Source organism: Bufo bufo, chromosome 3 (assembly GCF_905171765.1).
Source record: "Bufo bufo chromosome 3, aBufBuf1.1, whole genome shotgun sequence".
NCBI lineage: Eukaryota > Metazoa > Chordata > Amphibia > Anura > Bufonidae > Bufo > Bufo bufo.
Genome location: NC_053391.1, coordinates 621,538,419 through 621,610,507, shown reverse-complemented (window position 1 = coordinate 621,610,507; position 72,089 = coordinate 621,538,419).

Below are 72,089 nucleotides of genomic sequence, written 5' to 3'. Positions count from 1 at the left end.
ATTCGTCAATGACATTTTTCATCACGTGGTGGGGAGGTTCGTGGTAGTTTACTTAGATGACATTTTAATTTACTCTCCTGATCTGAAGACCCATCAGGATCATGTGAGACCGGTGGAACCATCGCCATTGCCTCCTCCTCCTGTTCTGGTCGATGGGAATTTAGAATTCGAGATCTCCAGGATTCTTGACTCTAGAGTTCTTCAGGGTTCCCTTCAGTACCTGGTACACTGGAGGGGATACGGCCCCGAGGAGAGGATGTGGGTTCCGGCGCTGGAGGTCAGCACCAGCCGACTGGTTAGGGCTTTTCACAGAGCCCACCCGGATAAGGTTGGTCCAGGGGGCCGGAGGTCACCCGTAGAAGGGGGGGTACTGTCATGCCCTGCTCGGACGGTGTGCGGAGGTCTGTCAGATTGGCAGCACGTGTCTAACCATTTGTTTTGTTTTGTTTTGGAATCATGCTGGATCCGCCTTCCTTCAGGTGCTCTGGGTGGGGTCATTGGCTTAACCACCTCAGCCCCCAGTGCTTAAACACCCTGAAAGACCAGGCCACTTTTTACACTTCTGACCTACACTACTTTCACCGTTTATTGCTCGGTCATGCAACTTACCACCCAAATGAATTTTACCTCCTTTTCTTCTCACTAATAGAGCTTTCATTTGGTGATATTTCATTGCTGCTGACATTTTTACTTTTTTTGTTATTAATCGAAATTTAACGATTTTTTTGCAAAAAAATGACATTTTTCACTTTCAGTTGTAAAATTTTGCAAAAAAAAAAGAGATCCATATAGAAATTTTGCTCTAAATTTATAGTTCTACATGTCTTTGATAAAAAAAAAATGTTTGGGTAAAAAAAAAATGGTTTGGGTAAAAGTTATAGCGTTTACAAACTATGGTACAAAAATGTGAATTTCCGCTTTTTGAAGCAGCTCTGACTTTCTGAGCACCTGTCATGTTTCCTGAGGTTCTACAATGGCCAGACAGTACAAACACCCCACAAATGACCCCATTTCTGAAAGTAGACACCCTAAGGTATTCACTGATGGGCATAGTGAGTTCATAGAACTTTTTATTTTTTGTCACAAGTTAGCGGAAAATGATGATTTTTTTTTTTTTCTTACAAAGTCTCATATTCCACTAACTTGTGACAAAAAATAAAAAGTTCTATGAACTCACTATGCCCATCAGCGAATACCTTGGGGTCTCTTCTTTCCAAAATGGGGTCACTTGTGGGGTAGTTATACTGCCCTGGCATTCTAGGGGCCCAAATGTGTGGTAAGGAGTTTGAAATCAAATTCTGTAAAAAATGACCTGTGAAATCCGAAAGGTGCTCTTTGGAATATGGGCCCCTTTGCCCACCTAGGCTGCAAAAAAGTGTCACACATCTGGTATCTCCGTACTCAGGAGAAGGTGGGGAATGTGTTTTGGGGTGTCATTTTATATATACCCATGCTGGGTGAGAGAAATATCTTGGCAAAAGACAACTTTTCCCATTTTTTTATACAAAGTTGTCATTTGACCAATATATTTATCTCACCCAGCATGGGTATATGTAAAAAGACACCCCAAAACACATTCCTCAACTTCTCCTGAGTACGGGGATACCAGATGTGTGACACTTTTTTGCAGCCTAGGTGGGCAAAGGGGCCCATATTCCAAAGAGCACCTTTAGGATTTCACAGGTCATTTTTTACAGAATTTGATTTCAAACTCCTTACCACACATTTGGGCCCCTAGAATGCCAGGGCAGTATAACTACCCCACAAGTGACCCCATTTTGGAAAGAAGAGACCCCAAGGTATTCGCTGATGGGCATAGTGAGTTCATGGAAGTTTTTATTTTTTGTCACAAGTTTGTGGAATATGAGACTTTGTATGAAAAAAAAAAAAAAATCATCATTTTCCACTAACTTGTGACAAAAAAAAAAATTCTAGGAACTCGCCATGCCTCTTACGGAATACCTTGGGGTGTCTTCTTTCCAAAATGGGGTCACTTGTGGGGTAGTTATACTGCCATGGTATTCTAGGGGCCCAAATGTGTGGTAAGGAGTTTGAAATCAAATTCAGTAAAAAATGACCAGTGAAATCCGAAAGGTGCTCTTTGGAATATGGGCCCCTTTGCCCACCTAGGCTGCAAAAAAGTGTCACACATCTGGTATCCCCGTACTCAGGAGAAGTTGAGGAATGTGTTTTGGGGTGTCTTTTTACATATACCCATGCTGGGTGAGATAAATATCTTGGTCAAATGACAACTTTGTATAAAAAAATGGGAAAAGTTGTCTTTTGCCAAGATATTTCTCTCACCCAGCATGGGTATATATAAAATGACACCCCAAAATACATTCCCCACCTTCTCCTGAGTACGGAGATACCAGATGTGTGACACTTTTTTGCAGCCTAGGTGGGCAAAGGGGCCCATATTCCAAAGAGCACCTTTCGGATTTCACAGGTCATTTTTTACAGAATTTGATTTCAAACTCCTTACCACACATTTGGGCCCCTAGAATGCCAGGGCAGTATAACCACCCCACAAGTGACCCCATTTTGGAAAGAAGACACCCCAAGGTATTCCGTGAGGGGCATGGCGAGTTCCTAGAATTTTTTATTTTTTGTCACAAGTTAGTGGAAAATGATGATTTTTTTTTTTTTTTTCATACAAAGTCTCATATTCCACAAACTTGTGACAAAAAATAAAAACTTCCATGAACTCACTATGCCCATCAGCGAATACCTTGGGGTCTCTTCTTTCCAAAATGGGGTCACTTGTGGGGTAGTTATACTGCCCTGGCATTCTAGGGGCCCAAATGTGTGGTAAGGAGTTTGAAATCAAATTCTGTAAAAAATGACCTGTGAAATCCGAAAGGTGCTCTTTGGAATATGGGCCCCTTTGCCCACCTAGGCTGCAAAAAAGTGTCACACATCTGGTATCCCCGTACTCAGGAGAAGTTGAGGAATGTGTTTTGGGGTGTCTTTTTACATATACCCATGCTGGGTGAGATAAATATCTTGGTCAAATGACAACTTTGTATAAAAAAATGGGAAAAGTTGTCTTTTGCCAAGATATTTCTCTCACCCAGCATGGGTATATGTAAAATGACACCCCAAAACACATTCCCCACCTTCTCCTGAGTACGGAGATACCAGATGTGTGACACTTTTTTGCAGCCTAGGTGGGCAAAGGGGCCCATATTCCAAAGAGCACCTTTCGGATTTCACAGGTCATTTTTTACAGAATTTGATTTCAAACTCCTTACCACACATTTGGGCCCCTAGAATGCCAGGGCAGTATAACTACCCCACAAGTGACCCCATTTTGGAAAGAAGAGACCCCAAGGTATTCGCTGATGGGCATAGTGAGTTCATGGAAATTTTTTTTTTTTGTCACAAGTTAGTGGAATAGGAGACTTTGTATGAAAAAAAATAAAAAATAAAAAAAATCATCATTTTCCACTAACTTGTGACAAAAAATAAAAAATTCTAGGAACTTGCCATGCCCCTCACGGAATACCTTGGGGTGTCTTCTTTCCAAAATGGGGTCACTTGTGGGGTAGTTATACTGCCCTGGCATTTTCCAGGGGCCCTAATGTGTGGTAAGTAGGTAAATGACCTGTGAAATCCGAAAGGTGCTCTTTGGAATGTGGGCCCCTTTGCCCACCTAGGCTGCAAAAAAGTGTCACACATCTGGTATCTCCGTACTCAGGAGAAGGTGGGGAATGTGTTTTGGGGTGTCATTTTACATATACCCATGCTGGGTGAGAGAAATATCTTGGCAAAAGACAACTTTTCCCATTTTTTTTATACAAAGTTGGCATTTGACCAAGATATTTATCTCACCCAGCATGGGTATATGTAAAATGACACCCCAAAACATATTCCCCAACTTCTTCTGAATACGGAGATACCACATGTGTGACACTTTTTTGCAGCCTAGGTGGGCAAAGGTGCCCAAATTCCTTTTAGGAGGGCATTTTTAGACATTTGGATACCAGACTTCTTCTCACGCTTTGGGGCCCCTAAAATGCCAGGGCAGTATAAATACCCCACATGTGACCCCATTTTGGAAAGAAGACACCCCAAGGTATTCAATGAGGGGCATGGCGAGTTCATTGAAAAAAAAAAATTTTGGCACAAGTTAGCGGAAATTGATTTTTTGGATTTTGTTCTCACAAAGTCTCCCTTTCCGCTAACTTGGGACAAAAATTTCAATCTTTCATGGACTCAATATGCCCCTCAGCGAATACCTTGGGGTGTCTTTTTTCCAAAATGGTGTTATTTGTGGGGTGTTTGTACTGCCCTGGCATTTGAGGGTCTCCGCAATCATTACATGTATGCCCAGCATTAGGAGTTTCTGCTATTCTCCTTATATTGAGCATACGGGTAATGAGATTTTTTTTTTTCGTTCAGCCTCTGGGCTGAAAGAAAAAAATGAACGGCACAGATTTCTTCATTTGCATCGATCAATGTGGATGAAAAAATCTCTGCCAAAAAAAGAAAAAGGAGGGGAAAGGCGTCTGCCAGGACATAGGAGCTCCGCCCAACATCCATACCCACTTCAGCTCGTATGCCCTGGCAAACCCGATTTCTCCATTCACATCAATCGATGTGGATGAATAAATCATTGCCGGGATTTTTTTTTTTTTATATATACAAAGTGTTTGCCAAAGTATATGAACACCACCACCTCCTCAGCTCATATGCCTCGGCAAACATATCTTTTACTGCAGAGGAGAAATCTCGTCTTGCAGCGCCGCATACACCGACTTGCGTGTAATCTGACAGCAGCGCAATGCTTCTGTCCGAATGCACATCAGTGCTGCAGCTGGTCGATTGGTTGGTCCACCTGGAAGGTAAAAAAAACAAAACAAAAAAGAAAAAACCAGGCCGCAAAGCAATAACTTTATTAACTTTAGAACAGAACATCTTAACTTTTTTAAACTTTTTTAACTTTTTTACTTACCGGTAATTTTTTTTTTGTTTAGTTTTTTTTACCTTTATAGAACAAACCTCTCCTTCCCCATGGGACAATGTGCAAAGCGCAAATCGCCCAAAGATGTGGCGAAGTACGTTATGCACTTTATCCCAGGTGAAAGGAGAGGTTTGCAGCAGCTGAGAGTAAAAGGGCCCTAATAGCCCTGTGTGCCTGTCCTGTGAGATGCAATCCCTATGCTAGGTGTACCTGTGTGTGGTACTTCCGGAAACACTCTCCATAGCATAGGGCAGGGTGGTCCGGACAGTCAGGACAGAAATAGCGGGTGTCACGCCTTATTCCACTCCTGCTACAGACACGACATCTTTTTCGGGGTGACGGTTGGGTTGAGGTACCAGGAACGACACTGGGGAAATGTCGCTCGTGTAGACGGCTAACTACACTGGGGGATGGGGCCACGGAACCTCCTGGGTAAAGGAGGTTCTCGATGATCTCTTCCTGGAATTTGAGGAAAGATCGTGTTCTCCCAGCCTTACTGTAGAGAACAAAACTATTGTAGAGCGCCAATTGAATTAAATATACAGACACCTTCTTATACCAGCGTCTGGTTCTGCGGGAAACTAAATACGGAGACAACATCTGGTCATTGAAGTCCACCCCTCCCATGAGCGCATTATAGTCGTGGACACAGAGGGGCTTTTCAATGACACGGGTTGCTCGCTCAATTTGGATTGTCGTGTCTGCGTGAATGGAGGAGAGCATGTAAACGTCACGCTTGTCTCTCCATTTCACCGCGAGCAGTTCTTCGTTACACAAGGCAGCCCTCTCCCCCCTTGCAAGTTGGGTGGTTACAAGCCGTTGGGGGAAGCCCACGCGACTAGTTCGCGCGGTGCCACAGGCGCAAATCCGTTCTAGAAACAAATGCCTAAAGAGGGCCACACTTGTGTAAAAATTGTCCACATAAAGATGGTACCCCTTGCCGAATAAGGGTGACACCAAGTCCCAGACTGTCTTCCCACTGCTCCCCAGGTAGTCAGGGCAACCGACCGGCTCCAGGGTCTGATCTTTTCCCTCATAGATCCGAAATTTGTGGGTATAGCCTGTGGCCCTTTCACAGAGCTTATACAATTTGACCCCATACCGGGCACGCTTGCTTGGGATGTACTGTTTGAAGCCAAGGCGCCCGGTAAAATGTATTAGGGACTCGTCTACGCAGATGTTTTGCTCGGGGGTATACAAATCTGCAAATTTCTGGTTGAAATGGTCTATGAGGGGCCGAATTTTGTGGAGCCGGTCAAAAGCTGGGTGGCCTCTGGGACGGGAGGTGGTGTTGTCGCTAAAATGCAGGAAACGGAGGATGGCCTCAAATCGTGCCCTGGACATAGCAGCAGAGAACATGGGCATGTGATGAATCGGGTGCGTTGACCAATATGACCGCAATTCATGCTTTTTTGTCAGGCCCATGTTGAGGAGAAGGCCCAAAAAAAATTTAATTTCGGAAACTTGGACTGGTTTCCACCGGAAAGGCTGGGCATAAAAGCTTCCCGGGTTGGCGGATATAAATTGTGTGGCATACTGGTTGGTCTCTGCCACGACTAAGTCCAAGAGCTCCGCAGTCAAGAACAGCTCAAAAAATCCCAGGGCCGAACCGATTTGAGCCGTCTCAACCCGGACTCCAGACTGGGCGGTGAAAGGGGGAACTACAGGTGCGGCTGAAGTTGGTGACTGCCAATCAGGGTTTGCCAGCACCTCAGGGATTCTAGGGGCTCTACGGGCCTGTCTGTGCGGTGGCTGCGACGGGGTAACTACTGCACGTGCCACCGTACCAGCTTCAACTGCCCTTCTGGTGCTCGCCACGTCACCATGTTGTACGGCAGTGCTGGCACTAGGTCCAGGGAGGGCTGCGCTGCTGGTGTATGCCTCACCACGTGATCCGGCAGCGACAGCCCCACTCTGCTGCTCTTGAAGCGGATCCTGCATAACCTGTGGTCTAGCGACACGGGGCCGGGTACGCCTGGTGCTGCCAGGGACCTCCACCTCCTCGTCCGAACTTTGGGTCAGAGAGCCACTGCTTTCCACAGGTTCATATTCTGACCCGCTAGATTCATCAGATGAGGGTTCCCACTCCTCATCCGACTGGGTCAGAATCCTGTAGGCCTCTTCAGAAGAATACCCCCTGTTTGACATTTTGGACTACTAAATTTAGGGGTATTCCCTGAGACTACCCAAGAAAAAAAGCAAACCTGTCTTACAAAGGGGAGGCTAGCGAAGTACCAGAGGCCGCTGTGGTTGATAAAAAATATCAAAACTGATTTTTTTATCGCCGCAGTGCGTGTAAAATGAATGTGCAGTGATCAAAAAATATATATTTTTTGTCACTGCGGTGGGGCGGGCGTGGGTGAACGCACGTGTGGGCGACCGATCAGGCCTGATCGGGCAAACACTGCGTTTTGGGTGGAGGGCGAACTAAAGTGACACTAATACTATTATAGATCTGACCGTGATCAGTTTTGATCACTTACAGATACTATAAAAGTACAAATGCTGATTAGCGATACGCTATTCAGCGAATAAAAGTGACTGCGGTGCGGTGGGGTGGGCGCTAACTGACGCTAACTACCTAACCAAGGGGCCTAAACTATCCCTAAAACCTAACAGCCAATACTAGTGAAAAAAAAAAAGTGACAGTTTACACTGATCACTTTTTTTCCTTTCACAGGTGATTGACAGGGGCGATCAAAGGGGTGATCAAAGGGTTAATTGGGGTGCAGGGGGGTGATCAGGGGCTACAGTGAAGTGTTTGGTGTACTCACAGTGATGTCTGCTTCTCTGCTGGATCCAACCGACGAAAAGGACCAGCAGAGGAGCAGAGAAGCCATATAACAGATCATATTTACTAATATGATCTGTTATATGGCTTGTGATTGGATTTTTTAAAAATCGCCAGCCTGCCAGCCAATGATCATTGCTGGCAGGCTGGTGACGAACTTGTTCTTTAACTTTTGCCGGCCCGCGATGCGCATGCGCGGGCCGGCTTGGAGCGAAATCTCGCGTCTCGCGAGATGACGCGTATATGCGTGACTGTGCGCAGCGCTGCAACCTCCGGAACGCGAATCTGCGTACAGCGGTCCGGAGGTGGTTAAATTGCCTTCACTCCCAGAGGGCCGCGCGGGTTATAGAATTCAGTCTGGCCTTGGATTCTAGGAAGGAAGTATTGTCTGTTCCAGCTCAGATAAGTTTGGTTTCTGTTTTTGTTATTTGCGGTCTAGGCTGTTTGTGTGTCTTCTGCCCCTTCTCCCCTTTCACCATCTCAGGGATTCTAGGGTGTTTGCAGTCCAGGCACGAGGACACATTATTTCTACCATCAAGGTCTGAATGTGGGCTTAGCAGCGTAGGGACAGAAGTCAGGGATATGCTAGGAGGTGACCATTCCCCAGCATCTCGCCTAGACACTTGTTTATTTGGTTGTCTGTATATCTGAGATAATGTCCGCCGTGACAGGCCCCTGCTGATATGGGTGTGGCTTACAGTCTTGCTTTATTCACATTGCATTAGTTGTCCTGCTATGCGGTTGTGTGGAAGCTTGGCTGTGAGCTGGATTTCATCACCTTCAGACCGTGTTTACACCATAGTTAGCTTAGTGGTAGGACCCTTGCCATGCTGAGAGACCGTGACGTGGTGCATGATGGGCTTCAATGTGTTCCTGACAGGAATATATTGGCAAAAGTCTCAGCTTTTAATATCTGCTTGTATGACTAGCTAGTATAGTCAGTGGCATATCCGTTTGGTGCATTTTTTCTGTGATTTATATAATTATATTTTCATCCGCACAATGTTCCGTTTTGTGTAGAATGCCTTTGTGGTGCATGTGTGTCCGCGCCGGCATCCTCCATTGTACGCATTTTTTGCTGGGGATGGTCGTTTGCTGCGGTCCACATGCAGTGGGACTGCTCCCCCAATGAGAAACACGCTACAGTGTTTGTGGTTTGAGCAGTTCCCCCATATTTGCCACTATATTTCTGTGATTTTGTCCTACCTGTCAGTAGGCCTACTAGGCCATAATTGCTGAGGGACCCTCACAGTTAATTTAGTTGTTTCAGGACAGGAGTCCTATGTTTTTGGCATAATTGAGCTGCTGCCAGTTTTTCCACGGCCCAGTGGTGATTGTAAGGCCACTGATAATTCCATTGCTCTTCTGCCATGCTGTTTTCCAGGGCTTCCTGCCTGCTTGAAGTGCCATTCCAAATTGTGCCTGTTGTTTTGCACCTTTCCCCCTTTTTAACCCCCTTTTCAGGTTGAGTAGGGGTATTACAGCCTCACTTTTATCTACCAGGACTTACCAGGAGAAAGGAGAAAGTATCCCTGAGATGTAGACTTCTGTGCTGTGACTTTTGTATGTAATATTTATTCAAGAACTGTGCCCAGAGATGACCACAACTCAGGTGAGCCTCTGAGATGCTGTTTTATGGGACTATTGTATTTCATTATTATGGACTATCCTGGTTATTCCTGATACGCTGTACCAGGTCAGCACCCCCCCCCCCCCCGTTCCATGTACCGTCCTGTGTGGAGAACGACGTCCCTTTTCACCGCACTTATCCTTTGCCAGCGGAGCTGCCTGTTAATTTCATTGCAAATGTAGCGATTGTTGTATATACCTACTTTGCATTTTTTGTCTTTCAGGTCACAGTTTCCAGCTGGCCCCCTGTCTTGTGCCGAGGTCGGGCAACCTCAAAGCAGTGGGGTATGTAGTGTCCCACTACGTAAAGGTGGGCACTACTTAAGGGTCAATTGGGTCATGTTGTTCCCCACCTCCTGTGGAGCATGGTCATGGTATTTTTTATTGCATTGTAATGCATATTTTCATGTCATTTCCTGCGTACCAGGCCTGCTAGGGGTGTAGTTTCTCCTCCTAAGCTGTAGAGGGAGCTAGGGAACCCCCTAGTATATATAGACAGGCCCAGTCCAGCTGGGGTGTGTGTGTTAGAGGCCAGTGTTGACTCTAGTCATAGAGTAGCCGAGGGTCAGCTAAGAACATGCAGCTAGATAGTCCAGGTTCTCCACCTGAGTTCAGGAGAAGAAGATCCTCATGAGTTATCCTGCACCCTGCCGAGTACAGAGCAGAGCTAATCCTATACAGCCAAGTGGAAAGCTGAGGGGCAGAAGTTTATTGTCAGCAAGAGAATTGATACCAGAGGAGGTTTCCCTACCCAAGGATAACGCCAGCTATTAGGCATACGGGCCTTGGAGAAAGCCAGACAGGATTCTGCAGAAAGTACAGCCTGATCTGTGAGTTTAATTCCCCCTGAGTTATCTTGCTAGGATTCTACCTGCCACCTAGGTAAAGCCTGCCTGCTACTAAATATTCTTCATATGGAACTGTTTGGAGTTTGTACATAGTTTGAACTGTTCAGTAAAGAAGAATTCTGTCACGGCGGACGTGCACTCAGTCTAACAGATAACGCACCAACCAGGCTCTGGGCGAGAGACAGGGGAAGGGTCACCTCCTAACTAATCCCTAACCTCTTTCCCTGCACTGCTCAGCCCACCTACAGACCTTTAAGGTAGGTATGAGGTGTCCCCGTGCCTGGGCTGACAAAACCCTGAATTCCCTGAGATGGTGAAGTAGGGAAATAGGAGCAGCCTGCTCGCACAGAACCTGGATGGGATAGATGACACAAAACAACCAAACTTGAAATAACACTTATCTTCCTGAGCTGGAGCAGACAGCCAACCTTCCTTCCTATCTTCCAAGACCACAATGATTAGTATAATCCGCCCAGAGCAATGGGCTGGTATACTATTTAAACTAATGACCCCACCCAGTGCACTTGATGAGAGGCGGATCCAGCACGACTCCAAAACAAAAACTAAACTCGTGCTGCTATCCTGGCCGACCTCCGCACATCGTCAGAGTGGGGCATGACAGTACCCCCCCTTCTACGGGTGACATCCGGACACCCCGAACCAACCTTATCCGGATGGGACCTATGAAAGGCCCTCACCAGTCGGCTGGCGTTGACATCCGACGCCGGAACCCACATCCTCTCCTCAGGACCGTATCCTCTCCAGTGCACCAGGTACTGAAGGGAACCCCGAAGAACTCTCGAGTCGAGAATCCTGGAGATCTCAAACTCCAAGTTTCCCTCGACTAGAACAGGAGGAGGAGGCAATGGCGATGGTTCCACCGGTCTCACGTATTTTTTTAGTAAAGACCTGTGGATCCTCCAAGTCTGCGGAAGATCCAGCCGAAACGCCACAGGCCTGATCACCGCAGAAATTTTATGCGGACCAATAAATCTTGGACCCAGTTTCCAAGATGGCACTCTCAATTTGATATTCTTAGTGGACAACCACACCAGATCACCCACACACAGGTCCGGACCACACATACGTCTCTTGTCAGCCATTCGTTTATACCTCTCACCCATCCTCTCCAAATTCCCTTGAATCCTCCGCCAGATAGAGGATAAGGCAGAAGAGAATCTCTCCTCCTCTGGCATCCCAGAGGAACCAGACCCAGAAAAGGTACCAAACTGAGGATGGAAACCGTATGCGCCAAAAAATGGCGACTTACCCGTGGACTCCTGCCTACGGTTATTCAACGCAAATTCTGCTAAGGACAAGAATGAGGACCAGTCCTCCTGATTCTCAGCCACAAAGCACCTCAAGTAGGTCTCCAGGTTTTGATTAGTATGCTCCGTCTGACCATTCGACTGCGGATGAAAAGCCAAAGAGAATGAAAGTTGAATGCCAAGTCGAGAGCAGAACGCCCTGCAAAACCTGGAGACAAACTGCGTGCCCCTATCAGAGACCACATCTGAAGGAATACCATGCAATTTCACAATATTATCCACAAAAATCTGCGCAAGAGTCTTAGCGTTAGGCAGACTCGTTAGTGGTATAAAGTGAGCCATTTTACTGAAACGGTCAACTACCACCAAAATCACTGTTCTCCCGGAGGAACTCAGCAGATCCGTAATAAAGTCCATAGACAAATGCGTCCAAGGACGAGATGGAATAGACAATGGAAGAAGTGAACCAGGCAGTCGAGTATGAGCAACCTTTGACCGAGCGCAGGTTTCACAAGCTGTCACGTAATTCTCAATGCTCTTACGTAACCTGGCCACCAGAACCTAGATCACAGGTGGACTTACCACTAGGATGTCCAGCGAGAACAGTATCGTGATGTTCCTTGAACACCTTGTATCGTAGGCCCTCAGGAACAAACAACCTCCCTGGGGGACAAGAACCAGGAGCCCCCTCCTGGGCTCCCAACACCTCCATCTCCAATTCAGGGTACAGAGCGGAGACCACCACCCCATCCGCCAAAATTGGCGCCGGATCTTCTGAATCACCTCCCCCAGGAAAGCTGCGAGACAAGGCATCTGCCTTGACGTTCTTGACCCCTGGGCGAAAGGAAACCACGAAATTGAACCTGGTAAAAAACAGTGACCATCTGGCCTGCCTAGGGTTCAGACGCTTGGCAGATTGCAGATAAGCCAAATTCTTATGGTCAGTATACACCGTAACGGGGTGAGACACCCCCTCTAACCAGTGACGCCATTCCTCAAAGGCCAACTTGATAGCCAACAACTCTCTATCTCCAACATCATAATTCCTCTCGGCGACCGAGAGCTTCTTGGAGAAGAAGGCGCACGGGACCCACTTGCCAGGAGATGAACCCTGTGACAGCACCGCCCCAACCCCCACCTCTGATGCATCAACCTCCACTACGAATGGCTGAGACACATCCGGCTGCACCAGAATGAGAGCAGACGCAAAACGCTCCTTAACAGCCGAAAAGGCCTGCAATGCCTCATCCTACCAGACAGAGACATCGGCGCCCTTCTTGGTCATATCAGTAAGAGGTTTTACTAGGGTAGAATAATTTGAAATACATTTTCTATAATAATTCGTAAACCCCAAGAACCGCATCAAAGCTTTCTGATTCTCTGGTCGGTCACACTCCAGAACCGCCCGGACCTTTTCGGGGTCCATACGAAAACCAGAATCAGAAAGCATGTATCCCAAGAACGGAAGCTCTTGCACCGCAAACAAACATTTCTCCAAATTGGCATATAACTTATTCTCCCGAAGGATCGTCAAAACCTGTCTCACATGATCCTGATGAGTCTTCAGATCAGGAGAATAAATTAAAATGTCATCCAAGTAAACTACAACAAACCTCCCCACCAAGTGATGAAAAATGTCATTGACGAATCGCTGAAATACTGCTGGCGCATCACCAGGTTCTCAAAATGACCCTCGTGCGTATTGAAGGCCGTTTTCCACTCATCCCCCTCCTTGATCCAGATCAGATTGTAGGCTCCTCTCAAATCCAACTTGGAGAACACCTTGGCTCCAACAATCTGATCAAAAAGATCGGAGATCAAAGGCAGGGGATATGGATCCCGGACTGTAATACAGTTCAATTCCCGGAAATCCAAACACGGTCTCAGTGATCCATCTTTTTTCTTCACAAAGAACAAACCTACTGCCACTGGAGACTTAGATGGTCTAATATGACCCTTTGCCAAACTCTCGGCGACATACTTTCGCATGACCTCTCTTTCAGGTTGAGAGAGGTTGTAAAGCCGAGACTTTGGCAACTTAGCCCCAGGAATGAGATTGACTGGACAATCATAGTTTCGATGAGGGGGCAATTCCTGAGCCCCACCCTCCGAAAAGACATCCGCAAAATCCGAGAGATACTGAGGTAAAGTCGTAATGGACACACCAGAGATAGATGTGCCAAGACAATTATCCGAACAAAACTCGCTCCAACCAATGATTTGTTTCGCTTGCCAGTCTATAATTGGGTTATGTCTAGTCAACCATGGCAACCCCAAAACTATAGGAGCTGGCAAATCCTTCATGACAAAACAAGAAATAATTTCAGCATGTGAATCACCCACCCTTAAGTGAATGCCATGAACAATGTGAGTAAGGCTCCTTTGAGAAAGAGGGGAAGAATCAATTGCAAAAACACGAATCTCGTTCTCTAACGTGCAAGTACTTAGTCCCAGGCCTTGAAGAAAAAGAAAGTCAATTAGGTTTACCCCAGCACCACAATCAAGGAATACATCTACAAACACATTTTTTGACTCTAGCGCCACCATAGCTGAAAGGAGAAAACGGGAACTGCAGGGAGCTTGCATACCTGTCTGTTCCACCACACCATTCATACTACCAAGTGTGAGGGAAGTTTTTTTTTTCTTTTTTCTTTTTCTCTTCCACCTGTGATTTAACATAAGGACAAGAAAAAACAAAATGACCCCTCTTTCCACAATAGTAACATATATTGTGCACTTTTCTAAAGTCTCTACTATCAGAATGGCAAGATATCTGACCTAACTGCATGGGTTCCTCCCCTACCCCAGAGTTATGAGTAATATCACCCTGGGCAGTAGGAGAAACAAAACCACACGCAGGAGAGATCCCCTGCACAGAGGGACCCTTACACCTCTCTCTGATACGTCTATCCAACCGTATAGCCAAAGACATTGCATTCTCTAAAGTATCCGGGTACTCATGAAAAGCCAGGGCATCCTTCAACCTTTCAGATAACCTCTGACAAAACTGACTACGTAACGCGGGGTCGTCCAACCCCGACTCAGTAGCCTACCTCCTAAACTCTGTGCAGTAACCCTCTGCAGTATGTTTACCCTGTAGTAAGTTACGCAATCTCGATTCTGCCATTGAGACCCGATCTGGTTCATCGTAAATCAATCCCAGGGCTTTGAAAAATTCCTCCACCGACCGGAGAGCCAGAGAACCGGGCGGCAGAGAAAAAGCCCAGGATTGCGCGTCCCCTTTAAGCAAAGACATGATGATACCAACCCTCTGATCTTCATACAAATTGCATGACTTTTTAAAGAGGACCTTTCACCTGTATAAACTATGTGAACTGAGTATGCTGCCATATAGAGCGGCGCCCGGGGATCTCACTGCACTTACTATTATCCCCGGGCGCCACTCCGTTCTCCCGTTATAGGCTCCGGTACCTTTGCTTTTTAAGTTATAGTAGGCGGGTATTCCCTTGTCCTGTGGGCGTCTCCTTCTCCTAGGCTGCAGCGCTGGCCAATCGCAGCGCACAGCTCACAGCTCACAGCCTGGGAGGTTTTTTTCTCCCAGGCTGTGAGCTGTGCGCTGCGATTGGCCAGCGCTGCAGCCTAGGAGAAGGAGACGCCCACAGGACAAGGGAAGACCCGCCTACTATAACTTAAAAAGCAAAGGTAACGGAGCCTATAACGGGAGAACGGAGCGGCGCCCGGGGATAATAGTAAGTGCAGTGAGATCCCCGGGCGCCGCTCTATATGGCAGCATACTCAGTTCACATAGTTTATACAGGTGAAAGGTCCTCTTTAAAGCGGAAAAAATCATCTGTACCCCCTGTAAATTTCTCGGGAAGAGCGACTTTAGGCTCACCACCAATTTGACCTGTACCTGATGCCAGAACCCTCTGACACTGTGCGACCGAACTACGCAGATCCGCAACCTCTAGGGATAAACCCTGCATGCGGTCAACCAGTGCATCAATTGACGCCATCACAAAAGCGCTGAGTGATGGCAGTCACAGTATGGCGGATTATAATGTCACGGCGGACACGCACTCAGTCTAACAGATAACGCACCAACCAGGCTCTGGGCGAGAGACAGGGGAAGTGTCACCTCCTAACAAGGGATGAGCGAACCCGAACTGTATAGTACGGGTTCGTACCGAATTTTGGGGTGTCCGTGACACGGACCCGAACCCGAACATTTTCGTAAAAGTCTGGGTTCGGGTTCAGTGTTCGGCGCTTTCTTGGCGCTTTTTGAAAGGCTGCAAAGCAGCCAATCAACAAGCGTCATACTACTTGCCCCAAGAGGCCATCACAGCCATGACTACTATTGCCATGGCTGTGATTGGCCAGTGCAGCATGTGACCCAGCCTCTATTTAAGCTGGAGTCACGTAGCGCCGCACGTCACTCTGCTCTGATCAGTGTAGGGATAGGATGCAGCTGCTGCTGTTAGGGCGAGATTAGGCAGTGATTTATTTACTGAAGTGATCGATATACAGCTGTGTATCATAGAACCTCTGCTATTCAATTGCTCACTGTTTTAAGGCTGCCCAGAGCGTTTTTCAGTCAGTTTTTTATGGGGTGATCGGCGGCCATTTTGTGTCTTGTGGTGCGCCAGCATAAGCGGCCACCAAGTCCCTTTTTAACCATCAATAGTGTGTTTTTTTTTTTGCTATATCCTATATCAGGGGCTTGGCTGTGCTTGCTATTTTATTGAGGGGTAAAATACAATTGCCAAAATATCAGTACCCTAAATCTGGTGTTTCAGCTGTGGCTAGCCAATTGTAATACTGTCTGCTGTCTGCCAAAGCACAGTTTTTGTTCTGGGTTGAATACAATTCCCAACTTAGCAATTCCCTAAATAATTGTTTTCTGCTGAATCAGGCCAAGTTTAAATCTATCCATAAAAGGGTATATTAGATTTAAGGTGCTGATAGGATCATCCTCAATAACTTCACACGCTACCGTGCATTTCCAAGTCTAATTCTGTCTGTAAAAGGGATACCTGTCATCCAGGGCCTAAATACTAGGCCTACAATTTATATTCAGCTAAATCTGTCGTTACTGCTGTGCCTGTATTAGTGTAATACGGTACCTAAATAGATAGCCAGATAGTGTTAGGTGCCTGTAAAAAAAAGGCCGGAATTTGAATTCAATACATTGGGTCAAATAATTTTTTTCTTATTGTGGTGAACGGTAACAATGAGGAAAACATCTAGTAAGGGACGCGGACATGGTCGTGGTGGTGTTAGTGGACCCTCTGGTGGTGGGAGAGGACGTGGCCGTTCTGCCACAGCCACACGTCCTAGTGAACCAACTACCTCAGGTCCTAGTAGCCGCCAGAATTTGCAGCGATATTTGGTGGGGCCCAATGCCGTTCTAAGGATGGTAAGGCCTGAGCAGGTACAGGCATTAGTCAATTGGGTGGCCGACAGTGGATCCAGCACATTCACATTATCTCCCACCCAGTCTTCTGCAGAAAGCGCACAGATGGCGCCTGAAAACCAAGCCCATCAGTCTGTCACATCACCCCCATGCATATCAGGGAAACTGTCTGAGCTTTAAGTTATGCAGCAGTCTCTTATGCTGTTTGAAGACTCTGCTGGCAGGGTTTCCCAAGGGCATCCACCTAGCCATTCCCCAGCTGTGGAAGACATAGAATGCACTGACGCACAACCACTTATGTTTCCTGATGATGAGGACATGGGAATACCATCTCAGCACGTCTCTGATGATGACGAAACACAGGTGCCAACTGCTGCGTCTTTCTGCAGTGTGCAGACTGAACAGGAGGTCAGGGAGGAAGACTGGGTGGAAGACGATGCAGGGGACGATGAGGTCCTAGACCCCACATGGAATGAAGGTCGTGCCACTGACTTTCAGAATTCGGAGGAAGAGGCAGTGGTGAGACCGAGCCAACAGCGTAGCAAAAGAGGGAGCAGTGGGCAAAAGCAGAACACCCGCCGCCAAGAGAGTCCGTCTGCTACTGGCCACCGGCATCTGGGACCGAGCACCCCAAAGGCAGCTTCAAGGAGTTCCCTGGCGTGGCAGTTCTTCAAACAATGTGCTGACGACAAGACCCGAGTGGTTTGCACGCTGTGCCATCAGAGCCTGAAGCGAGGCATTAACGTTCTGAACCTTAGCACAACCTGCATGACCAGGCACCTGCATGCAAAGCATGAACTGCAGTGGAGTAAACACCTTAAAAACAAGGAAGTCACTCAGGCTCCCCCTGCTACCTCTTCTGCTGCTGCCGCCTCGGCCTCTTCCTCCGCCTTTGGAGGAACGTTGGCACCTGCCGCCCAGCAAACAGAGGATGTACCACCAACACCACCACCTCCGTCACCAAGCATCTCAACCATGTCACACGGCAGCGTTCAGCTCTCCATCTCACAAACATTTGAGAGAAAGCGTAAATTCCCACCTAGCCACCCTCGATCCCTGGCCCTGAATGCCAGCATTTCTAAACTACTGGCCTATGAAATGCTGTCATTCAGGCTGGTGGACACAGACAGCTTCAAACAGCTCATGTCGCTTGCTGTCCCACAGTATGTTGTTCCCAGCCGCCACTACTTCTCCAAGAGAGCCGTGCCTTCCCTGCACAACCAAGTATTCGATAGAATCAAGTGTGCACTGCGCAACGCCATCTGTGGCAAGGTCCACCTAACCACAGATACGTGGACCAGTAAGCACGGCCAGGGACGCTATATCTCCCTAACTGCACACTGGGTAAATGTAGTGGCGGCTGGGGCCCAGGCGAAGAGCTGTTTGGCGCACGTCCTTCCGCCGCCAAGGATCGCAGGGTAACATTCTTTGCCTCCTGTTGCCTTCTCCTCCTACTCGGCTTCCTCCTCCTCTTCTTCCACCTGCTCATCCAGTCAGCCACACACCTTTACCACCAACTTCAGCACAGCCCGGGGTAAACGTCAGCAGGCCATTCTGAAACTCATATGTTTGGGGGACAGGCCCCACACCGCACAGGAGTTGTGGCGGGGTATAGAACAGCAGACCGACGAGTGGTTGCTGCCGGTGAGCCTCAAGCCCGGCCTGGTGGTGTGCGATAATGGGCGAAATCTCGTTGCAGCTCTGGGACTAGCCGGTTTGACGCACATCCCTTGCCTGGCGCATGTGATGAATTTGGTGGTGCAGAAGTTCATTCACAACTACCCCGACATGTCAGAGCTGCTGCATAAAGTGCGGTCCGTCTGTGCGCGCTTCCGGCGTTCACATCCTGCTGCTGCTCGCCTGTCTGCGCTACAGCGTAACTTCGGCCTTCCCGCTCACCGCCTCATATGCGACGTGCCCACCAGGTGGAACTCCACCTTGCACATGCTGGACAGACTGTGCGAGCAGCAGCAGGCCATAGTGGAGTTTCAGCTGCAGCACGCACGGGTCAGTCGCACTGCGGAACAGCACCACTTCACCACCAATGACTGGGCCTCCATGCGAGACCTGTGTGCCCTGTTGCGCTGTTTCGAGTACTCCACCAACATGGCCAGTGGCGATGACGCCGTTATGAGCGTTACAATACCACTTCTATGTCTCCTTGAGAAAACACTTAGGGCGATGATGGAAGAGGAGGTGGCCCAGGAGGAGGAGGAGGAGGAGGAAGAGGGGTCATTTTTAGCACTTTCAGGCCAGTCTCTTCGAAGTGACTCAGAGGGAGGTTTTTTGCAACAGCAGAGGCCAGGTACAAATGTGGCCAGACAGGGCCCACTACTGGAGGACAAGGAGGACGAGGATGAGGAGGAGGTGGAGGAGGATGAGGATAAAGCATGTTCACAGCGGGGTGGCACCCAACGCAGCTCGGGCCCATCACTGGTGCGTGGCTGGGGGGAAACGCAGGACGATGACGATACACCTCCCACAGAGGACAGCTTGTCCTTACCTCTGGGCAGCCTGGCACACATGAGCGACTACATGCTGCAGTGCCTGCGCAACGACAGCAGAGTTGCCCACATTTTAACGTGTGCGGACTACTGGATTGCCACCCTTCTGGATCCCCGGTACAAAGACAATGTGCCCACCTTACTTCCTGCACTGGAGCGTGATAGGAAGATGCGCGAGTACAAGCGCACGTTGGTAGACGCGCTACTGAGAGCATTCCCAAATGTCACAGGGGAACAAGTGGAAGCCCAAGGCGAAGGCAGAGGAGGAGCAAGAGGTCGCCAACGCAGCTGTGTAACGGCCAGCTCCTCTGAGGGCAGGGTTAGCATGAGATGTAGAAAAGTTTTGTCACCACGCCACAGCTAACTGCACCACCACCTGATACGGAACGTGTTAGCAGGAGGCAACATTTCACTAACATGGTGTAACAGTACGTGTGCACACCCCTTCTGGGTCTCCAAATTGTCCAAATTGTCCACGTGGCCAGACCTAGCCTTTTATGCCTTGGAGGTGCTGGCCTGCCCGGCGGCCAGCGTTTTGTCTGAACGTGTATTCAGCACGGCAGGGGGCGTCATTACAGACAAACGCAGCCGCCTGTCTACAGCCAATGTGGACAAGCTGACGTTCATAAAAATGAACCAAGCATGGATCCCACAGGACCTGTCCATCCCTTGTGCAGATTAGACATTTATAACTACCTCCCCTTAACCATATATTATTGTACTCCAGGGCACTTCCTCATTCAATCCTATTTTTATTTTCATTTTACCATTATATTGCAGGGCAACCCAAAGTTGAATGAACCTCTCCTCTGTCTGGGTGACGGGGCCTAAAAATATCTGACAATGGCCTGTTCCAGTGTTGGGTGACATGAAGCCTGATTCTCTGCTATGACATGAAGCCTGAATCTCTGCTATGGGACCTCTCTCCTCTGGTTGGGTGCCTGGGCCTAAAAATACCTGACAATGGCCTGTTCCAGTGTTGGGTGACATGAAGTCTGATTCTCTGCTATCTCATGAAGCCTGATTCTCTGCTATGAGACCTCTCTCCTCTGTCTGGGTGCCGGGGCCTAAATATCTGACAATGGCCTGTTTGTTCCAGTGGTGGGTGACGTGGAGCCTGATTCTCTGCTATGACATGAAGCCTGATTCTCTGCTATGACTTAAAGCCTGATTCTCTGCTATGACATGAAGCCTGATTCTCTGCTATGGGACCTCTCTCCTCTGTCTGGGTGCTGGGGCCTAAATATCTGACAGTGGCCTGTTCCAGTGGTGGGTGACGTGAAGCCTGATTCTCTGCTATGCCATGAAGCCTGATTCTCTGCTATGGGACCTCTCTCCTCTGTCTGGGTGCCGGGGCCTAAATATCTGACAATGGCCTGTTCCAGTGGTGGGTGACGTGAAGCCTGATTCTCTGCTATGACATGAAGCCTGATTCTCTGCTATGACTTGAAGCCTGATTCTCTGCTATGACATGAAGCCTGATTCTCTGCTATGAGACCTCTCTCCTCTGTCTGGGTGCCGGGGCCTAAAAATATCTGACAATGGCCTGTTCCAGTGGTGGGTGACATGAAGTCTGATTCTCTGCTATGGGACCTCTCTCCTCTGTCTGGGTGCCGGGGCCTAAATATCTGACAATGGCCTGTTCCAGTGGTGGGTGACGTGAAGCCTGATTCTCTGCTATGACATGAAGCCTGATTCTCTGCTATGAATTGAAGCCTGATTCTCTGCTATGACATGAAGCCTGATTCTCTGCTATGGGACCTCTCTCCTCTGTCTGGGTGCCGGAGCCTAAAAATATCTGACAGTGGCCTGTTCCAGTGGTGGGTGACGTGAAGCCTGATTCTCTCCTATGCCATGAAGCCTGATTCTCTGCTATGGGACCTCTCTCCTCTGTCTGGGTGCCGGGGCCTAAATATCTGACAATGGCCTGTTCCAGTGGTGGGTGACGTGAAGCCTGATTCTCTGCTATGACATGAAGCCTGATTCTTTGCTATGTCTTGAAGCCTGATTCTCTGCTATGACATGAAGCCTGATTCTCTGCTATGGGACCTCTCTCCTCTGTCTGGGTGCCGGGGCCTAAAAATATCTGACAGTGGCCTATTCCAGTGGTGGGTGACGTGAAGCCTGATTCTCTGCTATGCCATGAAGCCTGATTCTCTGCTATGGGACCTCTCTCCTCTGTCTGGGTGCCGGGGCCTAAATATCTAACAATGGCCTGTTCCAGTGGTGGGTGACGTGAAGCCTGATTCTCTGCTATGACATGAAGCCTGATTCTCTGCTATGACTTGAAGCCTGATTCTCTGCTATGACATGAAGCCTGATTCTCTTCTATGGGACCTCTCTCCTCTGTCTGGATGCCGGGGCATAAATATCTGACAATGGCCTGTTCCAGTGGTGGGTGACATGAAGCCTGATTCTCTGCTATGACTTGAAGCCTGATTCTCTGCTATGACATGAAGCCTGATTCTCTGCTATGGGACCTCTCTCCTCTGTCTGGGTGCCGGGGCCTAAAAATATCTGACAATGGCATGTTCCAGTGGTGGGTGACATGAAGTCTGATTCTCTGCTATGGGACCTCTCTCCTCTGTCTGGGTGCCGGGGCCTAAATATCTGACAATGGCCTGTTCCAGTGGTGGGTGACGTGAAGCCTGATTCTCTGCTATGACATGAAGCCTGATTCTCTGCTATGAATTGAAGCCTGATTCTCTGCTATGACATGAAGCCTGATTCTCTGCTATGGGACCTCTCTCCTCTGTCTGGGTGCCGGAGCCTAAAAATATCTGACAGTGGCCTGTTCCAGTGGTGGGTGACATGAAGCCTGATTCTCTCCTATGCCATGAAGCCTGATTCTCTGCTATGGGACCTCTCTCCTCTGTCTGGGTGCCGGGGCCTAAATATCTGACAATGGCCTGTTCCAGTGGTGGGTGACGTGAAGCCTGATTCTCTGCTATGACATGAAGCCTGATTCTCTGCTATGAATTGAAGCCTGATTCTCTGCTATGACATGAAGCCTGATTCTCTGCTATGGGACCTCTCTCCTCTGTCTGGGTGCCGGAGCCTAAAAATATCTGACAGTGGCCTGTTCCAGTGGTGGGTGACGTGAAGCCTGATTCTCTCCTATGCCATGAAGCCTGATTCTCTGCTATGGGACCTCTCTCCTCTGTCTGGGTGCCGGGGCCTAAATATCTGACAATGGCCTGTTCCAGTGGTGGGTGACGTGAAGCCTGATTCTCTGCTATGACATGAAGCCTGATTCTTTGCTATGTCTTGAAGCCTGATTCTCTGCTATGACATGAAGCCTGATTCTCTGCTATGGGACCTCTCTCCTCTGTCTGGGTGCCGGGGCCTAAAAATATCTGACAGTGGCCTATTCCAGTGGTGGGTGACGTGAAGCCTGATTCTCTGCTATGCCATGAAGCCTGATTCTCTGCTATGGGACCTCTCTCCTCTGTCTGGGTGCCGGGGCCTAAATATCTAACAATGGCCTGTTCCAGTGGTGGGTGACGTGAAGCCTGATTCTCTGCTATGACATGAAGCCTGATTCTCTGCTATGACTTGAAGCCTGATTCTCTGCTATGACATGAAGCCTGATTCTCTTCTATGGGACCTCTCTCCTCTGTCTGGATGCCGGGGCATAAATATCTGACAATGGCCTGTTCCAGTGGTGGGTGACATGAAGCCTGATTCTCTGCTATGACTTGAAGCCTGATTCTCTGCTATGACATGAAGCCTGATTCTCTGCTATGGGACCTCTCTCCTCTGTCTGGGTGCCGGGGCCTAAAAATATCTGACAATGGCATGTTCCAGTGGTGGGTGACATGAAGTCTGATTCTCTGCTATGGGACCTCTCTCCTCTGTCTGGGTGCCGGGGCCTAAATATCTGACAATGGCCTGTTCCAGTGGTGGGTGACGTGAAGCCTGATTCTCTGCTATGACATGAAGCCTGATTCTCTGCTATGAATTGAAGCCTGATTCTCTGCTATGACATGAAGCCTGATTCTCTGCTATGGGACCTCTCTCCTCTGTCTGGGTGCCGGAGCCTAAAAATATCTGACAGTGGCCTGTTCCAGTGGTGGGTGACATGAAGCCTGATTCTCTCCTATGCCATGAAGCCTGATTCTCTGCTATGGGACCTCTCTCCTCTGTCTGGGTGCCGGGGCCTAAATATCTGACAATGGCCTGTTCCAGTGGTGGGTGACGTGAAGCCTGATTCTCTGCTATGACATGAAGCCTGATTCTCTGCTATGAATTGAAGCCTGATTCTCTGCTATGACATGAAGCCTGATTCTCTGCTATGGGACCTCTCTCCTCTGTCTGGGTGCCGGAGCCTAAAAATATCTGACAGTGGCCTGTTCCAGTGGTGGGTGACGTGAAGCCTGATTCTCTCCTATGCCATGAAGCCTGATTCTCTGCTATGGGACCTCTCTCCTCTGTCTGGGTGCCGGGGCCTAAATATCTGACAATGGCCTGTTCCAGTGGTGGGTGACGTGAAGCCTGATTCTCTGCTATGACATGAAGCCTGATTCTTTGCTATGTCTTGAAGCCTGATTCTCTGCTATGACATGAAGCCTGATTCTCTGCTATGGGACCTCTCTCCTCTGTCTGGGTGCCGGAGCCTAAAAATATCTGACAGTGGCCTGTTCCAGTGGTGGGTGACGTGAAGCCTGATTCTCTCCTATGCCATGAAGCCTGATTCTCTGCTATGGGACCTCTCTCCTCTGTCTGGGTGCCGGGGCCTAAATATCTGACAATGGCCTGTTCCAGTGGTGGGTGACGTGAAGCCTGATTCTCTGCTATGACATGAAGCCTGATTCTTTGCTATGTCTTGAAGCCTGATTTTCTGCTATGACATAAAGCCTGATTCTCTGCTATGGGACCTCTCTCCTCTGTCTGGGTGCCGGGGCCTAAAAATATCTGACAGTGGCCTATTCCAGTGGTGGGTGACGTGAAGCCTGATTCTCTGCTATGCCATGAAGCCTGATTCTCTGCTATGCCATGAAGCCTGATTCTCTGCTATAGGACCTCTCTCCTCTGTCTGGGTGCCGGGGCGTAAATATCTAACAATGGCCTGTTCCAGTGGTGGGTGACGTGAAGCCTGATTCTCTGCTATGACATGAAGCCTGATTCTCTGCTATGACTTGAAGCCTGATTCTCTGCTATGACATGAAGCCTGATTCTCTGCTATGGGACCTCTCTCCTCTGTCTGGATGCCGGGGCATAAATATCTGACAATGGCCTGTTCCAGTGGTGGGTGACGTGAAGCCTGATTCTCTGCTATTACATGAAGCCTGATTCTCTGCCATGAGACCTCTCTCCAATTGATAATGGTTAATTTTAATTTATTTTATTTTTATTTTTATTCATTTCCCTATCCACATTTGTTTGCAGGGGATTTACCTACATTTTGCTGCCTTTTTCAGCCCTCTAGCCCTTTCCTGGGCTATTTTACAGCCTTTTTAGTGCCTAAAAATTCGGGTTCGGCGCGAAGTTCGGGTCGAGTTCGGATCCCGAACCCGAACATTTCCGGGAAATTCGGCCGAACTTCTCGAACCCGAACATCCAGGTGTTCGCTCAACTCTACTCCTAACTAATCCCTAATATCACGGCGGACGTGCACTCAGTCTAACAGATAACGCACCAACCAGGCTCTGGGCGAGAGACAGGGGAAGGGTCACCTCCTAACTAATCCCTGACCTCTTTCCCTGCACTGCTCATCCCACCTACAGACCTTTAAGGTAGGTATGAGGTGTCCCCATGCCTGGGCTGACAAAACCCTGAATTCCCTGAGATGGTGAAGTAGGGAAATAGGAGCAGCCTGCTCGCATAGAACCTGGATGGGATAGATGACACAAAACAACCAAACTTGAAATAACACTTATCTTCTTGAGCTGGAGCAGACAGCCATCCTTCCTTCCTAGCTTCCAAGACCACAATGATTAGTATAATCCGCCCAGAGCACTGGGCTGGTATACTATTTAAACTAATGACCCCACCCAGTGCACTTGATGAGAGGCGGATCCAGCACGGCTCCAAAACAAAAACTAAACTTGTGCTGCTATCCTGGCCGACCTCCGCACATCGTCAGAGTGGGGCATGACAAATTCTAGTTCACTGCAATCGTGTGTACCTCCATTATTCCTCCTAACAATCGGTGTGTGCCACCGTTACCGGCACTGGTGTCACGAACTGTAAGGGATCTTGCCACAGGCATGCTAAACCTTCAACACCCAGGGCGCCTCACCTATCACCAGGCCTGGTCCCCATATTTAGAGTGCCCCAGAGGATCTACGTGCCAGCCTCTTCATCACTGACTGTACGCCTGCCCGGGGTATACTACAAACTGTCAGTACTAAGAGTAACCCTCGGTCTATTAATTGCCCCCCTGTGACCTCACACTCGCTCACCTTGAAGGACTGGCGTACTGCATATGTTTCTAAAAATAGGTTTCTGGGCTGTGAAAAAGTTGTGCTAAGGAAGAACAAAGTTGTTACAGTCCGATACTTCTAGCCCAGTGACCCATTGATAGTATTGCCCAAAGATTCTCAGGATTATTAGTTCTTATGTTCACAATAGTCAATGGGCACAAGGGCTTGAGAATTGATATCATCATCGTTGTTTTAGTTTTGCTTGTACTAATAACCTGCTGTGTTATTCCCAGTGTAAAGAAATTTTTCAGCAAGGCCGTACCAGAGATGATGATGGGGGAATTGTATGAAGACTTCGATCCAGGAATATTAGAAGCACTGATGACCTCCAGTCTCCCCCTATATGAAGTTAGCGCAAATTAGGAAAAGATCATTTGACTTCCCTGTGCTCAAATCCAGTGTCATGGGAGGCTATTCTTTAGGAATAAGCTTGTCATGGAAGCTGGTGAAGAGGATGTAAGAGCATTGGGACAGATATTTAGGTTTAGGGAAAGAATGAGATTCAAGGGGGGACTAATATAGATATGTGTGAATATCTTTCTTTCATGTAACTAGATTGATTTTCTTATGTAGTTGCCTTAAACTGTTTGTTCTTCATCTTAAATGCCTCCCCCCTCCCCTTTGCTTCAAGTTGTCTATTTTTCCAATACTGAAGCGAGAACGGAGGGGGATTGAAGCTGCAATAGGCCCCTCACTTCTCCCACAGAATGATGTATAGACTGTAGAAGAATGTTTGAGCCAATTTAGCTAGATACATACACACATATTATTCACTGCCTATAGAAAAGCACCTCCTTGAAGTGTCACATATGACGTATGTAGTATTGAAGTAAGACCGCCATTATAACATGGCCCTCACCCACAGGTGTTTACATTAGTTCACATACCAAGTGTTATCTCCTTTCTTCTTATCTCTTTTTCCTTCTTAGCCAATGAAATAAAAAGGGCATGAATCTCATAGGGAGGACGCGTGAATGTTGACCCCTTGAGGGTACCTTGATTTGGAGCACCAGAGTGTATCTTACATGCTTTATTAAAGCAACTTCAATAACTTTGATTCGCTCATCTCTAAATATCACCTCCACAGAGCCCTGCTATCAATATCATTGAGTCTGTCTAGGATTACTTGAAAAGACAGAAGGATTTGAGAAAGTCTACATCCACAGAAGAAGTTCTCCAAGATGTTCAGAACAACTTCCCTTCTGAGTTTCTTTAAAAGCTGTGTGCAAGTGTATCTAGAAGAATTGATGCTGTTTTAAATGCAGAGGCTGGCCATACAAAATATTGATTGGATTTAGAGTTCTCTTTTGCTCATTCATTTTGAATTTTATTAATGTATAAAAGGAAACTATTAACACATTTTTTCCACACCTGCCTAAAACTTTTGCATAGTACTATCTATCTATCTATCTATCTATCTATCTAGCTATCTAGCTATCTACAGTATCTAGCTTCATGCCGAAGTTTCCTCATAATTAGTACAATATTTTGAAGATCTTACTCTTAATTGTTTTGTCAATCTATTAGGCCTCATGCACACAAACGTATTTTCTTTCCGTGTCTGTTCCGGGTTTTTTTGCGGACTGTATGTTGAACTATTGATTTCAATGGGTGAGCAAAAAAAACAGAAGTTCCTCCATGTGCATTCTGTTTCCGTATGTCCGTATTTCCGTTCCGTAAAAAAATAGAACATGTCCTATTATTGTCCGCATTACGGACAAGGATAGTACTGTTCTATTAGGGGCCAGCTGTTCCGTTCCGCAAAATACGGAATGCATATAGGTTTCATCCGTATATTTTGCAGATCTGTTTTTTGTGGACCGCAAAATACATAGGGTAGTGTGCATGAGGCCTTAGCCTGATAAAACCACTCAAAAAAGGAGGTGTGTCTTAAATGGCTTGTCCATCTTTTACCGTTTTAAGCGATGACCAATCCCCAGGATAGGCAATCACTAACTGATCAGGGCGGTTGCGGCACCTCCCAACCCTGCCGATCAGCTGTCTGACTATTTCATTGTGTTTAAGCATAGGCATTTTCTACCTGAGGCAAATGCTTGTCATAATGCGTGTTTGACATAAATTATAATTCTAAATTCTCTACACTTGCTAGAGTGAAAGCCTCTAAATTACTATAAGACACGGGCCCCAAGGTTATGGTTGAATTATTTACTTTAGAAAGTAAAAGATAAATGTTAAGGTCAAATATAAGAATAAATGTTCCTTTGGGAATGAATGCTATAAGCCTTATGGTGTCACTGTTTAACAGCTCTTGTTCTCACTGGAATGAAAAACTAGGAAAATTACTATTTAAACATGAAATACACCATACATTATGGAATATGATTGTTAGTGTAAATATTGAGACATAAAATATCTAAAACTATTTTTTGCATATTTATTATAATTTGTCAATAAAAGAACAACATAAATACATCTGAAAGTCAACAGAGACTAAGTGAATCATAAAGATATTGATTTATGTTCTATTTTTATGTCCTTTTTAAAAAGAATATTAAAGTGAAAGACAATGGAGGCTGAGCAGGAACATGTTTCCATCTGCAGTTATATTATGTACAACTAGGAAAAAAATATTAACATTATGTGTGTATATAAAATGTTTGTGTACGTTGAGAGCTAAGCCACAGTTTCCGGTTTTGTAAAGCTTAATATAAATTAAGAGAGGATGTCCTGAAAGACTGTTTTGGAAAATGTAGCATATTGTCAAGATAACAAAGTAGCAAGTATTACAGTGCATTTACATTATGTAATATGGTGTAAAAAGAGTATGTTGTATGCTTGGTTAATAGGGGTTGTCAAGGTTTTTGATATTGGTGGCCTATTCTTAGGACAGATTATCAATATTAGGTCTGTGGGGGCCTGAGACCCCGCTAATCACCTATTTAGAGTAGCTCCAGATGGTGGGGCGATAGTGGACGGAGCTGGTGACTGGAGTGCTGCTCCCATACACTTCAATGGGAGTAACAGTGAAGTTACCAACTCTTTCCACTACACAATGGATGAAGCTGAGTAGTTGAGGGCCTGTCCTGACAATAGGTCATCAATATCAAACTCCTTTGAATTTTATAGTTTAGAGAAAATGGGCAATGTTGCCATGTGACTACTTCAAGGACAACACATTTTATGGCAGAGGACACAGCAGAACTTCTAATCACCATGAATGGGTACAGTATTTAGTTTTTAAGTTAACGAAATGGACTTCCATCTGAATTTCCCTGAAATGTCCGTAAAATGAAAAGAAATTTAAATCATACTTACCTGATCCATTTGAGTGTGAAATCTCGTTCATGGTGACATATGAAGTCACCATGCTGGCAGATTTAATGACGTCATCATGCGCCGTGCGAGATTTCGCACTGGAAATTCAAGCAAGATGGCTGCGGTACCCTCTTTGCACTCAAAAGGATGAGGTAAGTAAAATTAAATCTTTAAAAATGCTTCAATATTGATCTGAGATGCCACGATCAGCGATGAACGCAGCATCTCAGGGGTTCGATGATGGGGGTGGTGCAATTGCCGTTCCCTCTAATTGCACCCGCTACTTATAACAAAATGTGCTTCGTGAGAAAGTAATTCATCATGAAGCCAATTTGTTTTGCAAAATTTGGTCAGGCAGCCGAATAGTCATGGAAAACAGAACCGGAGATCTTAGGTATACTGGTAACTGAAAGCTAACTAGCAGTAATCCATGCCAAGCAGCATTGAAAGCCATATCTTAAGACCCCCATGCTATGAACAACATCTCCAGATCAACCTCTGGCTTTCATTTAATCCGAAACAAAAGTAGGACTCATCACTGAAGAGGATAGACCTCCATTCCAGCCTTTATTGCCGTCTTGCTGTGCACAATGATAGCCGTGAGAGCAGTGGTGTGAGGTCAATAGAACACCTGTAGCTGGATGCCTGCATCATAGCTCAGTGTCATGCAAATGTCTTCTGATGGTTTGTATAGACACTGTTTGCTGTCCAAGGTTTGGGATATCATGTCCAATTTCACTTGCAGTACAGAGTGGATGACTATGCGCTGTTCTTTTAAGCAGACAGTCCGTCCACCCTTCTCCCAGCGATCAGAACACCCAATGTTAAACAGTGCTAACATCTCGGCCTCAGTTCAAGGTTCAAAGTTTCTCAGTTCAAGGAAAGATGCTGTCCTTGTCAGTTTGCAACAAGTGGCTATAATTGCCATGTCGAAATCAGGAGGCATCACGCAATCATTTCACATCACAATTTTTGAGATTTCTTGTGGCAAAAAAAACCTCTGGCTTACTGTATATCTGGCTTTTATGTCTCACCCACATACCACAGATTGGAGCTAGGTGCTTGAAAATATGATCATTTGCAGACCTTTGCGACACTTGCTACTTCCTCGATAACCTTGTGTCTTGTCCTTCTTGGTGTTGCGATTTCAATGTTGAGAAACCAAGTTTACAGAGTTGAGAAAATCTGCTGTCCGCATTTTTTGCTGACCCATTAAAATGAATGGGTTCGCATCCTATCCGCAAAAAATAAAGGAACGGACACGGAAACAAACAACGTTCGTATGCATGTAGCCTTACAATGAAATCAGTTTTGGCAATGAGTAGCTGATAGGCCTGAGACAATATCCTGTTACATATCAGGGAAAAAAATTCAAACGCTTGGAACAAACAATCACATTGTTATGATGCTGGGAATATGAAGTGAATTCTTACTTTTACTGTTCGCACGTTATGTTGGAGTAATATTTTGCCAAGAGTAGTTTTCTCATATTTTATTCAAAGCCAGAACTATTTTACAAAAATAAATCTTTCATCTTTAATCTCAGTTATGTCATTTTGAGTTACAAAAAAATCATAATACATTTTCCTGTGTCTTATACAAAAATAAGGGAAAGGGACTATGTCGTCAATTATTTAATAGGCTTAGGTTATGACAGTGGTCACTTTTATATGTAGAATTTGTTCTTGTACCTTTATACCATAGATTCGTTTCAGGTATATGGTAGAACCTAGTGATCACAATCGGCTCATGTTAGACTTACGGTATATAGTGGTTCCACCTTGAAAATATTTACCATTGTAGTAGTATACAACAGGGCTTTGCTCTGCTGTCAGACCAGTTCCAGCAATCCAGGACTAGAAAAAGACAAAAGTTTGTAACCAAGAATGCTGATTAGCCAGGTCTGATACTTACCGCTTTTGTCACCTATTTCTTCCAGCAATGGGCAGTTTGGCCTCCACCTATCTACCATTTATCGCCTACTCATACAGTGGATGCATAAAAAATACTTAAAAGGGTAATCCATGAAATTATAATGATAACTTATCCTCAGGATAGATTATCATTGTCACATCAGCAGGGGTCTCATTCCCGCACCCCTGCCGATCAGCTGCTTTAGAGAACCACCGTTTGATTGGTACTATTTTGGGGTACATTCAACTTTTTTTTTACAGCGTTCACCTGACGGTTTGGATAATGTGATATTTTTATAGAGCTGCGATACCTAATATGTCTGGTTTTCTTTTTTTTTTACAACTTTATATGTGTTTATTAAGGGAAAGGGGCGTTTTTTACTTGAAACTTTTTAAACATTTTTTTAAACTTTTTTTTTTACTTTTTATTTTTGTCCCACTGTGGGATGTTTTGTCCCACTACATCCTGTTGATGAGAGTTTGTAGAATCTCTCATTCCTGATAATTGGCTCATGTACTTTTGCCTGATATAATAATTATTATTTCAGTATGATTTTTTATTGCCAACATTACATAATCCACTCAAGTGAATGTGACTGAGCTGCAACAACAACGGACAATATCTAGCTCCTGGGACCTCCACCGGCTCCAAGCATAGACTAGTTTTGGAGTGAGCAGTCATGGCAAAGAGTAAGCTACACATGTAACAGTCATTCTGTCCATTAAAATGAACTGGAATGAGAAGTGCAGATGGACAGTATGACCATGCTGAATCTAGGTAAGGGTGAGCAGATCCAGAAAAGTCACCTTCATTGATTCTTAGTAGCAAGCTTTGCATTTATTCCACAATTTTTTTTATCTTTTCATCTCCTACAAATAGTTGTATGTTGTGAATGTAAAATGTTGTAGACTTACAATGCAGGCTTACATTATACTGTAAAAAGATTAAAGGAAATATTTCAAGTTTGAAATCATTTCTAACATGTAAAACGTAGTTCTACATCTACAAAAATAAAAGCTCATCGAGGCTGCTTTCAAACATTGTTTTTTGATGGTGTTTTTCAACACTTTTACAGTTTTAGTGTTTATATTGCACATGCATTTTTTGTTTTTTTGCGGTGAAATGCCAGCTCCAGTTAGCTGAAGGTCTAGGGTAAATATGGAATGCAGGACACACAAGCATTTTTTTTCTAACTGGTCTTTTTTTATTAGGTGTTATTTTTTGTCTTTCTGGCTTCTTTTCAAAAACGCATCATGCTGAAGCTCTTGGTGCTTTTTTAGGCTTTTTCACACCACCATTTCTATAGAGGAAAAATGCTATTAGAAACAGAAGAGACCTGTGGTTTTCTAAAAGGCAGAAGCCTGCACATACCCGGCTATATGGAAGAGATACGAAGCCTCGACCGCGTATATGAAGTTTTCCTCTATTCACAGGATTGGGGATAACTATTAGATGAGTGGGGACCTACTGCAGGAACCCAAACCAATCATGAGAACGTCAACCCCGTAGCCCATGGAGCCCCCTGAAATAAACAGAGCGGCCAGCCGGGCTTTTCTGCAGCCACTTCATTCATTCCTATGGGAGTTCTGGAGATAGACGAGTGCTGCACGTATGTAAAACTGGCCACTCCGCGTGTAAAGGGTCCTCATTTTTATTATTGTGGGGGTTCCAGCAGTAGGACCCCCACTTATCTGATAATTATCCCCTATTCGGTGGACAGGGGATAGCTTAACACAATGAAAATACCCCTTTTAGTTTGTGGTTGATGAAGATTCCTTGTTCAGCATCTGCAGCAAAGCGTGTCTTAGATTTGACACATCTGTCAGCAAAATACATGGAGCAACATGTTCAAAGGCATACTGTTTGCATAAATGTCCCAGAGAGAAAGCGGTAAGTACAGTGGATGGGTTGACAGAGTGGTCTATAATGTCCTTTAATTGGTTCCATCTGTCCATTTTGTAGCCATATGTGTCTGGTATTTATTTCTTTTGATTTTAAAGTAGCAACATCAGATGATATTGGATTTGTACACTCAATGTAATTCTACCTGATGCCAAATCTTGAGGGAGCAGTGAAACTATGATAGAGATACATCACATTTTGCAGAATTGTAGAGTCTGTAAAGAGGATGCTACTTTTGGTTATGAAATGTTGAGAGGTAATAGAAGACTTGCTTCTCATAAATAGGCTGACGGAATATTAACATTTAGCGTCCAGTTCTAAGAAATACGGTTTCTGGGTTTATGTAAATGAGGCAGATTCCTCTACAATGCATTTGGAAAGTCTTCAGACCCTTTGACTTTTTTGACATTTTGTTATGCTGCGGCCTTGTGCTAAAATAAAAAAAAAGTTAAAATTTTTCCCATCATTATGCACTCAAAACTCAATAATGACAGTGAAAACAGAATGTTTGAAATCTTTGCTAATTTATTCAAAATGAAAACACTAAAATGTTACAGTGACATGAATATTCAGACGCTTTACTCAGGACTTAGTTTTGGTAGTGATTACAGCCTCCAGTCTATCTGGGTATGATGCCACAAGATTTGCATACCTGGTTTTGGTGATGATTTTCTGCTAATCTTCTCTGCTGATCCTCTCGAGCTCCGTCAGGTTGGATGGGGACCATCAGTGAACAGCTATTTTCAGTTTTTTCCAGAGATGTTCGATTGGGTTCAAGTCAAGGCTCTGGCTGGGCCACTCAAGGACATTCACCAAGTTGTCCCTAAGCCACTCCTGTATTGTATTCGCTGAATGCTTGGGGTCATGTCTTGTTGGAAGGTGAGCCTTTCATCCCGTTTGAGGTACAGAGCACTCTGGATTAGGTTTTCATCTCTGTATATTGCTGAATTAAGCTTTCCATTAACCCTTACCAGTCTCACTCTCCCAGCTGCTGAAAAAACACCCAAACAGCATGATGCTGTCAACACCATGCTCCACTGTAGGGATGGTATTGGGTTGTGGCTGGTTTCCAAACAAGATGCTTAGAATTGAGGCCAAAAGGTTAAATCTTAGTTTCATCAGGCAAGAGAATCTTGTTTGTCACAATCGGAGAGTCCTTTAGGTGTTAACGCTCATGTATCTTTTACTGAGGAAAGGCTTAAAGCCCAGATTGGTGGAATCTTAAGTGATGGTTATAATTATCTACAGGCAGTTCTTCCCTCTTTGTAGCTTGGTTTTTGCTCTGATGTGCATTGTCTGCTGTGAGCCCTTATATAGACATGGTGTCTCTTTCCAAATCATATCCAATCAACTGAATTTACCACAGATGATCTCCAATCAAGGTGTAGAAACATCTCAAAGATGATCAAAAGAAACTGGAGGCCCCCAGAGTTAAAAGTGTCATAGCAAAGGGTCTCAATACAAAATTTTAGTTTTTCTTTTTTAACTAGTGCACAATACCGTCCACCAGAGAGGCCAACACTTTTTCCTATACTGTGAAAGCACGGCCACCCCTGCTGTATTGCAGGATTGTCATTACCATTGAAACAAGCAGTGTATAAATGAGATGGAAAAAAATATCCAGCCAGCAAAGGAAGCAATATGGATAACGGATAACAACAATACATTAGTAAGTGGCTTGTATTAAAGAGGAGCAGTCACCACATGCCTGTTTTAATAGCGTCATGCATTTCCCATGTAATAATTCTGGAGCATCTATTGTTATGACTCTATGTTTTGCCATTCCTGTATTATTTCTACTAGAAGTTATGAATGAATGAATTGATAGCAGTCTACAGTAAGGGTACAGAGGGAAGGTAACCAGTTGGGGGGGGGGGGGGGGGGTACCTGCACAGTCTGACAAGTGGATTGAGGAGCTGCCACTGGAGGAGGAGAAGTTACTGGTGATGAAGGCTAATGATGATGATCACAATGACACTTGCCACGATGACCAATTATCTCAGTGGGGGGCAGAGCTATAAAGAACTGGGTCTATGGGCACGCTGCCCAGAATGGCCAGCTGTATGCTTGTTTGCTTACGTACTGCCAGGCATATCATTCACATGAAGCAGTGTGAGGTTTAGTGGATAGCCATGGTTTTAGATCCTCTCTATCAAAGCAAAACAAGGGAATGTTTTCCTCTTATTCAAAGAGGGGCGAAAATACGTTATTACCAGGAAACACTGTACGCAGCTTGCTGCAGCTTTCTGAATGAAGACACCTTCTGCCTGGGTGTCTAGGGCCGCTCTCCACCCCCTGCATAATCACTCACCTCCCACCATTACAGCAGAAACCACGGCAGCAGCCAGTACAGTATTATTAACATGATGCAGCAATTCTTTCATGCACCACGCCTGGCTAAGGCAAATAAGCAAACATAGACATACTGTCTCAACTCCCAGGTTCAGTCCAACCTGGACTCTGGCCTTTTTCTGGTGCATGCCATATTCCCTGACCCCATGGACTTCTGGGCAGGCAGACTGGAACAGTGACTTGAACTCTTATCCAGCCTCTAGTGTCATCTTAGAGAGGGTTTTCAGAGAGGCAAAGTTGTCCTCTGATAAAACATAATTTTGTCAAAATGAATGAGGCATGGATCCATGAGGATTTTCACATTCCTCTGTCTGAGGCCGATTAATAGATCTGTCCTTGCTGACAGTGCCCCATCATGCTGCCAGCCTGCCTGCCTACCATCATGTTCTGTACTATATAGCTGCTGCTGCCACCATCATGACACTTCCACTGTCTGCCTGCCTACCATCATGTTCTGTACTATATAGCTGCTGCCGCCATCATACCACTGCCACTGTCTGCCTACCTACCGTCATGTTTCCATATGCCACCATCATGCCACGTCCGCTGTCTGCCTGCCTACCATCATGTTCTGTATCAGATTCCCCTACTGTCTTTCCATTATCCCTACTGCCACTACCATTTCCACTACACAGTTTCCCCTACTACTGCTATCACCCCTAAACAGCTACATACATATCTGCTGCCTTTGAATCTACATACAAACTCCCGACAGGGAGAAAAAGAGGCATGAAGGCTGAAAATATATATTAAAAAATACATTTTATTAAAACATATATACACAAGAGTAGAAAAAATAAATCAAGATGAGGACAAAGAACATCAAATTATGAAATTGTGTTCACACATGCTGCACTGAGTACCGAACCCCCACATGAACACGCTCCCACAGAAATTGGAAATACATGTCACTATCACAGAGGTTAATGAACTCATTACAGTAATAAAAGTAATCTAACACCTGGGGTGAATTCCTGTGCAGTAAACCCAGCTCTGCAGTGGGGATGGGGTTAAACCCCCACCTAAAAATTCCTACACTCCCCAGTCCTGTAGGACCAAAAATGGAGAGGAGCAAACCCCGTCTATTGTCACAGAGTATATAAATCAGGGAAATAACCTACCTTTGGACATGTTTGAAGCAGAGGGTCTAGAATGCACCTTGACACACGTTTTGCGTAATAGTTTTGTCAGGGGCTGAATAGTAGCATTGTAGGGCCAGGTATAAAAAGAAGGATACTGCCAATCCACTGTCAAGTTTACAATCATGTGATTGAGAGCATATGGATGTAATCCAGAATTGGGTGCATGGCCGGGTCAGGTCGCCACATCATGTAAACTTCCGCCCCAACCCTGAGGCCAGCAACAGTAAGGGCAGCCAGCCCAAAAGTGATGCTTCACAGATCAAGGCTGATGTCACTGAGCCCTCCCCTGTGGTCAAGTGCAGAAGTGCCTCTGGCAATCGTACCGTGCCATGCGCACCCTGGATACATAAATAGTGGCTAGTATGGTGGCATAAACTATGTAGGGGACATAGTGGAAGGAAAATACCGAGATATAGTTCTTTCAATGGGCATCGTTACTGCAGGATTAGCATATGCTTTTACAGTTCCGCCCACACTCACTGTTCGCCAGGTTCGCCCACACTTCCATAGCAGGGGACATACCCAGTTTGAAATACACCCTAGTGCAAAATAGACCCAAAAAATTGTAAAAGGGAGTGTATTATCCCAGTATCAGCAATATATGTCCTTAATACATCGCCTTAAACTGATAACCGACCATCGTTTACGCTCCTTCCTTTGTGCATATTATACCGAATTAAACCATTAACCTTATCACAGTGAATAGTTGTCACATTATTAATAGATAAAAACCACATACATTATTCAATAAACATCAATGTGGCAACATCAATGTGCACATCAGCACACCCATATCAAAAAACATGTGATAATTAAAGAGCAACATGCAATATTAATACAACAAAAAACAATATAAGCAGCATCATGCATCCCAAGATACAGGAATTTGTGCAAGTGAGCATAATGTGCTTGCACAGTGTAGAACATATGACACAGATCAATCCTCTGAATGGTGTCACAATGAACAGCATCCAGTATCAAAGAAAACAAACGCCTCCATATTGATACAAACATACCCATCTGCAAAAACAAACACAATGCAACAGCACTCTGCAATCACAAATCTAATATATAAAGCTGAGTGTATGTGTGTATGTCCGCTAAAGGAATCCGCACCGCCGCACTTACAATCATGAAATTTGGCACACAGGTACATCAGGTGTCCGGGAAGGTTTTAGACCTGGTCTTAGCTCTCTAGCATGTACCGTTCCTGAGATATTCCCAAAAAATGCATTAGCCAATAGAAGCCTGGTCACATGACCCTTATCAGCCAATAGAAGCTCGCAAGCCCTTATTTTCCACATACACAAGGTTTTACACCAGGTTTTCATAACAACCCAGCCATTTTTCTTCACTGCTGTAGGTCAGCTTTAAAGGGGCAGGACGCTGTGGATGACACTGTTAAGGGAGTGGAGTGCTGTGCAGATCACAGTCAAGGGAGCAGGTAGGGTGGCCATTCAGGCCACCCTCAAAAGGTGAACTTAAAAACTCCGCCCCAGGTCCTGTTAAGCTACACCCCTGATGAAGTTAGGCCATGCCCCCTCCAACTCTGCAGCCATCAGGGATTGAAAAAATGGAGGTAAAAATCAACTTCTGTAAGCTGCAGGGGTGGGAGGGAGGGTGACTTTCTCCCTGCATATCACGCTCAGACAGCACAGTGCTGCTGTCTGAGAGTGAGCTGTTCAAAAGGACATTCCTGGGCCTGGACGGAGGACAGGGAGTCTGAAAGCTGGACTGTCCGGCCTAAAACCGGACCTTTAGGGGCAGGCTGCTGTGGATGTCACAGTTTAGGGGACAGTCCACTATGGAGGTCAGTGTTAAGGGGCAGATTGCTGTGGAGGTCACTAATAAAGGGGTGGCCGCTGTGGAGGTCACTGTTAAAGGGGAGGGCATTGTGTATGTTACTGTTAAGGAGGCAGGCTGCTGTGGAGGTCACTGTTAAAGGGGCGGGCACTGTGGAGGTCACTGTTAAGGGAGGAGTGGACTGTGGAGACCACTATTAAATGGGCAGCGGGGCACTGTGAGGTCACTGTTAAGGGAGCGGGGTACAGTGGAGGTCACTGTTAAGGGAGCAGGGTACTGTAGCAGCCACTGTTAAAGGGGCAGTCGCTGTGGAGGTCTCTGTTAAAGGGGGCTGGGAAGGGTGAAGGTCACAGTTAAGGGGACTGTAACCTATGGTCAGTGTTAGGAGGCGGGTGCTGTAGAGAACACTGTTAAGGGGCCTGGCCCCTGTGGAGGTCTTTGTCAAGGGTTTGGGGAACTGTGGAACTCACTGTTAAAGGGGAAGGCTGCGTTGAAGGTCAAAGTTAAGGGGGTGGGCTGCTGTGGAGGTCCCATTTTAAGGAGATGGGGCGCTGTGGGGGGGGGAGGGTCAGTGCTAAGGTATGAGGGGCTGTGAAGGTCACTGTTATAGTGGATACTGTCAATATCTTTAACCAACACACACAAACATTAAATGAAATAGATGAACTATACCCGTGTGAAGCCGGGTCCTTCAGCTAGTAATAAAATAAATACAATAGTGCCATACTCACTATAGAAAATGTACTTGTGGTGAAACCAACCTCGCCACTGGGTGCTGGAGAAGCCTGGTTGCCAGCCTCTTGCCCCAGGATTATGGGCCCTCTCATCAGCCCATGCTAAACTTAAACCCCATGGCGATTTGACTGTGTTTGTGGCATCTGAGCGCTGTTTGGATATATTGAGCGCTCAGATCCAAGCCACCTGGGGATATGTTAAATGTCTATATTTACTGTAATGGTTGGGACATTGTATATTTGAATAGTGATGTCTGTCCTATTGTCCCCACGTGTGTATTGGCGATTTCCCTTTGTTCTGAGAGATAATTGAATTACTCCTCGGTTGTCTCCAGGACAGAAGACATTGTTTAAAACTATGTATTCTCCTGCCTGTGATAATTACGTCAACCCATTGTGTAAGGTAATTGTATCACAGGCAGAGGGGAGGATTTTGTATGGGAGTGGTTAAACTGTAAAGCTGTAAAGGATTGGCTGCTAGGTCATGTCATCAGTTCCCAACCAGGTCCACGGGGGTGGTAACCTTGTTGGAAAATGTGTATAAGTCAATGCTTGTGTGTTCAATAAAGAGTTCCTGTTTTACATTCAACATAGAGCCTCGTCTCATGTGTATGGGGATTGCTATACGCTGTATACTCCCCTGGCTATAACTCCTAGCTCTTGTAAGAGCTGTTCCTGCTCTCTGGATTTAGGAGAGGTTCACCGACTGGAGCCTGGAGCCTTGTTGTAGGTCCAGGGTGGGTAGGAGACGGTGAGACCTCAACCAAGCTTCGGCGGTTCGTGGGGTCTGCAGTGCTTACGGTGTCAAGTGGAGTGCTTGGAGTCCTCGGGAAGCACTAGTAGCATCCATCGACGGAGGTACCCGGTCGGGGTGCCAGGAGATCTGTTACAGTACTAATGCTAATGCTATGTTTGAAATCCGAGATTCTTGGCAAATACATTTTGTACAAAATTAATTCTGCCTGTCTACCACTGGCAAGGAGATCTTTTTAGGACAGGAACCTACACTAAATACTACCTCTGCTGGTGCCATATTGGCCTCCATTAAATTCAGGGAATGCAGGTTCCCCATGCATGCTGAGCCCACACTATATTATACCTCTTTTCAGGGGTGTTGCTATGTTAAAACATTCGGGGCCTGGGCCCCAGATGTTTTGTCCCAGGCCCCGAATGTGCTGCCTGCCAGCTAGCTACAACTGTATTGCCTTCCTCAGGACGGCAATACAATTGAATCAAATGCACTAGAAGATCTTAAGGACCTGTGATCAGGCTTGGACTGGCCCACCGGGGAGGAGGGAATTCCTTGGTGGGCCCCTGCACCGTAAGTGAGCCTTCATGTTTGAAAGCTCACTGTCACTAAAACTTTTTCCTTGAGCTGCAGGCAGGTGGCGGTCAATGAGCTGCGTGGAGGGGCCCGCCTCCTGTCTTCATGGGCCCGCCCCCTGAACATATCCATGATCCCCTGCTGCAATTTACAAAGATGTCAACCACTGGGGGGACCACCACTCTACCCCAAGCTGTAGTACAGGCAGTACTTCAATGCTGAATAGGAAGGCTGATAAAGCGGAGGAGAGCCTGGGAGTACTTTTAACTGATGCTCTCCTCCTCTTTATCAGCCTTCCCATTCAGCATGGAAGCACTGCTGCTATGAGAGGAGGACACAACAGGATGCTGCAGCCACAATACACATGCCAGAGAGGGCCACCATATGAAGTAGGTAAGGGAAATCTATACTGTCCAATATGTAGTGCAAGGTTAAAGAGTGCCTTCATATGTAAAAGTGTGTATAAAACCATACCTTCTTATGTAAAAGTGTGCCTGCCTGTGAAGTGTGTTAGCGCTTGCGCTACAAAACACTACTGCCTAACTGGCTGCTAACCTCTCTTTTCCCAGGCAATAAAACGTAACTTTTACTTCTTTTTATTAAGACAATTGAGAAAAGTAAAGTAAACTTATGTGAGCTACCTAAAGGGTTAAAAATAGCTAAACCTCACTGGATGCCATTCCAAAGTGATAAACAATAAAGGAATAAGTGCTTGCGCTACACACCAACTTTGGCTCATAACACACACTGTGCGGCCAAAAATTGCAGCAACACAGTGCTACATTGCAACTAATGAAAGAGAATGGTGTTGTGACTTGACAGTCACCCCATTCACTTAACTATAGCACCGCATTGCTGTGCAACATGTGTCACAGGCCAATGATGCTGTGTAGCCCAAGCTTTAATGTGTGTCTATGTGGGTAAAAACACCTGCCTGTGCATGTTGTATATAAAAGTGTGCCTTTATGTGTAGAAACATAAATGCACTACCATAAATTGTAGTGTGCTACACTGGTTTTCAAAGTTATATTTCTTTTTGGGGCAATGGCAGGGACATGAACAACATAATAAAATAAACTCACCTCTCCAATCCAGCACTATGACTACCTATTCTTTCCCAAGCTACAACACTGATATATATACCACTGCAGCCAATCACTGGTCTCAGTGGTGTATGCCATTTGACATCTGCAACCACAACAATACGTCACTACTGCAGCCTGGGAAAAAACTCAAATTATTGCATATAAACGTATGATTGTGTGCAAAAAGAGAGCATGGAAGTTGCTTATTTGTGTGGGTGAAAACATGCATCTTAGGCCTCATGCACACAACCGTAATTTTCATTTGTTTGCTAGCCACATTTCATGCAGATAGCACATAGACCCTTTCATTTACACAGATGTCATCTATGTGCTGTCTGTATCCCTAGTAGTGTTGAGCGCGAATATCCGAATTACGAATTTAAATCGCGAATATCGGCACTTCGAGAATTTGAATATAGTGCGATATATTCGTTTTTCGAATATTCGTCATTTTTTCAATTTGAACACATGATTACTGCCTACTTCTTGCTTGTGGGCCAATGAGTCATTGGCCCACAAGCAACTTAAGTAGGGAGGAATCATGATGACTTCAGATGGAAAAAAATGACTAATATTCTAAAAAACAAATATATAGCACTATATTCAATATAGTGCTATAATGTATATTCTTTTTTTGAATATTCATATTTTTTTTCTATCTGAATTCATGATTCCTCCCTGCTTAACCTCTTGCGGACACATGACATACTGGTACGGGTCCCCGTGTGGCTGTAAAGGGGACCCGATGGCATGGAAGGCAGCGCAATGCCTTCCTTTGGCATCGGCGCTGCCTTCCGGTGATGAGCCTGTGAGATCCAGCTCCCTGGATCTCACAGGCAGGAAGCTGTATGAGTAATACACACTGTATTACTCATACAGCCAATGCATTCTAATACAGAAGTATTGGAATGCATTGTAAAGGGGATTAGACCCCCAAAAGTTGAAGTCCCAAAGTGGGACAAAAAAGAAAGTGAAAAAAAGTTGAAAAAATAAAGTTTTCCCCCCCAAAAATTAAAAGGTTCAAGTAAAAATAAACAAAAACGTAATTTTCACCAAATAAAGTTAAAAAAAAATTGGTAAAAATTATATTAAAAAAAGAAGACATATTAGGTATCGCCGCGTCCGTATCGACCGTCTCTATAAACATATCACAAGATCTAACCCCTCAGATAAACACTGTAAAAAACAAATAATAAAAACTGTGCTAAATAAACAATTTTTTTTGTCACCTTACATCTCAAAAAGTACAAAAGCAAGCGATCAAAGAGGCGTATGCCCACCAAAATAGTACCAATATAAACGTCACCTCATCCCGCAAAAAATGAGCCCCTACCTAAGACAATCGTCAAAAAAATAAAAAAAAACTATGGCTCAGAATATGGAGACGCTAAAACATCATTTTTTTTGTTTTAAAAAAGCTGCTATAGTGTAAAATTTAAGTAAATAAAAAAGTATACATATTAGGTATCGCCGCATCCGAAATAACCTGCTCTATAAAAATATCACATGACCTAACCCCTCAGGTGAATACCGTAAAAAAATAGAAAAAAAAGTGTAAAAAAAGCCATTTTTGGTCATCTTACATCACAAAAAGTGTAATAGCAAGCGATCAAAAAGTCATACGCACCCCAAAATAGTGCCAATCAAACCGTCATCTCATCCCGCAAAAATCATACCCTAATCAAGATAATCGCCCAAAAACTAAAAAAAACTATGGCTCTCAGACTATGGAGATACTAAAACATGATTTTTTATTTATTTTTCAAAAATGAAATTATTGTGTAAAACTTACATAAATAAAAAAATAGTATACATATTAGGTAATGCCGCGTCCATGACAACCTGGTCTATAAAAATACTACATGATCTAACCTGTCAGATGAATGTTGTAAATAACAAAAAATAAAAACGGTGCCAAAAAAGCTATTTCTTGTTACCTTGCCACACAAAAAGTGTAATATAGAGCAACCAAAAATCATATGTACCCTAAACTAGTACCGACAAAACTGCCACCCTATCCCCTAGTTTCTAAAATGGGGTCACTTTTCTGGAGTTTCTACTCTAGGGGTGGATCAGGGGGGCTTCAAATGGGACATGGTGTCAAAAAACCAGTCCAGCAAAATCTGCCTCCCGAAAACCGTATGACGTAACTTTCCTTCTGCGCCCTGCCGTGTATCCGTACAGCGGTTTACGACCACATATGGGGAGTTTCTGTAAACTACAGAATCAGAGCCATAAATATTGAGTTTTGTTTGGCTGTTAATCCTTGCTTTGTAACTGGAAAAAAATTATTAAAATGGAAAATCTGCCAAAAAAGTGAAATTTTGAAATTGTATCTCTATTTTCCATTAATTCTTGTGGAACACCTAAAGGGTTAACAAAGTTTGTAAAATCAGTTTTGAATACCTTGAGGGGTTACGTTTCTAGAATGGGGTAATTTTTGGGTGGTTTCTATTATGTAAGCCTCGCAAAGTGACTTCAGACCTGAAATGGTCCTTAAAAAGTGGGTTTTTGAAAATTTCTGAAAAATTTCAAGATTTGCTTCTAAACTTCTAAGCCTTGTAACATCCCCAAAAAATAAAATGTCATTCCCAAAATGATCCAAACATGAAGTAGACATATGGGGAATGTAAAGTACTAACTATTTTTGTAGGTATTACTATGTATTATAGAAGTAGAGAAATTGAAACTTGGAAATTTGCAAATTGTTCCAAATTTTTGGCAAATTTGGTATTTTTTTTATAAATATGTGAAGTACAATATGTGACGAAAAAATAATCTCAGAATGGCCTAGATAAGTCAAAGCGTTTTAAAGTTATCATAAAGTGACACTGGTCAAATAAAAAAAAATGGCCTGGTCCTTAAAGTAAAAATGAGCCCGGTCCCTAAGGAGTTAAGTTGCTTGACAGGCAACTTAAACAGGGAGGAATCATAACTTCAGATGGAAAAAAATGACGAATATTCTAAAAAACTAATATATAGCACTATTGCTATATATTGCTTTTATAGAATATTCTTCAATGACAAATATTCAAAAAAACGAATATATATCAATAGTGCTATATATACATTTTTTTTAATATTTGTCATTTTTTTCCATCTGAAGTTATGATTCCTCCCTGCTTAAGTTGCTTGTCAAGCAAATTAAGCAGGGAGGAATCATGACTTCAGATAGAAAAAAATGAGGAATATTCTAAAAAATGAATATATAGTACTATATTCTATAGTGCTATATATTCGTTTTTGACCCACGCCTGTATTGATCGCGTAATATTCGTATATTATGTGATCATTACCTTGCCGATTTTTTCTAGTAAAAAAAATAATGTAGAAATTAACGAATATTCGAATTCGCGCATATTCGACGAATATTCTACAAAATATTTGCAAAATATCACAAATTTGAATATGACCCCTGCCGCTCATCACTAATCCCTATGTACATTCTGCAATTTATAGAACATGTCCTATTCTGTTACGTATTGCAGACGAGAATAGTTATTTCTAGTGGGAATATAGTACAAATATTCCACGGCACTCCAACAAGTGAAAGGAATTCTGTGTTTATTCACCAAAACACCAAACAGCAACTTTTTGGTCCTCTTTCTGGAACTTTTCTCAAGCAGTGATACATAACTGAAGTGCATGGTGCATATAAATAGGGTAGCCAATTTACAACAATGATCCATACAATCATGTGCAAATCAATCCCAAACAACATGATTATAAAGTGTATACATAAAAATTCATTAAAATATATAATGCAGTATATTATATATCATAGTCTTATATTGAAATCTATGAGGATTTTCATATGAGCTATATCAGCAAACATTACTTGGTGAAAAATTAGGGTACACTTTGATGCACTTTAGTTATGTATCACTGCTTGAGAAAGGTTCCAGAAAGAGGACCGAAACGTTGCTGTTTGGTGAATAAACACAGAATTCCTTTTACGTGTTGGAGTGTTGTTGAATTTTTGTACTATATTTCCAGGAACTTGGACTGTTTCTACAGTTGCTGGCACCCGTTTTCTACATTTTATTGTCTGTGGAATCCCAGGAGGTGTGCACGCAATGGACATGGTGCACGACATGGTGGTCTGATTGATGAGAAATTGAGAGATTTTTTAACTATCACATGTCCGTCCGATGACACCAATGTTATAACTGTTGCCAAACATACATAAGGACTTAAACAATCCCCCTGGGAGACCCATTGTCTCAGCCAGGGATTCTCTGTTCAGCAATATTTCAATAGCTTTGGACAGAGTTTTACATGATTTTGTGACTTCAGCAAAATCTTATATACATGATACTTCAGATTTTCTGAAGAAGTTGAATGAAATACAAGTACCGACGACAAAAGCTATATTGGTCTCCCTCGACATAGTGAGACTTTATACATCTATAAGACATAATTTGGGTCTCAATGCAGTCAAACATTATCTTGCCTATTCGTGGTATAAACCTGAATGTCAAGACATTTTACTTAGTTTACTCCATGCTGTTCTGACAAACAACAATTTTTCGTTTGGTGATGATTTCTTTTTACAAACGAGGGGTACGGCAATGGGGTCAAATGTGGCACCCACTCATGCTAATTCGACAGTTGCCTACCTGGAGGAGATGTACGTCTATGTGTCCCACTGCTTCAACCATGTTTTAAGGTGGTGGAGATACATAGACGACATCTTCCTCATTTGGACCAGCACTGAAGAAGAACTACTTGAGTTTTTCTCTTTTCTAAATACTGTAGACGAGGACATAAAATTCACTATACATTACTCAACAGATCAGATTCAATTTTTGGATACTACTGTTACACTTAAGAATGAGGAGATAGAGACTAATATATATGTGAAACCTACTGACAAAAATATGATCCTACATTTTGACAGTGCTCATCCTAGAGCAATGATCAAGTCATTACCATGCAGTCAATTTTTGAGGGCCAAATATATAGTCAGTAAACCCGACCAAATAGACCAGACATTGAATAGATTGAGTAAATCGTTCTGTACACGTGGCTACCCAAAAGCTATTTTAAACACACACTTGAATAAAATAAAAGGATACAACAGGAATCAGCTTTTGACACAAAAAACTAATAAAAAGAAAAATGTAAACTGAATTCCACTAGTAACTATGTACACTCAAGACAGTAACAAGGTTAGAAATATAGTCAATAAGTATTGGAATATCTTGAAATATAGTTTTGATAATATTGAAGAATTAAAATCCCTACCATTGATGTCCTACAGAGGCCTATGAATTTAAAAGATAGATTGGTACATGCAGACGTTGGCCCCCAAAAGAGAGTTGGGCAGACCTTTTTAAGGTCTCCAAAGACGGGATGTTAACCGTGTTTAAATTGTGTCAACTGTAAATATATACATAAAGGTAATGTCTTTATACATCCGATAACTTTGAAGAAACATAAAATTCTATTTTATTTGACTTGTGATACCACACATGTAATTTATGTGTTGTGGTTCCCATGTCAATTGTTATACATAGGAGAGACTTCGTTAGATCTAAAAACTCGTCTCATTCAACACGGATACACAATACATAAAAAACTGATGGACTTTCCTGTCTCTAAACACTTCTTGGATTGTGGACATACTGAGAAAGATATTAAATGTATGATCATTGATCACATTCCGGTCTCACGCAGGGGTGGGAATAGAGCCCTGGCTTTAAAACAACGTGAGGTGGAGTGGATTGTAAAGTTAAGTACTTTGAAACCGAAGGGACTCAATGTTGATTTCAGACCTTGGATTTGTGGATAAAAATGTATCTTCCTTTGTCATGCCTTCCTGTTTATGTGTAAGGTGCATTTTTATAAAAAAGTAAAAAATCATTGACATTTTGTTTTTTGATCTCTTGCAGAGAGTGAAAAGTAATGTGAACACGAAGGAGAGTTGAACCGGCATGGACCCCTTTATTAATACATGTTGACACATATAGGATATATCCTCTGGATGATAGTGGGATTAATTTTTTCTTTTCGAACAGGGTCGAACACTTTAGTATATCATAGTCTTATATTGACATCTATGAGGGATTTCATATGAGCTATATCAGCAAAAATTACTTGGTGAAAAATTAGGGTACACTTTGATGTGACCCCTCACATACTGGGATGTCTCCTTTAAATAATGGATGTTTGGATTTAGTCCATTTTCTTTGATTTTAGACTTTTCCATTATTTCCATTTTTCTATACATACAGTAGGAATACTCCTTTATTTTAATGGTGATTTTTGGAAGTATGGCGCACATAACTTGATTCTGTGTCTAGGTCCAGATATGGAGTCATTTTGTGCTGCCTCCGGACACACCCCGATCACATGAGATATTGTGGCGAGATGTGTAAGGCTCCATATTCACCCATATATTTTTTCAATATATACAGTATATATAGAGCACAATGGGTAATTGCTGTCAGCTCATTAAATAATCCCTGTAGTGGAACCTAATAAAACTTTTTTTGAACAAGTGAACGTTTGACCCCTTCAAGAAGAGAGTATTTCCCAGAATGCATTTAAAATACATTTAAAATAAATTTATATAAGGGTTAACTAAAAGTAATGTCATTATTCATTATATGTTTGAACACTCCTCTATATGTGCGCAGTTTGTGGATCGCATCACGTGACCGGGACCTGAGGATCAGGTGTGCGCTCCACTTGCGCTTCATTCAAAGAATAAAGTGAGAGGTCACGTGTGCGTCTCACATGCGTTCCATTTAGAAGTGAGGACACGCATTGCGTGTGGGCAGTAAAGTGTATGCCATGCCGAGAACCTTATGGTGCAAGGGGATCCCATCTGGTCCAAACAATCTGTGTGAGAATTTTTTTTATCATGATTTTAATCACACCTGAACACCATTATACACACTATGGTCACCTGATAATTTATTAAAGGGCATCTGTCACCTCGTTTTAGCTTGTAGAGCTGCAGACATGCACGGCTAGATCGCCGCCAGCATGTCCGCAATATACCTGTTCCATAAAGCTGTGTCCTTTTATTGTGTTTAAAAAAAGATTTTATAGATATGTAAATGAGCCTGGTAAGGTGCCCAAGGGGCTGTACTAACCTTCCTGGTGCCCAGCCATGCCCCCCTGTGAAGGAGCCCAGCATCGCCTGCGTCCTCCGAATCTCCTCCTTTCTTCACAGTTAGATTGCCATAATCTCGCGGATGTGCGAGCTCGCACATGCGCAGTTCCTTCCCTGAGGCTGATGCCAGCACAGGGAAGGAACACTATACCGGAACTGCGCATCGCGAGATTTACGGCAATCTAACTGTGAACAAAGGAAGAGATTCGCATGAAGCAGGTGATGCTGGGCTCCTTCACAGGGGGGCATGGCTGGGCACCAAGGAGGTTAGTACAGCCCCTTGGGCACCTTACCAGGCTCATTTACATATCTATAAAATCATTTTTTAAACACAATAAAAGGACACCGCTTTATGGGACAGGTATATTGCGGACATGCTAGCAGCGATCCAGCCGTGCATGTCCGCAGCTCTACAAGCTAAAACGAGGTGACAGAATCCCTTTAAGCACTTGTATGAATTTAATATAAATTTTTAACAAAATGACACATTATGATGAATTGTTTTGATCATTGACAATATTGCATTATATATATTAATTAATTTTTATGTATACACTTTATAATCATGTTGTTTGGGATTGATTTGCACATAATTGTATGGATAATTGTTGTAAATTGGCTACCCTATTTATATGCACCATGCACTTTAGTTATGTATCACTGCTTGAGAAAGGTTCCAGAAAGAGGACCGAAACATTGCTGTTTGGTGAATAAACACAGAATTCCTTTTACTTGTTGGAGTGCCGTGGAATTTTTGTACTATACTTCCAGGAACTTGGACTGTTTCTACAGCCGCTAGCACCCGTTTTCTACATTTTTTGCAATGCTGCCTACATTTGCTTTGTTCTATTCCTAGTGGGAGTGAGAAAAATGTGGAGCACACACTGAAGGTATCTGTATTTTGCAGTTCTGTAGTTTGCGGGACAAAATATGAATACAGTCATGTGCATGAGGCTGTGTGCGCTATTGTCTGTATGCGTGGATGGAGAAGATCCTATTAGGACCCTGAGAGATCCGTTCTTGCCTACATAACTTTAAATCAAAAGAAGCATCTAAGTGTGACTCAAAGGGGAAAGGAAAGGTTCACTAATATTTTCCTAGGAATGGTTTCTCTTTTCCTTAAAAACACACTCCAGTCCTTGTTTTTATCTAAAAACATGTAAGGGAAAACAATCTCCCAAATGTGAAGTAAAAGGGAATGTATTTTGGGGATAGACAGAGCTGCATGCAACTTAGTGATTTCATAAGAAACAAAACTGCATATAAGTTGCATGGAACAGCTGACAAATTTCCCATCAAAATGAGAAATTTCTCTGGCAGTTGCATGCAATGTAATAGGACACATGTAATCACTGCAGTATCACTATTTTTTTATATGCTGGTTGGTGTGGTTGTGTACATACTGTATTTAAGACTGACTTCTGTTGCCTTATCTAAATGAGCTTTGTTCTGTTACTGTATCGAAGCACAGAGCTTGATTCTATTACTGTATGCATGCACAGGCTTGGTTATTACTGTTTCTATGTACAAATCTTGGTTTTGTTGCTGTCTCTATGCACAGAGCTCGGTTCTGTTGCCGTCTCTATGCACAGAGCTTGGTTCTGTTACTGTATATATACATTATAACCGAAATACTCCTCAACAACAATGAGAAAATCATATGTGAGCGCAAACTCAATAAATCCAATAAACAAGAACACACATATACATGAATAACAAAAATATTTTAGTCACATAAAGGACAACCAGATAGACAATAATGAATGTAGTAGGTATAAAGCAGTATTGTGGTGGCGCTACGAATCAGCGCCCCACCAAGATTACAAAAGCTCGCTTACCCCCTTAGTGCACACCTTCTAATGGCCTGGAATTGCTGTACCGAGATAAAATATCTCACCCACAGCGCATTTCGCTCAGCTTTCCGTTCACCAAGGCTCCAAGGTTGGTTCCCCATTACTTTTAGATAGGTGTTTTACATGCCGGTTGTGATTTATGTGTTGGATGTATGTGGCACACCAGTGTGTCTGATGTTTTGGATCTGCTATCCATACACTATGTCCATTAACTTTTACAATTTGGTTGGCATGGTATCACCTGTATGACCACTTAAGCGCACGTTTTCCTTTGACCTGTGGGTGAGATATTTTATCTCGGTACAGCAATTCCAGGACATTAGGAGGTGTGCACTAAGGGGGTACAGCGAGCTTTTGTAACCTTGGTGGGGCGCTGATTCGTAGCGCCACCACACTACTGCTTTATACCTACTACATCCATTATTGTCTATCTGTATCTATACATGCAGCTTGGTTCTGTTACTGTCTCTATGCACAGAGCTTGGTTCTGTTACCATCTCTATGCACAGAGCTTGGTTCTGTTACTTCCTCTATACATGCAGCTTTGTTCTGTTACTGTTTACATACACAGAGCTTGGTTCTGTTATCATCTCTATGCACAGAGCTTGGTTCTGTTACTGTATCTATGCACAGAGCTTGGTTCTATTATTGTATCTATGCACAGAGCTTGGTTATGTTATCGTATCTAGGCACAGTGCTTGGTTCTGTTACTGTATCTATGCACAGAGCTTGTTTCTGTTACTGTATCTATGCACAGATCTTGGTTCTTCTATTGTATCTAGTCAAAGAGCTTGGTTCTGATATTGTATCTAGGCACAGAGCTTGGGTCTGTTATTGTATCTATGCACAGAGCTTGGTTCTGTTATAGAATTTAGGCACAAAGCTTGGTTCTATTATTGTATCTAGGCACAGACCTTGGTTCTGTTATTGTATTTAGGCACAGAGCTTGGTTCTGTTATTGTATCTAGGCACAGAGCTTGGTTCTGTTATTGTATCTATGTACAGAGCTTGGTTCTGTTATTGTATCTAGCCACAAAGCTTGGTTCTTTTACTGTATCTATGCACAGAGCTTGGTTCTGTTACTGTATCTATGCACAGAGCTTGGTTCTGCTATTGTATCTAGTCAAAGAGATTGGTTCTGATATTGTATCTATGCACAGAGCTTGGTTTTGTTATTGTATCTATGCACAGAGCTTGGTTCTGTTATAGAATCTAGGCACAAAGCTTGGTTCTGTTATTGTATCTAGGCACAGAGCTTGGTTCTGTTATTGTATCTAGGCACAGAACTTGGTTCTGTTATTGTATCTAGGCACAGAGCTTGGTTCTGTTATTGTATCTATGTACAGAGCTTGGTTCTCTTATAGAATCTAGCCACAAAGCTTGGTTATGTTATTGTATCTATGCACAGAGCTTGGTTCTGTTATCTAGGCACAGAGCTTGGTTCTGTTATTGTATCTATGCACATGCAATAGAGCACAGGCAGGACCGTGGTACGGTTACACTGACGCCAAATTATGCAGTGGGTCAGGATATGGGTATAATAGTCTGTATCCTGTTCGTGACGCCAAAAATGCAATAGAGCACAGGCAGGACCGTGGTACAGTTACACTGATGCCAAATTATGCAGTGGGTCAGGATATGGGTATAATAGTCTGTATTTTGTTTGTGACGCCAATTGCAGCGTGCGCAGGGTACGGTCACAGGGCCCTTTAAGGGTTTTATCACTCATGCCCCAGGTTAGGAATGCCAGAGTGGTGTAATGTCTCTGTATGGTGGTGATAATGGTGTCAACGGTGTCTCCTACCTGGGTACGGCTGGACTCCTGGATCCTGTCTCACTTGCAATAAATTGAGTGTAGTGCTAGTAGGAGTAATAGAAGAATTTTCAGAAGAAATTGAGATCCAGACCTTTGGTAAAGTTCAAACTCGTCTTTACTGGTTGTAACTTTCATCCAAGCAAGATACAGCTTTAGTCTTAGGTCCCAGCAGGTATTGGCAATGGTTGGCAGGAATTTATGCTTCTGATCTCTCATGTACCTGGAGCTTGCAGGAAAGGACGTCTGCTTGTAGCTCTAAACTGTGGCAAGAATTTGGCTTCTGCACTCTCTATCTTCTGCTGTCTGGGGACTGACTAGCTGAGGAGGAATATGGCTTCTCCTGGGTCTCTGGACTTTACTCACAGTTATCTTCACAGGGTATGATTTCTTCCTGGAACTGGAGTTGTCTGCTTGCTTCATCCAGCCGAGGCTGCAGGGCTCAGGCTGGGGATGATGATCAATGTCTCAGCCGAGACAAGATCCTGGCTTTCTTCTCTATCTCAGGGAGTTCCTAACATGCACACCCTACCCCTAGCAGGGGGTGGGCTACTCTCACTTCTAACTTCCTTCTCTCCCCATGCTGCAGGATGTGGGCACAGCCCACTCTGCTCACAGAGGGGGTGCTAAACTGGAATGAACTATTCCAGCTTAGATATACTAAATTGAACCTAGCTCCTTGCTAACACATTATTGTATCTATGCACAGAGCTTGGTTATGTTATTGTATCTAGGCACAGTGCTTGGTTCTGTTACCGTCTCTATGAACAGAGCTTGGTTCTGTTAGTGTATCTATGCACAGAGCATGGTTCTGTTACTGTATCTATGCACAGATCTTGGTTCTGCTATTGTATCTAGGCAAAGAGATTGGTTCTGATATTGTATCTATGCACAGAGCTTGGTTTTGTTATTGTATCTATGCACAGAGCTTGGGTCTGTTATTGTATCTATGCACAGAGTTTGGTTCTGTTATAGAATCTAGGCACAAAGCTTGGTTCTGTTATTGTATCTAGGCACAGCGCTTGGTTCTGTTATTGTATCTAGGCACAGAGCTTGGTTCTGTTATTGTATCTAGGCACAGAGCTTGGTTCTGTTATTGTATCTATGTACAGAGCTTGGTTCTGTTATAGAATCTAGCCACAAAGCTTGGTTCTGTTACTGTATCTATGCACAGAGCTTGGTTCTGTTACTGTATCTATGCACAGATCTTGGTTCTGCTATTGTATCTAGGCAAAGAGATTGGTTCTGATATTGTATCTATGCACAGAGCTTGGTTTTGTTATTGTATCTATGCACAGAGCTTGGTTCTACTATTGTATCTAGTCAAAGAGCTTGGTTCTAATATTGTATCTATGCACAGAGCTTGGTTTTGTTATTGTATCTATGCACAGAGCTTGGTTCTGTTATAGAATCTAGGCACAAAAGTTGGTTCTGTTATTGTATCTAGGCACAGAGCTTGGTTCTGTTATTGTATCTAGGCACAGAGTTTGGTTCTGTTATTGTATCTATGTACAGAGCTTGGTTCTCTTATAGAATCTAGCCACAAAGCTTGGTTATGTTATTGTATCTAGGCACAGAGCTTGGTTCTGTTATCTAGGCACAGAGCTTGGTTCTGTTATTGTATCTATGCACATGCAATAGAGCACAGGCAGGACCGTGGTACGGTTACACTGACGCCAAATTATGCAGTGGGTCAGGATATGGGTATAATAGTCTGTATCCTGTTCGTGACGCCAAAAATGCAATAGAGCACAGGCATGACCGTGGTACAGTTACACTGATGCCAAATTATGCAGTGGGTCAGGATATGGGTATAATAGTCTGCATTTTGTTTGTGACGCCAATTGCAGCGTGCGCAGGGTACGGTCACAGGGCCCTTTAAGGGTTTTATCACTCATGCCCCAGGTTAGGAATGCCAGAGTGGTGTAATGTCTCTGTATGGTGGTGATAATGGTGTCAACGGTGTCTCCTACCTGGGTACGGCTGGACTCCTGGATCCTGGCTTACTTGCAATAAATTGAGTGTAGTGCTAGTAGGAGTAATAGAAGAATTTTCAGAAGAAATTGAGATCCAGACCTTTGGTAAAGTTCAAACTCGTCTTTACTGGTTGTAACTTTCATCCAAGCAAGATACAGCTTTAGTCTTAGGTCCCAGCAGGTATTGGCAATGGTTGGCAGGAATTTATGCTTCTGCTCTCTCATGTACCTGGAGCTTGCAGGAAAGGACGTCTGCTTGTAGCTCTAAACTGTGGCAAGAATTTGGCTTCTGCACTCTCTATCTTCTGCTGTCTGGGGACTGACTAGCTGAGGAGGAATATGGCTTCTCCTGGGTCTCTGGACTTTACTCACAGTTATCTTCACAGGGTATGATTTCTTCCTGGAACTGGAGTTGTCTGCTTGCTTCATCCAGCCGAGGCTGCAGGGCTCAGGCTGGGGATGATGATCAATGTCTCAGCCGAGACAAGATCCTGGCTTTTTTCTCTATCTCAGGGAGTTCCTAACATGCACACCCTACCCCTAGCAGGGGGTGGGCTACTCTCACTTCTAACTTCCTTCTCTCCCCATGCTGCAGGATGTGGGCACAGTGCACTCTGCTCACAGAGGGGGAGCTAAACTGGAATGAACTATTCCAGCTTAGAATAACTAAATTGAACCTAGCTCCTTGCTAACACATTATTGTATCTATGCACAGAGCTTGGTTATGTTATTGTATCTAGGCACAGTGCTTGGTTCTGTTACCGTCTCTATGAACAGAGCTTGGTTCTGTTACTGTATCTATGCACAGAGCATGGTTCTGTTACTGTATCTATGCACAGATCTTGGTTCTGCTATTGTATCTAGGCAAAGAGATTGGTTCTGATATTGTATCTATGCACAGAGCTTGGTTTTGTTATTGTATCTATGCACAGAGCATGGGTCTGTTATTGTATCTATGCACAGAGTTTGGTTCTGTTATAGAATCTAGGCACAAAGCTTGGTTCTGTTATTGTATCTAGGCACAGCGCTTGGTTCTGTTATTGTATCTAGGCACAGAGCTTGGTTCTGTTATTGTATCTAGGCACAGAGCTTGGTTCTGTTATTGTATCTATGTACAGAGCTTGGTTCTGTTATAGAATCTAGCCACAAAGCTTGGTTCTGTTACTGTATCTATGCACAGAGCTTGGTTCTGTTACTGTATCTATGCACAGATCTTGGTTCTGCTATTGTATCTAGGCAAAGAGATTGGTTCTGATATTGTATCTATGCACAGAGCTTGGTTTTGTTATTGTATCTATGCACAGAGCTTGGGTCTACTATTGTATCTAGTCAAAGAGCTTGGTTCTAATATTGTATCTATGCACAGAGTTTGGTTTTGTTATTGTATCTATGCACAGAGCTTGGGTCTACTATTGTATCTAGTCAAAGAGCTTGGTTCTAATATTGTATCTATGCACAGAGCTTGGCTTTGTTATTGTATCTATGCACAGAGCTTGGTTCTACTATTGTATCTAGTCAAAGAGCTTGGTTCTAATATTGTATCTATGCACAGAGCTTGGTTTTGTTATTGTATCTAGGCACAGAGCTTGGTTTTGTTATTGTATCTATGCACAGAGCTTGGTTCTGTTATAGAATCTAGGCACAAAAGTTGGTTCTGTTATTGTATCTAGGCACAGAGCTTGGTTCTGTTATTGTATCTAGGCACAGAGCTTGGTTCTGTTATTGTATCTATGTACAGAGCTTGGTTCTCTTATAGAATCTAGCCACAAAGCTTGGTTATGTTATTGTATCTATGCACAGAGCTTGGTTCTGTTATCTAGGCACAGAGCTTGGTTCTGTTATTGTATCTATGCACATGCAATAGAGCACAGGCAGGACCGTGGTACGGTTACACTGACGCCAAATTATGCAGTGGGTCAGGATATGGGTATAATAGTCTGTATCCTGTTCGTGACGCAAAAAATGCAATAGAGCACAGGCATGACCGTGGTACAGTTACACTGACGCCAAATTATGCAGTGGGTCAGGATATGGGTATAATAGTCTGTATTTTGTTTGTGACGCCAATTGCAGCGTGCGCAGGGTACGGTCACAGGGCCCTTTAAGGGTGTTATCACTCACGCCCCAGGTTAGGAATGCCAGAGTGGTGTAATGTCTCTGTATGGTGGTGATAATGGTGTCAACGGTGTCTCCTACCTGGGTACGGCTAGACTTCTGGATCCTGTCTCACTTGCAATAAATTGAGCGTAGTGCTAGTAGGAGTAATAGAGGAATTTGCAGCAGAAATTGAGATCCAGACCTTTGGTAAAGTTCAAACTCGTCTTTACTGGTTGTAACTTTCATCCAAGCAAGATACAGCTTTAGTTTTAGGTCCCAGCAGGTATTGGCAATGGTTGGCAGGAATTTATGCTTCTGCTCTCTCATGTACCTGGAGCTTGCAGGAAAGGACGTCTGCTTGTAGCTCTAAATTGTGGCAGGAATTTGGCTTCTACACTCTCTATCTTCTGTTGTCTGTGGACTGACTAGCTGAGGAGGAATATGGCTTCTCCTGGGTCTCTGGACTTTTACTCGGGGTGGGCTACACTCACTTCTAACTTCCTTCTTTCCCCATGCTGCAGGATGTGGGCACAGCCCACTCTGCTCACAGAGGGGGAGCTAAACTGGAATGAACTATTCCAGCTTAGATATACTAAACTGAACCTAGCTCCTTGCTAACACATTGCTGCCACCTGCTGGTGAACATGGAAATTACAGCAATATACACTTAACATGGTTTATAATGCACAGTTGTGAGGATATAATGTAAAATTACATCAGATGACAATGTAAAGGCTCTTAAGAGATTGTAGCGGGGTAAAAGAGTTTAGTAACACAACTCTGGGGTGTTACACACAGAGCTTGGTTCTGTTATCGTTTCTAGGCACAGAGCTTGGTTCTGTTATTGTATCTAGGCACAGCGCTTGGTTCTGTTATCGTATCTATGCACAGAGCTTGGTTCTGTTATTGTATCTATGCACAGAGCTTGGTTCTGTTATCTTATCTAGACACAGAGCTTGGTTCTGTTATTTTATATAGGCACAGAGCTTGGTTCTGTTATCGTATCTATGCACAGAGCTTGGTTCTGTTATCGTATATATATGAACAGAGATTGGTTCTGTGTTTGTATCTAGGCAAAGAGCTTGGTTCTGTTATCATATCTATGCACAGAGCTTGGTTCTGTTATCGTATCTAGGCACAGAGCTTGGTTCTATTATCCTATCTAGGAACAGAGCTTGGTTCTGTTATCGTATCTATGCACAGAGCTTGGTTCTGTTATCATATCTAGGCACAGAGCTTGGTTCTGTTATCCTATCTAGGCACAGAGCTTGGTTCTGTTATCATATCTAGGCACAGAGCTTGGTTCTGTTGACTTATCCAAGTACAAAGCTTATTTATGATGCAATCTGTTAGTTTATGATAATTCTGAGCATGGTTCTGCTAGCATTTCTTAGTGCTCAGCTTGGTTCAGATATTGTATGTTAGTACTGAGCTTGGTTCTATTACTGGGTCTAAGTACTTGGCTCTTCTGCCATATCTATGTTTAAAGCTTATTTCTGTCACCATATCTGAGCACATGTTATTGCTGAGCTTACAGCAGTTCGGTTAGCATATCTAAGTAGCAGCTTAGGATAATATAGATAATTGAGTGTACAGTCAGGTCCATAAATATTGGGACATTGACACAATTCTAACATTTTTGGCTCTATACACAACCACAATGGATTTGAAATGAAACGAAAAAGATGTGCTTTAACTGCAGACTGTCAGCCTTAATTTGAGGGTATTTACATCCAAATAAGGTGAACGGTGTAGGAATTACAACAGTTTGCATATGTGCCTTCCATTTGTTAAGGAACCAAAAGTAATGGGTCAGAATAATAATCATAAATCAAACTTTCACTTTTTAATACTTGGTTGCAAATCCTTTGCAGTCAATTACAGCCTGAAGTCTGGAACGCATAGACATCACCAGACGCTGGGTCTCATCCCTGGTGATGCTCTGCCAGGCCTCTACTGCAACTGTCTTCAGTTCCTGCTTGTTCTTGGGGCATTTTCCCTTCAGTTTTGTCTTTAGCAAGTGAAATGCATGCTCAATCGGATTCAGGTCAGGAGATTGACTTGGCCATTGCAAAACATTCCACTTCTTTCCCTTAAAAAACTCTTTGGTTGCTTTTGCAGTATGTTTTGGGTCATTGTCCATCTGCACTGTGAAGCGCCATCCAATGAGTTCTGAAGCATTTGGCTGAATATGAGCAGATAATATTGCCCGAAACACTTCAGAATTCATCCTGCTGCTTTTGTCATCAGTCACATCATCAATAAATACAAGAGAACCAGTTCCATTGGCAGCCATACATGCCCACGCCATGCCACTACCACCACCATGCTTCACTGATGTGGTGGTAGGCTTAGGATCATGAGCAGTTCCTTTCCTTCTCCATACTCTTCTCTTCCCATCACTCTTGTACAAGTTGATCTTGGTCTCATCTGTCCATAGGATGTTGTTCCAGAACTGTGAAGGCTTTTTTAGATGTCGTTTGGCAAACTCTAATCTGACCTTCCTGTTTTTGAGGCTCACTAATGGTTTACATCTTGTGGTGAACCCTCTGTATTCACTCTGGTGAAGGCTTCTCTTGATTGTTGACTTTGACACACATACACCTACCTCCTGGAGAGTGTTCTTCACCAGGGAAAGAATTCTTCGGTCATCCACCACAGTTGTTTTCTGTGGTCTTCCTGGTCTTTTGGTGTTGCTGAGCTCACCGGTGCGTTCCTTCTTCTTAAGAATGTTCCAAACAGTTGTTTTGACCACGCCTATTGTTTTTGCTATCTCTCTGATGGGTTTGTTTTGTTTTTTTCATCCTAATGATGGCGTCCTTCACTGATAGTGACAGCTCTTTGGATTTCATCTTGAGAGTTGACAACAACAGATTCCAAATGCAAATAGCACACTTGAAATGAACTCTGGACCTTTTATCTGCTCATTGTAATTGGGATAATGAGGGAATAACACACACCTGGCCATAGAACAGCTGAGAAGCCAATTGTCCCATTACTTTTGGTTCCTTAAAAAGTGGGAGGCACATATGTAAACTGTTGTAATTCCTACACCGTTCACCTGAATTGGATGTAAATACCCTCAAATTAAAGCTGACAGTCTGCAGTTAAAGCACATCTTGTTTGTTTCATTTCAAATCCATTGTGGTGGTGTATAGAGCCAAAAATGTTAAAATTGTGTCGATGTCCCAATATTTATGGACCTGACTGTATATATCATATGGATATGTTGCATGGCATTACCTTTACTAAAATGTACTCCTTTCAAAGACAATAATTTATATGTACCTCAAAATGGTGGTAACAAAAACTGTAAGGTTGGTATCACACGGGCGTTGCGGATTGGGGCCAGATGCGTTCAGAGTGCGTTCAGTGAAACTCGCACTATTTTGCAAGCCAGTTCAGTCGGTTTTGTCTGCGGTTGCGTTTAGTTGTTCAGTTTTTTGCGCCTGGGTGCAATGCGTTTTAATGCGTTTTTCACGAGCGTGATAAAAAATTGAATGTTTACAAACAACATCTCTTAGCAACCATCAGTGAAAAACGCATCGCACCCGCACTTGCTTGCGGATGCAATGCGTTTTTCACGCAGCCCCATTCACTTCTATGGGGCCAGGGCTGCGTGAAAAACGCGGAATATAGAACATGCTGCGATTTTCACGCAACGCAGAACTGATGCGTGAAAAACAACGCTCATGTACAAAGCACCATAGAAATGAATTGGTCAGGATTCAGTGCGAGTGCTATGCGTTCACGTCACGCATTGCACCCGCTCGGAAAACTCGCTTGTGTAAAAGGGGCCTAACTCATCTTGCAAATAAAAACAAGCCCTCATTCAGCTACACAGCTAGAAAAATAAGGTTATGGCTATTGGAATACAAAGACATAAAAATTACTCTTTCTCCATAAAACATGCTTTTACAGTTCAAAATTAGTAAAATATTAAATAATTTATACAAATCTTTTTAATAATGTTATTTATACTGCACTGTTCATGCAATAAAAAAGCCATGAAATGATAGCGGTTTTACTTTTTAAAAAGTTATGTGTCCTGGAATTCTGTCTAAAATTGCTGGGTCATAAAGGCTTAACAATGAACTAGCAATATTTGCATGCAACTGTAGGGTGGGCCCCCAAAGTCACTTCCACTGGTGGGCCCTAGGGTTCCCAGTCCGTCACTGCCTGTGATGACAACACGGGTAATAGTACCTGCGATGATGTCACCATCATGTGACCAGTTCAGGGGAGGACAGCAGTGAAGAGGAGAAGTCCTGGGGGAAGAAGCTGTGGTAATGTCTGCTACATGAGGAGAGGTAAGTAAATGGAGAGGCAGAGAAATGCTGGGAGTTGTGGTTATTTAACTGGGACTGTATGTTAGGGCTGAAGGGAGGGATGTTATTTACATGGAACTGTATGTTGGAGGTGGCTGTAGGAGGGAGTAATGTTATTTACATGGGACTGTATGTTGGAGGGGACTGGGGGAGGACGTGATGTTGTTTACATGGGGCTGTATGTTGATGGTGGCTGTGGGAGGGACTAATGCTATTTACAGGAGACTGAATGTTGGAGGAGACTAGGGCAGGGTGATGTTATTTACATGGGACTGTATGCTGAAGGCGGCTGTGGGAAGGGATTATGTTATTTACATGTGACTGTATGTTGATGACGGCTGTGGGGGGGAGTGATGTTATTTACATGGGACTGTATATTAAAGGGTGCTGTAGACATGATGTGATGTTATTTACATGGGACTATACACTCACCTAAAGAATTATTAGGAACACCTGTTCTATTTCTCATTAATGCAATTATCTAGTCAACCAATCACATGGCAGTTGCTTCAATGCATTTAGGGGTGTGGTCCTGGTCAAGACAATCTCCTGAACTCCAAACTGAATGTCAGAATGGGAAAGAAAGGTGATTTAAGCAATTTTGAGCGTGGCATGGTTGTTGGTGCCAGACGGGTCGGTCTGAGTATTTCACAATCTGCTCAGTTACTGGGATTTTCACACACAACCATTTCTAGGGTTTACAAAGAATGGTTATGCTAGAGGTGCTAGAGGTCAGAGGAGAATGGGCCGACTGATTCAAGCTGATAGAAGAGCAACGTTGACTTAAATAACCACTCGTTACAACCGAGGTATGCAGCAAAGCATTTGTGAAGCCACAACTCGCACAACCTTGAGGCGGATGGGCTACAACAGCAGAAGATCCCACCGGGTACCACTCATCTCCACTACAAATAGTAAAAAGAGGCTACAATTTGCACGAGCTCACCAAAATTGGACTGTTGAAGACTGGAAAAATGTTGCCTGGTCTGATGAGTCTCGATTTCTGTTGAGACATTCAAATGGTAGAGTCTGAATTTGGCGTAAACAGAATGAGAACATGTATCCATCCTCTGATGGCTACTTCCAGCAGGATAATGCACCATGTCACAAAGCTTGAATCATTTCAAATTGGTTTCTTGAACATGACAATGAGTTCACTGTACTAAAATGGCTCCCACAGTCACCAGATCTCAACCCAATAGAGCATCTTTGGGATGTGGTGGAACGGGAGCTTCGTGCCCTGGATGTGCATCCCTCAAATCTCCATCAACTGCAAGATGCTATCCTATCAATATGGGCCAACATTTCTAAAGAATGCTATCAGCACCTTGTTGAATCAATGCCACGTAGAATTAAGGCAGTTCTGATGGCAAAAGGGGGTCCAACACCGTATTAGTATGGTGTTCCTAATAATTCTTTAGGTGAGTGTATATTCCAGCATATATATTCCTTAGCAGTCATCCCAAAATAGGTCCAATTGGTTCATAGTGTTCAAAAAGAGGCTACAATTTGCACGAGCTCACCAAAATTGGACTGTTGAAGTACTCAGTATATTGGGCAGACTAGATGGGCCAAATGGTTCTTATCTGCCGACACATTCTATGTTTCTATGTTTCTATAAAAACATTAAAAATCCTACAAAGAAAAAACAATAAATAAATTAAATATACATACAACACATACTAATCCGTAGCCCAAACAATTAAAAAACGCATTACAGAATGGATTTAAAGCTAAGGGCCTCATTCAGGCCTGCTGGTACCATCCACCTGCTAGTACCATCCACCTAGTTTATTTATGCAAGACGCACCTTATTACATCTCCTCCTCTGGTATCCAATTTGACCCAATCTAGTCCCCCTAAAGATCACCCCCCTGGGGTTACTTCCATGTGCCTCTCTGAAATGCTTTGCAATGGGTTTGAGCTTTTTAAGCTTGTCTATGTCCGTGACGTCGGCAGCCACCTTAATGTCCCGGACAAGTACAAGTGTTTTGACTTTAAAGGCCCTCGCGACCATACCCACATAAATAAGCCTGCAAGGGCACTGTGCAAAATAAGTGACTGCCTCTGTTCGGCATGTAATATGCTGGACAATCTTGTATTCCTTTTCGCCCTGCGAGTCTGTGAAGGATGTTGACCTAGCCATATAGCGGCAGGCCATACATCCTCCACATGGGAAGGCATCTACTACCTTGTATATTCCATGCTGTGCTGCTACTGCTGCCACTACTACATGCCACTATTACCCTACCCTTTCCACATCCACACTGTATACTGCTGCTGCTCCCAGTTGGAGAATTTTTTCAGGATCATTCAGAACAAGTGACCTTTGAGGCACAAGTTTTGGATGCTTCTTCCAAACAAGCCACAGTTTTTTTCCCATCTGCCCCCCATAGAACACAATTTTTGGAAGCTTTCTAATATGAAAAAGCAAAACATGCAAAAAACATAAAAAGCAAAAATTTGCAAAAAAGAACACATCCTGGGAGACTACTCCTGAGAGACTAGAGGGTGTTATACACCAACTTTTAGGGCAATTGGATCAACTTTGATTCATGTAGAATACATTTAGACACAAAGAGGGTAATTTACTAATCTGAAATACGCCAAAATTAGATGTATTTCAGGTGAAGATGGTGGCAAAACGGTTAATTTTGCCGCTATCTGTGACTTCTCCCAGCTCACGCCAGGTCTAAAAATGTGGGCATGGTGTGGGAGGGGAAGGCGACAGGTCTGGTTTAGGCGTATAAAATGGTGTAAATGTAAGACAGTTTGGAAGCTGTCTTACATTTAGGCTCCATTCAGACGTCCGTAGAATGGGTCAGCATCCGTTCCTCAATTATTATTCATTCTCTATGGGGCCGGAAGAGTCGCGGAGAGCACACTATGTGGTCTCTGCATCCGCATTTCCGGAACGCGGCCCCGATCTTCCGATTTTGCGGACAAGAATAGACATTTCTATGGGCGTGCCGGCCAGGTGTATTGCGGATCCGCAATTTGCGGATCCGCAATGCACTATGGACGTCTGAATGGAGCCTTAGAACTGGCACTGGATGCGCCGAAGTTATGGAGAGGCCTGTTCCTCTTCATAACTTTGGCAGATCCTCCGCCAGCTAAGGGGTTTATTAAGACTGGCGTCTAAAATGCCGGTCTTAATAAATGTAATAAAGCAAATACGAAACGAATTTCAAGAAATTTGTTCATCTCTACTGCTTAGCTAACACAAACTATTGCGGTCCTAGGACTCCTATTTACATTAATAGAATAATATCTGCATATTAAATTAATGCTATTTTTTTTATGGCTTTATGTTTTTCACGGATATGGTTTAATAAAACCAATCTTTAAATGGAATGCTCGTTAGTAGCTCATAATAACATCTTTGATGTTTGATGTCTCTCTTTTTATCTGCTTGAGCTGAATATTTCGTACACAGACGTATATGTATTGGTGCGTAACAAAACAGACCATCTGGTGCCTTTTATTTAAAGATGAAACTACAAACATATGTGGATGAGTTCTGTCAAGTATTCATATTAGACTTATATAACATTTTTGGCTTGGCAGATTTGCTATTACATTTTGAAATCTGTATTCAGCAATTTATTCAGCATTTATTCAGCAATCCAATCATCCATTTTCCTGAATACATTACACTTCGAGTACAATTTATATAAAATGTTGTGTTATATCTCCAGTGCTCACCTTGATATCACTGGCCACAGTAGGAAAGATTTTCTAAACCTGTTCTAAATGTAGCTGAATGCTTTGCTGCATGGCCAGTCACTTTTGTCTAACATCATACCACCAATTAGTTACTGACTGCTGCATCTCAGGCCATGGCCCCTTTCCCACCATGGCCTTTGCCTACTACGTCATGCCTCCTTGGCAAACTAGGCACAGCAGAGTTTTCTAAAACTTAATGCACCAAATTGTACCAAATTATGGTGCATTTTAAGACAAGGTCTAGGCGCAATCACATTATTAAATGTGGATCAATGTTCTCCTTTTTACCTACATGTAGATATAAAGACCTACCAGAACCTGATGAAGATGTATGTAGTGTTACGTTCATTTACTTTTCTGCGGTGTGCACAGCTGGCCCAAACTTGAGAAAAACTTATATGACACGGCCTAAATCCTGTTTTGTAAACTGCATGTGGACAAACCAATATGTTTGACCAAATTATTACAATGAACTCTTTAACTGCCAAGGACATATACACTCACCTAAAGAATTATTAAGAACACCTGTTCTATTTCTCATTAATGCAATTATCTAGTCAACCAATCACATGGCAGTTGCTTCAATGCATTTAGGTGTGTGGTCCTGGTCAAGACAATCTCCTGAACTCCAAACTGAATGTCAGAATGGGAAAGAAAGGTGATTTAAGCAATTTTGAGCGTGGCATGGTTGTTGGTGCCAGACGGGCCGGTCTGAAATATTTCACAATCTGCTCAGTTACTGAGATTTTCACGCACAACCATTTCTAGGGTTTACAAAGAATGGTGTGAAAAGGGAAAAACATCCAGTATGCGGCAGTCCTGTGGGCAAAAATGACTTGTGGATGCTAGAGGTCAGAGGAGAATGGGCTGACTGATTCAAGCTGATAGAAGAGCAACGTTGACTGAAATAACCACTCGTTACAACCGAGGTATGCAGCAAAGCATTTGTGAAGCCACAACACGCACAACCTTGAGGCGGATGGGCTACAATAGCAGAAGACCCCACCGGGTACCACTCATCTCCACTACAAAAAGGAAAAAGAGGCTACAATTTGCACGAGCTCACCAAAATTGGACTGTTGAAGACTGGATTAATGTTGTCTGGTCTGATGAGTCTCGATTTCTGTTGAGACATTCAAATGGTAGAGTCCGAATTTGGCGTAAACAGAATGAGAACATGTATCCATCCTCTGATGGCTACTTCCAGCAGGATAATGCACCATGTCACAAAGCTCGAATCATTTCAAATTGGTTTCTTAAACATGACATTGAGTTCACTGTGCTAAAATGGCCCCACAGTCACCAGATCTCAACCCAATAGAGCATCTTTGGGATGTGGTGGAACGGGAGCTTCGTGCCCTTGATGTGCATCCCTCAAATCTCCATCAACTGCAAGATGCTATCCTATCAATATGGGCCAACATTTCTAAAGAATGCTATCAGCACCTGGTTGAATCAAAGCCACGTAGAATTAAGGCAGTTCTGAAGGCAAAAGGGGGTCCAACACCGTATTAGTATGGTGTTCCTAATAATTCTTTAGCTGAGTGTATGATAGGTCAAGAACTGAAATGTTTGTCAGGGTTAGGATATTAGAGCTAGAGCTACTGAATATTTGCTTTCAAACTATACTTGGCTCTACACTGGTGCGATATTTGGGGTGCAGAACATGTATGAACCAGAAAAGCAGCATGAAAAGTTTTACTTTCTGGTTCTTATTTCCCCCAAAAGTGACAGTGGGCACATACTCTCTCTGATTAAGGATGGTAACATGAAGGAAAGCTGTACATGGGGAAAGATGGCAGTGATGACTGTGATCTTTCTTCTGAGGTCAACTGTAGATTCCTGGACTTTAATATTGAATGCCTATCCTCAGGATAAGCCATCAATATCTGATTGTTGGGGTTCCGACATATCACAGCCTTGCGGGATGTTGATCAGCGGTTCTGATCTGTACAGCACCAGAACTAAACAGCTCTGTAGACAGAGCTGGTTACCGCAGCAGTGCACAGACTCATAGCTGTATACAGTTTTGGCACCAACTGGCATCAGAGCTACTTGGCGACAGCTGATCATGGAGGTACAATGTGTCAGACCCCAGTCAATCATATATATGTATTTTTTTTATTCTGTTTTCATTAGCTTTTTTATTAAAAGAATAATACATGGAAATGAAAACATCATGTCCAGACAATATCTACAGACATTGAGAGATTCATTTGTCAACATAACGTAACAAATTATTAACACAAAGAAATATGCAACTCATCACTGTACGCAAAAGTGAGTTTCACAAAGACTATGCTGAGATGTGTACAGTAAAGTCTGAATAGTAAAGTCTGAATTATAAGGGAGAAGGAGTAACAAAATATCTAAAAGAACATAAAATAACCTGTAGGAGGAATAATCATACATTGATGGCCTATTCTGAGGCTAGGCATTCAATGTTAAGTTCCTGGAAGTTGCAACTAAATTTACAAAGAAAGATCACAGCTAGCAAAGTTTTCAAAAATTTAATTTGGCTGCTTTGTCGAACTTTGACAAGAATTTTGATTTGTTATGAATTACTTCGTAAAGGAACTCCATTCCATTGTATGGAGCGGGTGCAATGAAAGGTATGGAGCAATGACAGGGAAAGGCCATCGCAACACCCCCCCCCCATAATTTAACCCCTCAGATGCCGCGTTCAATGCTGATCGCGGCATCTGAGAGTCACATTTAGCCTATCAGGGGGTTAAACAGGGGTTAAATTGCGCACATTTTTTTCAATCAAGATGACCGTGATGGCCTTTCTGCATTTAAATGGATAAGGGGAGTAGAAAAAGTTTCAAGGAATCCAGCTCCACTTTGATAAATGGAATCTTTTATTTTGCTTGCGGTAAAATCTCATCCATAAGTTTACAAAAATAGCAGTCTTGTCTCCGCGTTTCGGGTTACCAGAGACAATTCCAGCCCTTCCTCATGACACAGTAAGACATGAATAGTGGGATCCTTTATGGGGGATAGTGCACCTGTTTTCACTAATTGTGTTCACATGACTGCGTCCTCCCCCAGAAAGGTGCCACACCTCTGAACAACTCTTCTCATGAAAATAAATATGAATATAAACAGAAACAAACCAAAAAACCATATATAGCATAGTAAAGAAAACTATGCAGAAAACATGCATAAGGTATATGCTGGATAAAAAGTTACTGGAATATAATAACATATAATAAAATAAAGGAGAAAGGGAAGAGGAAAATCCTCTATGTATGTTCCCAAAAAGGGGAGTATGTATTTTTTTTTTTACCGCCATTTCAGGAAAAATTGATTTGTTAGCACAAAGTGCCCAGAAATTCAGATTCGTGGTGAATCAAAATTTTCCTGTAATTCGGAACAAATTGCACTTTGTTAACTTCGATTCACTCAACACTAATCGCAGCCATCACTCCCCCTGTACAGCTTGAAATGGCAGCCTCTTATGGTAACCCATATTATCATATCTCTTACTAACAAGGTTCTTTTTTTCATTATTAAATGGGTCAGACCGCGCAACAATGATTTTGCTACTGAGAGAAAAATATGTGATTTATACTAAAATGAGCGCGCTGATTCCAAATATGAACTCGGAATTTGGCTGACGCGTCTAGATTTTAAGTTATACATGCAAAGCCTATTCAGTTATAATATAAATGCATTATATTGGAAATATTCCAATGGACATGTCTAGACCTCTCCGGATGCACGCTGATGTCAGAAGTAAGTATATAAGGCAAGCTGGACAGATTTTGATAAAGTGATCTGTTATAGTGCTATCAGTTTTGAAACTTAAGATGGATAAACGCAAATGTTTTAACGATCCAGACAATTTCTGCTACATATGTGGCAAATACACTACTTATGATCAGGGCAAGAATCTGACAAAGCGAGTGCGTCTTGCTTACAAGTATTACTTTGACTGTAAAATTGGAGTATAAGATAAAAGCTGGGTACCTCATGTTTGTTGAACTGTTTGTTACTCTGGGCTAATGCTTTGGTTGAATGGTAAAATGAAAGGAATGCTTTTTGCAATGCCTATGGTTTGGCGTGAGCAGAGAAATCACCATTCAGACTGTTACTTTTGCATGACTAAAATCGACAGATTTTTTAAAGTCACAAATTGTGTATCCTGACTGTGAGTCTGCTCTTAAACCAGTACCACACAATGTAGAGAATCCAGTGCCTGATCCTCCAACAGCAGGAACGGCAATAGAAACAGACGGTTCTGATCCTGATGAAGGAGAAGAGGTTGCTTGTCACAATGTATTTCCTGATCCAGAACAACTGGAGGATCAGCCGCACTTGCTGAGCCAATCAGATTTAGATGATCTGGTAAGAGATCTGTCATTATCTAAAGAAAAGTCAGAACTCCTAGCTTCTGGACTTCAGGAATGGAATTTGCTACAACGAGGCATCACAACTTCACACTTTTGTCATTGACACACCAAGTTAGCTGCATACTATGCAATGAAAAGCGATGTCTGTTTCTGTACTGATTTAAATGGTCTTATGATGGAGTTAGATGGTACACATCTTCCCGATGAATGGAGGCTATTCAAATAAGTTTGAAAGCTGTCTTGTTGCACAATGGTAACAAAAAACCATCTGTTCTATTGGCTCATGCGGTTGGAATGAAAGAGACCCATGCCTCTATGGAGTTATTTTTGAAAATGATCAAATACTCAAAACACAAATGGAATATTTGTGCTGACCTGAAAGTGGTAGTACTGCTGCTTGGCCTACAGTTAGGGTACACAAAGCATATGTGTTTCTTGTGCCTATGGAACAGTCGTGATGACAACAATCATTACAAAATGAGACAGTGGCCTCTCAGAGTCTTGCACACAGTTGGTCAGTACAATGTACAACACAAATCACTGGTCGATCCACTTCAAGTTTATCTTCCACCACTTTACATTAAACTTGGTTTAATGAAAAAATTTGTAATTGCACTTGATCGTGATGGAAATTGCATCCAGTATTTGAAGGAGAAGTTTAGCACACTGAAAGCTGACGCTAAAATAAAGGCCAGAATTTTTATTGGCCCTGAAATCAACAGACTAATGCATGATGACACATTCAGAACAAAACTCAACCCTCTGGAACTTGCAGCTTGGGATGCATTTGTGCTAGTAGTGCAGAACTTCCTCGGGAACAGACGAGCTGCAAACTATGCTGAATTAGTAGAAAACATGCTTACAGCATATGAACAACTTGGCTGCCGAATGTCATTGAAAGTGCATTTCTTACAATTTACATCTTGACTTTTTCCCACCCAATTTGGGAGATGTAAGTGACGAACATGGAGAGCGGTTCCATAAAGATATTTCTACAATGGAGAACAGGTATCAAGGCCGCTGGAATCCCAACATGATGGGGGACTACTGCTGGTTTTTGCAACGGGAAAATATGACAGTTCACAAACGCAAAAGCAAGCAGAGGCCTAAAGCACTTTTAACAGTACTGTGCCTTGCTCAAGTAAGACTTTTAAACTGAAAAATAAGACTTTTTGAAATATTGTTATTCCATTACATTTTCATACACTGTTTACTACGCAAACTTTGATGTAGATCAGGTAATTGTTGGAGTAAAACTCGTTCTGTTCAAAATGATTCAATGCTTTTCCAAGTGCTTAATTAATTTAGGCATACTTATGCATAGCAAAATTTCGTGACATGTTACAACAATTCTGACTTCGGATTTGTAATCCGCACACTCGATTTAGTATCGGACAAATGGTTTTTGCCCAGTAGCAGATGAAAAGTTATTTTTTTTGTTGCGTGGTGATATGGTTGTAATCAGGACATTTTTCAACTCAAATGTTTGTGGATCATAAAGATTTCTTGTCTATTTAGTTCAGGTAAATATGTCAAGACACATGCATGTAGTGATAGGCAAGTGTCATGGCATGAATTCTGCATATCTTAAACTTTTATTTTTAGGAGGTGGTGTGAGTTTCGGGCCCACTTGGGCTAAAATAATAGCCTCAAACTTTGTATGCACTTTTCCAAGACATCATGCTCTGATGCAGAATTACATGAAGGTGCTCATGACTGTAAAGTTCTGGGTAGCATTTTTACAATATCTCAGGTAGATTTTTAGTCTGTCTGAATCCCAGCATATTAGCCATCCCGTCATAGTCAATGGGCCCAGCGGACATTGCAGTAACATCCACCGATTCCGGATCCAGGGAGCTCTGGCAGGCTGTTCTCTGCTGGAATAGGCTGCCAGAGACCATAATGCTAGTGTGAAGCTAGCCTGTCCAATGTGTCCAAATTAAAGTCAGGTAGAATTTTATTTGGTATATTATTGTGACTTTGATGTTAGAGTTATCAAATTTGAAAGAACATGTATCTGCTTCTTTAGTTAATATTCAAAGCCAACTCCATAGCAGAATTTTGTTCTAGGTGGCTAATCACTGGTTTGGCAGGACATTGTGTGCCCTGTCATGAACAATAAAGAAGTTGACCATGGAGAATATGTGCTATACTTTGTGGGAAACACATGCTTGACATTAATGGATTAATTTTCATAAAACAGATAGAATGGCCCAGTGTGCTCTTATAATAAGATTTAATGCTTGAGTTTTTGTAATAAGATTTAATATTGTTATGTTTGTTACAACAGTCTTTAGAAGTTGAATGTGCTTCCAGTTCGGCAATGTGTTTGCATTACCGAGGAATGACTTCTGATGTTTTGTTATTTTTGCTTAACCCCTTCTACCCCAGGCCAGTTTTGACCTTTCTGAAAAATTTGAGTCAATATAGTTCACCTTTATTTATGAAAAAATCCCAAATTTACCCAAAATTTGGAAAAATTTGCATTTTTCTCAATTTCAATTTCTCTGCTCTTAAAACAGAAAGAAATACCTCATAAAATATTTACTACTTAACATTCCCCATATTTCTACTTTATGTTTGCATCATTTTGTAAATGTCATTTTTTTTGGGGGGGGCGTTAGAAGGCTTAGAATTTTAGAAGCAATTCTAAAAAAAATTAAGAACATTTCCAAAACCCACTTTTTAAGGACCAGTTCAGGTCTGAAGTCACTTTGTGGGGCTTACATAATAGAAACCCCCCATAAATGACCCCATTGTAGAAACTAGACCCCTCAAGTTACTCAAAACTGATTTTAAAACGTTGTTAACCCTTTAGGTGTTCCACCAGAATTAAAGGAAAATGGAGATAAAATTTCTAAATTTTACTTTTTTGACAGATTTTCCATTTTAATCCATTTTTTTCTTTAACACATCGAGGGTTAGCAGCCAAACAAAACTCAAACTTTATTACCCTGATTCTGAGGTTTACAGAAACACCCCACATGTGGTTGTAAACTGATGTAAGGGCACACGGCAGGGTGCAGAAGGAAAGGACTGCCGCATGGTTTTTGGAAGGCAGATTTTGCTGGACTGGTTTTTAGACACCATGTCCCATTTGAAACCCCCCTAATGCACCCTTACAGTAGAAACTCCCAAAAGTGACCCCATTTTGGAAACTAGGAGATAAGATAACAGTTTTATAGTTTGGTACTATTTTGGGGTACATATGATTTTAAAACGCTCTATATTACGTTTTTTGTGAGGCAAGGTAACCACAAAATGGCTGTTTTTATTTTTTATTTTTTACAATGTTCATCTGACAGGTTAGATCATGCGCTATTTTTATAGATCAGGTTGTTTTGGATGTGGTGATATCAAATATTTCTACTTTCTTAGTTTATTTGTTTCAGTTTTACATAATAAAGCATTTTTGAAAAAGAAAATGTTTTTGTGTCTCCATTTTCAGAACACCATATTTTTTATATTTTTCTGCCAATCG